Here is a 72,089-nt window from a genome sequence, read left to right on the forward strand (position 1 = left end):
ATTCCACGTTGTGTACAAACATTCAAGTTGAGATAAATATTACAGCCACTGATTTAAAGTTGCACTCTTTGTGCTCTCACCTCGTGCTCTCAAATGTTATATTCAATTCTAACCCCAAAGCTCCCCCTCCTTTCTTTTGTGAGTAGAAGGAATCAATATTTCGAGATGGCCCCTGAAAGTTACATATGTTGTTATTTCGTTTTAAGAGTTTAATGCTAACTTCACGGTGCGTACATAATACTATGAAATCACGATTACCTCCCAAATACCATTAATCAATTACAGAACCGGAGGTCAAAGAAGACAAGGAAACAAACAATGAAAAATGGCGCCCAAGCCAACAATTATTACAATTTGAGGCGCACAATAAAAACTACCATTACATATGCAGGATGTCACCCCATAAATGTCCCTCTAGAGGGTGTACAGATTTTTTTTTTTGGGGGGGGGATCAAATTCAATAAAATTGATAAGCCCAAACATTTTGTTCTTTCTTGTGTAAAGCGTTTTTTTTTGGATTCGGTTCAGTGGTTTGAAACAAAGGCCATTATGTAACAAAAGTACATTTTGCTCCAGTCCAAGTTTGACAACACATACAGTTAGAGCGTGCACAGTGTGTTTCTGTTTTCTCAGGCCAGCCCCTGCCTTAATGTCCTTAATCATTTTGAACTGTTATAACAGGTGTTTCAGACACTCCCTTGTTTATGTTTTTTGCGTGGGGGGGGGGTCAAATTCTGCTTGGAGTGACATTTATTTGTGGGAAAACCTGTATTGTAAAACTTGGAAAGGAGCAGATGAAAATTGACTAGGGTTACATTAATAAGATATTCATTTACACCCTCCAGAGGGACAATTATTGGGACACCCTGTACAGTGCATGTTATCATGAACAGCTCTCTTAAAGTCAATTAGGGACAAATTATTTTTCTCCGAAATTGCCACGTGTATTGTCCCCCCCCCCAACATACACACACCCACACCCGTTTGTTAATGGTGTAAATGGAGGGTTTGTGTTTGCCTCTTCCCTTATTGTACTCTTTTTTGCAACAGCTCTCATTGGTTTTGCACACGTTTTCCAATCGAGATCGTCATCGATTTGGTTTATGTCCTCGGTTCACGGATGATGTTGCATGTGTGTTCTCCATTTACACTATAAACAAACGCACACAAATCCGGGGTGCGCTATTTCCTTCCATTTCATAAATGTAAGAAAAGATGGAAATTAAGCTTTAATTAATCGGAAGTTGATGAATAGTACAGGGGTTTGGGGGGATAATGTGCTTTGCCCCCCTCTGGAAAAAAAAAAAAACATGACGACGCCCATGATGGTAATTATAGGCTGATTCTTAGTGGCGTATCCTGCACTAGGTCGACTTTTTATATTAAGAATCAGAAGATTTTTGGCGGTTGATTAAAAACTTAAAAAAAACAGGAGGAGATCAGTGTGGAATATAATGCAATAAATGTGCATTTCAGGCTATCACTTGCGATACAGTCTTTGTTGATAAATGGAGTAAAGACAAATGTGTCCCCTTGATCACCTTACAGTATTTATTTTTCCACCGTTAAGCACGTCAGTTGTTACTGAATGAAAGCAGATTGTTTCTCTGCACCAACTTTGCGAGTTAACGCTATAGTACTGCTTGTCCCAGGAAAACTTCTCGCCATAACAATGCAATCGAGGAGGTGTACAATGACATTTGGGGTGCTCCTGCACTCCTTCATAAGTTTTCGGGTCCAGCATGTCTTCCACAACCGTCTCGAACGCTTTATCGACATTGTGATTCTGAAAGTGAGTATTTTTTAAATGAAACTAGCTCCAAAATATGTTTCATCCTTGTTAACATGATCAGAAATTTTGGTTCAATCTCATCGGTAAACGACAGGTTTATTTGGGATCAAATGTATGACTTTTTTTGCACGTATAGTACGTACAGTCCATGCGGACAATTCCTCCTCAATCTATGGTTAACACGCTTTTTGCTTAGTTCACTGCTGAATCTCTCCGTGAAATGGACGAAGGTTCGATATTGAAGGAATCGTTTGCCTAGAAGCACCATAATATGACACCTGTTAAATAGTCTCCCTACACTGCCACATAGCAAGATAAACCATTCATTAAAAGTCATAATGGTGCCATCTCAACGCCAACTCTGTTACCACCATGCCTTTTGGAGCAGCAGCAGAAAGCTACCTTAAGACCTTGCCTGAATTTCTTGTATTTAAACTCATAGATGATTGGATTGATGACTGAATTGAAATTAAACAGTAAATTAGAAAACACTCTGGTATAATAAAAGACCTTCGATCCACAGAACAAGAACTGAGCCTCGTCAGTTGGTTGCAAGCAGAAAAGAACAGCTAAATTATCCATTGTCCATAAGACAATGAGAGCTCCCAAGACAGTTTTAAGCATGCTGACCAGGTTCTGTCTAGCAATCACAAGATCATAGGCTGCTGCCCTTGCATATTGCAGGTTCAGGGCTTTGGCTTGTCGTTTGAGAGTGACCTGCATCTTATAATAGGCCAAACTCATCAATGTTAGGGGTAGCAAATATGAGAAGAGAAATGTAAATATGCTGATTAGAATTACGAATACGCGGTGAGGATATTTGATTGAGCAAATCTGATTTGGGTCATTGCTTGGCTCTATTGTGAATAGAAGAGGCACAGATAACAAAAATGATATCACCCACGTCACAGCGATCAAAGTAACCATCCGTGCTGTTGTGAGTTTCCTCGCGTAGTGTAGAGGGTGTACTATGGCAATGTACCTCTCCAATGTAACTACACAGAGATTGTAGGCAGAGGCATTGGTCAATGCAAAGGCTAAATACTTTGATTCTAGAAGTCGACAGAACAAGTCTCTCACGCCGTTGTTTACTGGAGCAAAAGCAATAAGCTTACAGTCTGATGTTAGATAATACAGGAATACTTGAACACACAGCAACATATCAGCAACAGCCAAATTCACCAGCAGGTAGTTTGTCATGTTGTGTAAGAATTTGACACGTAGGATGACGTAGCACACTAAAAGGTTTCCTAGGACGCCAATAACTCCTTCGGCTGCCATGATCTGACAGACCCAGTTCCCTCCAGATGGTTCCTCATTGTGTTCATCGGATGCATTCATGGTTAACATTAAATTGTGATTCTGATTCTGGTTGGACAGTCTTGTGGGAAGCAGTTTTTTGTAGGCTTATAGCAGAGAGGTACTGGAGAGAGGTACTGTTGCTCATTAGAGAGGGTAACACAAATCAGTGAGTCGTATCACAACGAGGGCAAATCGGGATCAGTCTATATACATGTATTAGTTTCTACAAAAGCCACAGTTCTGGATACACTGATGACGACTTACACGTGTACTTAACATGTACAGTTTGAGTTTACTGAAAACAATTCTGAGAATCTGAAACAGTGGCCATGATCGCATTAAAGTTTATAGGATCAGTTAACCATCACAGCGTTTCTGAGCTGATAGTATGTCAAATGCACTCATGCTTCGCTATAATGCAACAACTCCAAGGTGTTCCTGTTAGCACACTGATCTTTCGTGTGGCATCCTACCCGCTATCAGCCTCTTTTATTCGATGTGGAAAGTTTCAGTTTGTTGCTGATTGAACGTTTTTTAATTAAATATGTCAGGAGACGATTAATGGGTTGTGGCTTATTATCTGCATCTCCGATTGCCAATGATTGAGCCACAATGGACAATCTTTTTTTTTATACATTCAGTATACTTAACCTTTTAATCATTAACCTTGTAACCAATGGTCAGGTTTTCTAACGCATCATAAACCAATCGTTTTAATTACTTTTAAATGAAACTTTAGTGACTTATTGTGTAAATTATGTTGATGTAGGCTTATGTCTGTCTTTTTTGAGTATGTGGATTCATTTATCAAGCAGTCTTTCAAATCTGAGTTTCGATAGGCATTACACTCAGTGGGCCTCAATATATGCGGATTGGTTGTCTTAACAAATGTATCAATACTTGGCCTGATGATGTTGTTCACTTGTATACCACTACCATGCACACGAGCTGTTGCCACTGCCTTCCACTTTCATTCATTACTTGTAGGAAGGATTCAGGAAAAGAGACCAATCTCTAGTTGATGAGGGAGTGGGGCTCTTCCTTTATTATCACTTTCATTCATAGCTGAGTTGTTTTCCTTATTGTGGACCAGCCAAAATGGAATATTACACTTTAAACTTAACACAATGGTTGTTAATAGCAGGCAACTATGCCAGATCAGTAAGTCAAAGGATAGAGAACAGATGTAGGTAAGTGCCGCCATTAATGTTGACCCAAATATACCTAATGGAAACGTGTGGTCTAACGGTGGAGCACATGATTCATGATCGTGAGGTTGTGGGTTCGAGCCCTGATGTGGCCATGCGTGTTGTGCCCTTGAGTAAGGCGCTCTACACCAATAACTCCTCTCAACCCAGGTGTTAATTGGGTACCGGCATTATTCAATGCTGGGAAGGTAACAGACTCGCCGTGGAGGAGGTGTGGCGATCCCCCACAACAGCATTTCATGGACTCGAGTCTGGCCAAATCGCTAACAAAAGAGAGATGGGCACTCCGTTCCTGTTAACACACACTCTCAGAAAAAAAAACTACACAAGTGGTGTACAATTTAACCATGTTTCGTATGTAATATACGAACTCGCTTGCAATTGTGTAAAAAGTTACATAATGCGTGTTGGGTAAAAGACTGACTTGACAGTTGTGTAAAAGTTTACTTGATGTATGTGTAAATATGTGTACACATTTATTTGGTAAAAGACAATTAAGTAAACTTTACATAACTTTCAGGTGAAACAATACTATATTATAATGTAAAATTATAATAAAAGACGATCTGTTTCATTTTAATTTTATATATTCCCTTCCCGAACTGTGTACATATGCCGAATACAGGTCAACTCGTACGCAAACCAACTCGTACGCGACCAACTCGTACACAGGACAACTCGGGAAAGAATGTTGCAACCTGACGCTACTTCAGTGGTTGTATACAAAGTCTATGGAGAGTCTAGAAAACAAAATTGGTAATGTTTATCAGTCCCAGATTAATATGTCTTATCATCATTTTTGCAATGACTGACCTTCATTGAGGTGATATATGAAGGAAAAAACAGCGTCAGGTTGCAACATTCTTTGCACAACGGGTACGTGGACAAATTCGTACGCGGTCCAACTCGTACACTGACTTAAACTCGTACACCAAATTATATGTGGTCGACGATTCTTAACTATGTACTGGGAACTGTGTATCGTTCAATTTCTTTAAATTGGCTAACTTTGACCGGCATACGAGTTGGCTGGCGTACGAGTTGGCCCGCGTACGACATGTCTCGCTACAAGTTGGTTCACATACGAGTTGTATAATACGCGCAGTGGCCGAATTAAACACTACTAATATTAAGAATATCCTGGGTTTTTTTAACGTACAAAGTGTCCAGGCATTTCTGGGGCTTGGGGACGGTATAACAATCACAAGAGCTTTAGAAAATGTTACTTTCAAAAACCGAAATTAGCTGTGGCACATCCCCTCGTTGTTACAGACGTCACGGTGTACTGCATTTTCACTTATGTAGTCTAGGGACTAGACGTTGTTATGGTTTGATAGGCGAAAACCCGCCGCCGCGATAACCCGCCGCTGCAAGAGGGCGCTATCGCGACCGCCCAAAATCGCCCACGGACTTGTCAGAACAACGTCTGAGGAATCTGGTCTTGGAGGTGTAATGCACGCCCACATGTTTGGCCTAATATATGCAGCGCGCAAAAAAAAAATATTATAGTAGTTCCGAAGCAAACTCAAATATTTCCAGTGCAGAAAAAAAGTTGCAGCAAGGCCTTGTGCAACTTCACTGGTCAGCTCTTGTATTATGTGTTGTATGTGTAGGACCGAAAATGGACCGTAGTTGCCTGCAGAAGTCGCGCATGCGCACCAGTTTCCCCCATTTAAGGGGGAGCTTTCAGCAAATTCCGTAGACGTTATTCTGACAAGTCCGTGGGCGATATTGGTTGGTCGTGATAGCGCCCTCTCGCGGCGGCGGGTTATCGCGTATCAAACCATAACAACGTCTAGCCCCTAGACTATCACTTATGCTGTGCTGTGCTAGCTGCATCGCGTCACCGCGTGTACATTTTTACCTTGTCTTTAGTACGTTTAACCTAGTTGCAGTACGTTTTTACACAATTCAGGTAAACTGACTGCTTTACTTATTCAATATGTATTTTTCAATTTACATGTTTTCGGGGTACTTTATTTCCGGCAAATTTTACCAAAATTGTGTATTATTTTACATAACAATTTTAACTTAATCATGTTTTACATATCTTTTTGAGAGTGCAGCTTCGTCCTCTTTACTTTACTTTACTTTACTTTTGTATACCTAATTTGCATAAATTGTTAATCCCTGCCGTGTTATATATTTATTTCCATATTTGGGTCCATTCTTTATTTATTTTTTTGAAAGTTTATTGTGGTGACTGTACTTGCACACCCTTACTTAAATAACATTTATGAAGCATATAAGTGACTGAATCATTATGAGGACATAGTGGCGATCAAATAAAATGGCTACTATTATACCCAAAAGTGCTCGCATTTATCTTGTCTCGACATATCCTAAAGTGGTCTTGCCAAAACTGAAGACTCAGTACTGATGAGCTTCAAATTCACCAAGCTGCTTACTGGCGCAATTACTATATTAAAACCTAATGGAAAACCATGTAAGCAATGATAACATTGTGATATTTAGCTCAGCAAAAAAACAACGGGGAAAAACGAGCTGGCTGTCCGTAAACTGGGCATAAATTAGGCGAAGGATCACTTAACGTGGGAGACTTGAAAAAGTCCAAGGACCCCCCCCCCAAAAAAAAAAATGAAGGAAATAAAATAAAAATGATATAGTTACTAATAATTTTGGAAATTTCCTAAAAGTTTTAAAGTTTCCCACGTTAGGCAACTCTTCACTATTTATAAGATCAAATAACAGACACCTCGTGTCTCCCCCCCCCCCCAGTTTTTGTTTTGCTGGTCTAAATATCATAACGTTATCATTGTTCAAAGGTTTTAATAGGGTAACTGTGCCATTAATCAACTTGTTTAACTTGAAGCTCATCAATTCTGAGGTTTGGCAAGGCTTCTTAAAGATATCTGGAGACAAGGTAAACGAGCGCAAAGTTTGTGTATATTAGTAGCCATTTTCATGGGCGTCGCTGGGGGGGGGGCGTCACCCCAGCCCAGCCCCCCCCCCCTCCCTCCATTAGTCAGTTTTGTCGGCAAAATCATGGTGCTTTCGGCAAAATAGAAAATGAAGAATGGAGAAGGAAGGGGAAAGGAAGAGGAAAGAAGAAAATGGAGAAAATGAATAATAAACCGTGCTGCTCAAAACCCAGCGCAGCTAAAATTCCGGTTCTGCAACCCATGGCAATAGATTGTCGTTCTGTCATTAGATTGTTTCCCGGCCCATTTTGTAAGACTGATTATGTCATGTCGGCACGAGCTGCCGCGCGAGGTTGCCTCACATACAGTGGTTGACAGCTACTGCTTTGCAAAACACAAGCACGAGCTCGCTCGTAGGCAATACGAATTGATCTGAATTTTACTTTTTTGACGACACCAAATCATGGATCAAGCTGAAGAGGGAAAATCTGGAAAGAGAGTCAAGCTACAGTTTTGATGTGATGTTTGAGATGTAATATATCAACTTTGACGGCCCACCCCTATCTCCCTAACACGAACACATTTCATTCAAAAAGTCCGGGGAAAGTGGCCAGGAAATGGCTCCGATTGCAACAAAGAGCATCTAAAATCCAAAAAGTTCCCCGGGGCCCTGGGCCTTACACCTCCAGGGCTTCGAGCTCCGCGCTCGCATATAAAAAGGTCCTCCTAAGGATTTAAAGACCCCCCCCCCCGACAAGTCTGGGATCAGGAAACGGGCCAGAACAAGGTGTGCGCACACGTACCCTTTGCGAAGTTTCGCGACGAGCAAATGTCAAAATCTGTTCCGTATGATAGTGCCAAATTTTTAAGATTCACCTTTGAAGTTGAACTTAAATGAAATCCATTCAAAGTAATCAACATTATTAACCATTCATATATTTGTGGAGAAAATTAGAAATGGAGTTAAAGTGATAGTTTGGGCGGAAATTATCAATTACACTCATTTTGCGTGACGGTCCGTCGGCAAATTTCACGATGGTACCCCCATTCAAAATGATCTAGTCCGTGTCCATTTAAGATCATTACTATGTCCTCATCATTATTCAGTCACTTTAGTCACAGTCGCTTTAGAAAATGTTATTCAAGTGAGGATGTGTAAGTAGAATCACCAAATCTAAATTTTATCAAAATAAAAAATAAAAAATATACCCAAATATGGGGGAAAATATGTTACACGGCAGGTATTAACGATTAATGGAAATTAGGTATATTTAGGGTCAAAGTTAACGATGGCATCAATCCACATCTTGTTTTTTTATGGTTCGAAGAATTGATCTAGCATGGCTGTCAGCTATTACCAAAAGAATCCGTGAAATTATTTTTCTACAGATCTTTTCCACATTTGGATGGCCTACTATTAGCCTGCCCTACAAATAATATTATAGCAGATGCTCCTCTGATTACTCGACTTTGGTTACCCCTGTTCAGGTGTTTGAGTGGGAGATTCAGCTTCCCTTCACACCCATACACTCCCGCAATTAGTGTCGAAGTCGAGACCAACAGAAGTCCAGTCAAAACGAAATCACAAGTCCTGCTACAAGTCCAGTCACAAGTAACATGTGATGAAAAAAACAAAGCATGCATGTTTGTGTCGATTTAAATAAGGGAAAATAGTGTCTGGCCAGTTTTAAACAAGTACTTTTCAACTGGATTCGGGCCTGGACGCAGCGCAGATAAAGGTCCGAGCCCAAGGCGTGCTCATTGTGCACGGCTAGGCCGCTAGACGGCATTAAACGTACTTGTTTAATACCGGTCAAGCACATATTTATTCACATTCATAAAAACTTTTTGGTCAAAAAGTAAAAACAAGTTAAGAGTGATGAATTTAAAACGGTTTTTCTCAACAATGTGTACTTCATATTTTGTGCAAAAACACCCCTCTATTTATGTTAATGGTATGTGCCTCGCGCAAGTAGTACTAGAAATCTCCTAAATTACGAATTACGAGAAATATTGAGATTGGCCTTCGTGTGGGGCGTGCTATGAGATGTGGCGCAAAATACGGCGGTGCTTGCATGTGTAATGTGAATTTAGGACCATTAAATACGGACTCATTGCTAATATTGCGCATGCCTTAACCCTAAAAGGGCCTGGGGCGGAATCCTGCTGCTGCATAATTTTAATGTGTTTTTAGATTGGGTTATGGTCGAGAATAAGCTTTATGTGGACTCTCTGGACTCCCATAGATTTGCACTAAGTTTAGTCGGGCACCATTTGCAGTCATCAGCTGACATTTGAAGCAAAAAAATCGTGTAAAAAAAAAAGCCGCGTCGCCGCACCACTTTTTGGGCAAGCTCCATACCAGAAACCGGAGACTTTTTTTGGCCCAACACAACGTTATCTAAAAACTTATCACAAACAGTGGCAAAATCGCCAAGCATTTCAACGGCATATTGTAATGAAATAGGCCTTTACCATTACATTCCTCCCACCTTTTTTTTTTGGTTTAGCCTGCCCCTCTCATCCATCACACCCCCTGAGCTGAGTGTGTATCAGTCCAGCCAGGCATGCAGCATCTTATTTGCATAATTCTATTGTAAGCCCCATGTGCATGGAATTTGAACTATAGCCATGTGTGCTTCAGTCTGCCTGGTGCTGTGCCAGGGATAGGTTGTCTGTATGGAGAGCTGCACAAATTTTTCCTGGGCATGGCAAGGAAAGGCCTTGATGTAATGACCACGTAAGTTGTAGTGCATGACAACTTAATTAAATCTCCCTGGGTTGGGAGCAGAGTCATGGTGCTTTTACCATGAGCTACCCCACTCACTGTGACCATCACCGAGCCCCGCCCTTTGTAATTTCTCATAATAAGTTGTTTTCCTTGCATTTATTTCTACAACAAATTCCTTTATTCAGTACTTTAATTAGAAGAACTTAAATCGTAGTTGCCCCTAAAATTAGAAGTAATTAGTAATAGTTAGTAGAAATAAGTAGACGGATCCAATCTTTCTTAATACATGTATTTACTTGAAGCCTAAACATTTTCTATCTCTACAAGTTATTTGTTTGTCTCGCTGCGGCATGCACCTGACCACGCTACAATATGTTTGAAGTACTTAAAATAACGCCCTCTCTTTATTGATAGTTGCCCGAGACACTTTCGACTTCAGCGGAAATCGAAGCATCTCACCTCAGAAATTGCATATTCGCGGCCTATTGCCATTTTGCAATAGGCTGGTTCCGCGCAAACATTACCGTTCTGGTCTTTAAATTATATGTACGTCCTCCATATAACTTGCATGCAATAGGAGGACACTTCCTAATATAGGAGGCAATAGGAGGGACGGGGAACCGACATACACTCTATCTAAATATTAAATAAGAATCATACCATTTGCAAATGTTATTCCAATTGAAAGGTCAATGTATCCCGGGTGGGTTTTTTTCCGAAAAAGGTAAAATTACGTGACCGTGGAACTGAATATACTGTAAACGTCTCTCTTGGATGGAGTCATTATCAAATAAGAGTCAAAGATACAGCATCCACCAACATACGTTCGTTTATGGTGTAAATCGAGGATTTTCTTTTGTTCCTCTTCCCATTTCCGTTGCTTATACTCTAAACGTTTATACTCTAAAATGTTGATACTTTACATCAGCTCTCATAGGTTTGTATACGTTTTCTAATCGAGGTCGTCCTCGATTTGGTTCCGGCCTGTCCTCAGTTCGGGCGTTTCACGATGCAGTGCGCCACGGAGAGTTCATTTTCCCCAGTGCCTTGTGGGAGATGGTCGACAAATTCGCAGCGCGGGCTATTTGAAATTGTTAGATTGTCCGGTAAGTAGTTTCGTAAGCGTATGACTCGAGTATCTGTTTGCCCTTGTCTTTTCTGTTTATCAATAAGGTGTTTTGTTATGTAAGGCAGCACGCTATGCCCCTATCCTAAACAAGTCAGCTCAAGTTTTCTACTGACACTCGTTCACACTCGGGCCGTGTTTTGTCGACTGAAAACTTGAAAAATGGACTCTCCGTGGCAAACTCTTGGTGGCGCACTGCATAATGAAACGCCCGAATTAATTGATGATGTTGCACCTGTGTTTCCTCGATTTAAACAATAAACACGCACATGCAGACAAGTGTGTATTTGCCTGCAATCGGGGACTCCCTGTTGTTTTGTACATGCACGAATCAAAATTGGGGACCACTCGGGAATTGGGGACCCCATTGTCCTCTATATTGTTCAACGTCCCCTATTGAATGCAGAAACAAACTCAATCACACATCTTCGTAAACACTGGGAATCGTTGACACCCCCTCCCCCATTTTCTCTAATCCTCATTCCTTTGCTAGATGCCAAATTTGACTGTTTTTTTTTTTAAGCGCGCATTTTAAACAACTTTGTTACCTTTAATACATTAATTTTTTTACTTTAAATAACATGTACTGTATTAAACAAGCCCCTCAAATGCTATGGCTAGAATTCACGTCTAGGAAAAATTAGATCTGGTTATTTTTACCCTGTGAAGTGGTTGCTCAGGTGCCAAACAATTCTGAGTTTCGATCCTTTTTTTGTCACCATTTTTCTTAAGATTTCTAGACATTTAAAGTTGTTTCAAGGCAAAAAATACTGAATATAAAACCTTACGTGGCAATTTTTGGCATACAATAGATTTATTTTCACCAGATTTTATTGTTTTGGTAAAATGAGCAATTTTCAAAGCCGACTAAACAGTATTCTTTTAGTGTTTTTTGATTGCTCGCAAAGCGTGGTACCAGATCTAAACAATCCTGACTGATTTTCTGAGTTCTAAGTTTAATTCGTACTCAATATGTTTTGAGAGCAACAAAATGCAAAATGGGGCTAAAACCTAAAGTGTGAGTTCGATTTTATGAAGCAAAATTTGGAATATCGGTAATAAAACATTCCAGCATTTAGCGTTATTTTAAGTGTTTGAAGTCGACATTTTACACACAAACTTTTAATCAAATCCGACAAAAAAACAGTGTTCGTTTTTGGACAATATTAAATGTGGTCAATCAAGAGATAAAACAAATCTTTAAAAAATGGTTCAATACTGTGAATACTTGATAATCCCCTCTAAGTATGAATGTTGGGGACACCTCTGAAATTATGCTCAAAATGGTCCTAGATGGAAACAAAAGATACCCGAGAAAACACAGTTCTTTCAAGAAATCAATGTTTCTAAGTTCTCAGAAAATATTTGAAACATTTCTTCGACAAATATACAGTGAATGAACTAAATAATGGTACAATAACAAAGGTGTCCAAATCAGGTGGCCTATAAACCATAAAATACAAAGATATTTTTTTGAGTCGCATCATTGGTGTACAATCGGCAGCCCTCGTAGCGTATGTACCCTAGGAGTCGTACGTACATGCGCAGTGGAGAGTGCAGCTGAAACGTACGTTCCCTGCAGCTTAAATTATTGGCTGTTTCGGCAACCGGGCGAAACAGCCTTTTTTTCGTTAAAGTTTTTTTTTTTTTTTGCTTTTCCGCTTGAAAGCTTGAGTCACCTTTTGTATCCGAGTTTGTTTTTCTTTTCTAACCTGAGGTTTCGGAAATATATGTCCTTACGTTCGAATTCATTCAAAAGTAGAATAAAGTGAAAATAACGCTTGGCACAACACACTAATATGGATTGTATCAGAAACCGAGTTCGTAAATAAAACCCTTGGGATTCGAGCAGTTAAAAAAAAAACTGTTAATGCACAAAGAGATATGAGGATTGACACACATTCTATTCAATTTGTCAGTCAATAAATGAGGCTGAATTGTACTGAAAGCCGATGAGAAGTCTACAAACAAAGTTCTGACATAGTTGTGAGTTGTATCCAAATGCTCATAAATGTAATGCACAAGTGTTAAGATGGCATCACTCACACTTCCTCCCGAACGATAGGCAAACTGGAAAGGGTCAGTATAAGCCTCAGTCTGAACCAAGATAATATCCTTAAGTACACTTTTAAAACATTTCATAACTGACGATGTAAGAGCAATTAGTCTGAAGTCATTCGTTACTGTAGGTTTGGGTATTTTTGGAATCGGTATTAGAGTTAAGGTTTTCCAAATTTTGGGAATTACATAGAAGTCCAGAGACCACTGAAACGATCTATGAAATACAGAAGACAGTTCGTCATGGAAGGATTTCAAGATTCTCACATAAACACCATCTGGGCCTGATGCCTTGCTGCCCTTGATACGCTTAGGGGTCTCTCAATCGCTGGAACGCTGAGCCCAATCCTATTTGAGTCGTCTACCTGGCTCTGCATATCGTCGCGAAGGTGGTTGTTCACTTTCTTATTATATACAGTCACGTGTCACTTTCTTTAATTTGTGGTATTTTTCCTATCCATTTGGGTTGCTGTATTGAGATGTTTCAGTATTCATGCTGCTGATTATCCGACTTTGAAAAGTAAAATGTGAGATATAATAAAGAACACTCAACACTTTTAACAAAAACTATGATGAATTTGAGCATTTTCCCTATTTAAAATTCAATGTGTATTTCAAACAATTTTAATAATTGTAACAATCAGAATCAGAAAAAGTCAAATATCCTTGAAGAATTTAAACGTTAAACCAAAAACCTACAATGATCATTTCAATATTGTGCCAAATCTTGCTGAATTTGGTATCGTAAGGGTAAATGATTTCTGCTTCCCAGGTCCTCTAAAGTAGCATTGAAGACCGTCTTGGAAGGGATGTTACCAAATCAAAGAGACGGCAACCAAATTCTATAGAACTCGATCCCTCAATCTCGTCCAATCCGCATATACAAGATTCAGAATTGAAAGCAAACCCAATGCGGTCACCGAATAAACTTTTGACATATTGTGTTTGTTTGTAGGTTGAAAGTTAAATTACCAAGTTAAGTGTGTCTCACAGTTGAGCAATGTTGGTGTCTTTAATGATTTATCCGTGGTCTACAAAAGGCAACAAACACGTACCGATACATAAGCGTGATCAAATGCTCGAACATGCTGTTCATAGTACTCAAACATCTCCTCTAAATGCTCGTCTATTGATATGAACTCATTTAAAAAGGTAACAAAATGTAAACAAGGCCTGCATTCTTCTGAGTGCTGCGCATAGTTGAGTACGACATTCAACAGCCACCGGGTCAGTGTACACAGTTCATTTGACTCACCCGACGGCTGTTGCATGTCATAATCACTGCTTATGTGACATCACTTATCTGCTCTTGGTATCCAGGTCCACTACCAGGTAACCATAAGACTAGCCAATTCAAGTACCCCAAGGTGTAACCTTTCCAAAAATACCCACTAAACACTTGGTCATTTCAAAAAAATAAATGACCCCTGGCTCTTGCTCTAACAGGTTAGGCCTTGGAATATCCCCTTGCACGACAAAATTAAAATTTTAGGGATATATCCAAAATACGGGATTCGTGTGTTTGTTTAAGACTAAATTTAGGTCATTGATATAACTTTATAAATTGTCGAAAATGTATACTCAAAAAGCCAGGGAACATGAAATAAAATTTTGATTGCATTTTTTTTGCTTAAATCAATAAAGGATGATGTTCTTAACAATATTTTGTGTATGGCGGTGTTTATTTTCTAAGATAAATGGGGGAAAATAATTTGTAAACATGTTTGGTCAAACTACTCCGCCCCACAAAGGGAAGCTTCATTAACATAAAACTTCGCGAGGGGTATGACGTGAGTGGAGGCAGAGACTTGCCGCGCTGCGGGGGCACCGGCATTGCGGCGTGCATCATAATACATGTACATATACATTGCGGCACTGAAAGTTTTTCTGGTGTTTCGTTCGGAATCGAGGAGAAATAACACCCGATTTTCGGCCATGCCGACAAGGTGTGTGGCTGCTGGGTGTAGCAAAACTACCAAGGATGGAGTAAGCCTTCATTTCCAGTAAATCCGAAATATCGGAGCATTTGGAGAGCCAAAGTGAAGGTAAATACCAGAGCAAAGTGGTCCGGGCCCAGTGAGTTCGCTGCCCTCTGCGCTGCACTTTGAGCCGTCGTGCTTTGATGCTGGTCTTTACAGCAACTTGGGCATGCCCCTAAAAAAACATCGAGTCAGTGTCTGAATCATTAGAACTCAGATTCGAATCGGACGAATCTGTACCATTTTCATCGGATTCGCTAAGGAAAGAAGAGGACGGTCTTCGGAACTTTTACGGTCATGACGGTCGTCGTGTTCATTCGACAACGGTGGCACCGTGGCACGTCCACGTGTACTGTACATATCCCATGTAGACACATTCGTACGTGTGCATATAATGCCACGTACGGGTACGCGGCGGCTGCACATACACACAGCACAGTAGCTTCGCTAATCCGTCTCGTACCCAGACGTCATTTACGGGCCCTGGATTTCTCTGCCTTTGTTTATGTCATGAACAGCGCCCTCATTTGGAGTTGCCGCGAAAATCAAAAAGGGGGGGTTCAATTTTGGACGGCAAATTACCACACTAAACGTACACCAGAACCAGTTCTGCTTTTATTTCACATTTAATACACATAAATGAATGTATATATAAAATAAAATACGTTATGAAAATTTTGGACTGCATGTTTCCTTTAATGAACAAAAATGAACGGGATTGAAATATTGCAGTAAAAATACAGGCTCGATTAATATGGAACAGATACGGCAATTAATTATGCAACTGAACATGCGTCTTAAACTCGAGATTCTGACCATTCAGTGGGCACCTTCTATATCAGTAACCCGTTGTCATGGACATCTAATAAAACCTAGACACATGTGCTTTAACAATTTGAATTGTGTAAGCACAAAAATAGACTGCGTCACGCGGCCTGTACCAATATGTTTAACGCCGGGTCCCGTTACAGACGGAAAGAGAAAAACATCAGGACGAGAACCAAGTATTGTACGTTTCCTGCAGTGCGCCCTGGTGATGGTAATAAAGACTGAATTTCATCCTTTTGCAGGTGAAAGAGTCGGGATTGAACCATGGGGGCATGTACACTGCCTGTTTATTAATCCACTGACTAAAAGTAAAGCACAACATGTTATGTTGCCAGAGCCAGGACGGCTTTTTTATTCACAATTCAAGAAACTCCAAATACACATTCAGGGTTTTGTTTTAAATAATAATTCTTTCGCGTGGTACTTCACACAGTGTATAGAATTCCCAGGGTTTTCTCATCAGGTATGTAAATATAAATATAGGAAGTAATCCTACTCAAATAAAAGTATACTGATTTCGTCGTGCGCATGACATTCATTTTCAAGCTAAAGAATGGTGCTCGGCGTTAACATAGTTGTGTAGATATCAATGATTAGAATTCAATAATAAAGGCCAAAAATGTAGGATCATGAATATTCACACATATAATTTGCTGGCTAGACAGAAATTTGACACTATAAATCGAGCGCAGAGCCCTGCAAATTTGATAACCACCGCACGTATGTTTACCCCGCCACTGAGTTTGTGCGCATTCACCAAAATCTCGCTAATGCCAGTGGTTTGTCGAAATGGCAGCGCCACGGTAACGAAAGACCTACAAGTTTTCACCCGAAAACATAATGTACATTTTGATAGATTAACCGAAATACATAGGCCACCGGATGCAATCAAATACCTTTATTTTGTATGTTTATTCACCTCTTCTTTTGTGATTAAAATTGAATTTCGACGCTTTTAGGAAAAGGCCGTTTTAGATCGTTGTCTGCTTCCTTTTCCATGCAATCATCAGTAAAAAAGGGACAACTTCAGTTGGGATTTTTTAGATGTGCTTCAGTTTCCCCAAACATGCCACTTATTTCAGCATTTGAATAATATTGCAGGGTCAACGAGTTATTTGCGAATGCTTGGGTGTTTTTTTTATGATTGTAGTTTCCGAGCGTGCGTGTACATGAGTGTATATGTACATGTATCAACATGGACGGTCTGTCTGTATGTGTAATATTATTGACGCCTTCAACCTAGATTAATAGTAGAATAATACAAAAGTTAGTAATGCCTAACGTGGGTCGGAAATTAAATGAAAGAATGAATAATTAACGGCGAACGGTACAAACCGCGCCCCGGTAAAAACGATATCACCGTGCAGGAGTCATTGGGGGTGGTGTTGGTGGTGATCTGGGGGGGGGGGGGGGGGAGTGTTCCCTAAATGCCCATTGCACGGTGGGGAACACGTATCCCTACCCCCCCCCCCCCCTGGATATTCATGCCCCCAGGATATCCGTACCCCCTGTTTTCCCATCCCATTTAAAATCTTGAATTTAACATATGTTTTGAAAATATGTTTAAAAAAAAGTTTCATTTGACATCAATGCAGCTCCCCCCCCCGAGAAAACTGTCCACCCCAGGAGGCCCCCGCCCCCAGAAGTTCAAGCCTAGATTACGCCACTGCTGTAGCATATAGTGCTGTCAGTGATAAAATCAAATGTTCTAACTACGATTTAGAAACCTAATTCGTATCCGACTCTAAAAAAACTGTAGTCTTGGTTCAAGACGTTAGTAACCGATAGTAAATCGTCATTGTCGCGTAAAATCATTCGTTTCAAGTTCAAGTATATAGTGCGCCATCTTAGGGCATGATTAGACCAGCTCGTCTTCTCCCACGTCATTGTATAAAAACCAAAAAAAAAACAGTTGTGCAAGAGCGCTCTACGACAATCACTATCGGTGCTGTACAAGAATCATTATCGATCATAGACTTGAGAGAACAATTTACTTGACAGTCGCGTTTTGTTTGTCGGCGACCCAAATAATTTCTAGTGCGGTGCTGTATAAAATGTATATTATTTGCTGGCTTATACATGTGTAACAACTTGACTTATATAATTTGGGACGGATATTCATTTATGGACCCGGCACATCAAAGTGCATGTGCATTAGGGCCAATGGTAGCTTACTTGTACAACTAAAGCAGTCATGTGGTTGCTAAGGCAAAGCGTCTGCCGTTATAAGCCAAAGCTAATCCGATTACGTACTTAGACGCTATAACAGAGCAGTGAAATTCATGCACCACACACAAAAAATGTATGGCCTATTGAACGTTGCGTTTCTCAGACAAAAATGCACAGTATGATTGAAATGTTCAATTACAAAGGAAGAAGAAATTCTAAACTTCATGTCAGTGAAAAAAATCGCCATCATCGATGCTGAAATGCCAATACTGGTTACTGGTATAGCTGACCTACAGGTCTGGAAGAAATCGTAAGAAAAATTCCCAAAATCTATTTCGAAGAATTTCTCAAAATTGTTATTACACGAGTTGTTGAACACTTATATCTTCAAAGTTTATTTCGAATTTCAGCTTAATCTGTTGTTGCAAACGCTGTTGTTACACTCTGAACCATCTCCATGGAAAATTTCGAAGATTTCTGCCGACCCAGCCCACATGCATTGTTCAGCAAAGCGCCTTAGGCGCTACGGTTTACCGATTTCGGACAAGCCACACAGTAACGTAATGTAGATTAGCATATTCGTGGGTCTCGGTATCGACCAATGGAAGCCGGCAAAAGACTCGTGAAGGAGGCTTTTCTATTTTTGTTTTACTGCACACCTCCATGGATAGGTACCTTATTAATATGCGTGAGGCTTGAACAGATCCACATATATTGCAAACGTCAGTGTCACAGCTTTCAAAAATGCACATATCAAGGCCTATTTTTCCGATTTCAACGAAAAGTAATGAACATTTCACAACGATTTTTAGCACATACTCGGATTATTATAAAGGAAATAAGTTCTGAAAGTTGCATGTAGATACGGTCTTCCAAACTGGATAAATTAATTTTTGAAAGATTTCACCCGCCTACGTGAACATGTCTGCGCACATGTAGTTTCATTCAAAATAAAGTGTTACGTAACCTTTAGAAATCGCCCTTTGCAATCACTAGACTAAAAAAGCATTCCGTTAAGGAGAAACGACGACAAAGGGGAGATTCTTTTATTCGAATGGACTCGGATGCGAATTCTTTTGAATAGCACATGCACACAATCTGTGTTACCTCTCTTATGGAATTATACATGAACATGTATGTTAGTGTTGCAGTTACGCACATATTAAATTAAAAAATATATATAAACATGCTATCGATGCGAGCGAACGGAATGGAGGATTTTTAATATCAACCAAAAGGAAGTTTGGTGAGCAGCTTATTTGTTGAACATTTGTTTACTGAGATGAAGACCGCTGACCTTGATATTGTTACACAGAGTACAAATCGAAATATCTCAGTCACCACAGGTAATCATTTTTGGAAATTACATAACACAGGCATATCATCTAAGAAGTAACGATTGGTAAGTTTCTGGCAGTCAATTTAATGATTTAGTTATGTATACATTTTCTACAATTGTCTAATAACAAAGGAAAAGACTGTAAGTAAATGGGTTAAGACTAGATATAAACACAAACAATTTGAAAACGAAAACGCAAAATTCAGTAATTTTTACAAATTAAAAAAACAGAGCCAAACACTAATATGTAACTTTCAGATTTAACATTAAAATATAAATAATACATGTTAGTAAACAAATAAGAATTAAAAATACAGGAAACTAAAAAAAAAAAAAAAAAAATAAAAAGGAAGACTATTTTATACTCTTTCACTTTGAATCCATAATCGTCACCGAAAACAGAATACAATATCAGAGCGGCAAATTGAAAAGTGCAAAGAGAACATTCAATTGTGTGGACACAATTCAAGAAATAACCGAAATGCTGACTGGTAATATTAACATAGTAGGCTGACAAAAAAAATCCTTAAATTGAGACGAAAACTTTATGGAATTACTCTGTAAATTATGCAGTTTTCGCTCGAAGTTCTTTGACTTTTCTGTTTTTGTCATGGCCTGCCCGAAGAAATACTCTTATTTTACACGTACTGTGTTGTTATTAATTTCAGGAACCATATTTTCAAACTACCCAAAACTTGAACATTTTACAAACCGTTACTTTTCCAAAGTAAAATGAAACTGTTTGCAGGGGCCATTCACAACAAAGCCTGGAGATTCACAACTTATCTTCAGTTGACTTTTTTTTAAAGAATGTACACTTAACTGTACATGTCCATTCTTATAAATAATGGACACTTTACTGAATAGAGTGACGTCACAAGAGCAGTTTAACCCACGGAGCAGTTTATATTAAAAAAAAAATCACACCGTGGAATCACGTGGAGAATTATTGTATCACCACATGAGTTTATAGGTCAATAACCCTGGCATGCCTGTACATGCACAAGATATAGGTCATTCACATGGCCAGGGATTGTTTACAACCTGACAGGGCTCCTGGCGGCACGAGGGGTTGACACAAAGGGATCGGCGGCACTTAGGGCTGGCCACTAAGATCTCCAAATACTGCACGAAGGCATTGGGCGCCGTCTTGGCTTCTGTCTTTCAACACTCCTTTACTCCGGAGTGGCTAGGGTCTGGCCAATGGGAGTCTACAGGCTTGTTGTGTATAGTAGGGGTGAGGATTACACGGAAGCTTGGCCTAATTGGCCCATTGAAAAAAAATGCCCATATTAGGAAAATGTGGATTATAAAACTACCGTCGGGCTGCTCGGAGGATTAAATTGCATTAACCACGCACAGAAACGTTTATGCTCGTGTTTATAAACGTGCACAACTCGACTATGCAAAAGACATGCAAAATGTGTGGTGGAATATCCATCTTCAGTTTGCTGATCCTTTACCAATCAGAATGCTCCGTCTAAATCCAGTAGCAGGTCATATACGTTGCATGGAAAGCATATAACAGAATATTCGAGTCGGTACTTGCATAGAGCAAGGACAACAGAAGGAGTCACAACTAGGTCTTACCCCCCTGAAGGATTTATTTACTTCAATTAGCACTTCCTTGGCCCAACGCAAAGTCTATGGAGCTTCTTATCACCTCCCACGGCGAACGTAAACATTGGCGACCGCAGCCGGCCCATTGATCCCTACGTGTGTTACCGCCTTTTGCTGCGCGTCGCTGGTGTCCGTCTTCTCTTTCCATCACTGGAGTACAGCAACTAGAACAGACAATTATACTACGCATGCGCGTTTGCCCTTTGCTAGCTACCAGCGTGTTCGGCTCGGGTGCCATTTTGAAGAGGAGGTTCGTCGGTCTTTGCCAGATTTTGAACCATCAAAATCGGTCCACCGGTTGGTGAGTTACGTTTGTTGATCACTCGAGAGCAAAGCTTATGAACCTAAAATATGATATTCATAACTTTATGTAAAAATGATTGTTCCTAACGTTTGCTACGCGTGAAAAGGAATTGAACTTGTTCGTAAGAATCTGTTCGTTACTTCGATATCCGTCTTAACAAAGGCCACAGTTGGACACAAACTAAAAAATCGGCGTCAAAAAAATTGGTTCAGGCAGTTCATTTCAGTATTTCAGTAGTCCCAATTTCGTACAAAATCCATCATTTATGTAAAATATACAGTATTTATAATTTTGGGTGATTTATAACGTAAAAGAATAAGTCGTTTTGAGTTGTCTGACGCGGCAAAATTGAACTCGTGAGCCCGTGAGACTATAATAAGTCGATAGTAAAATATTGGTTTGACTGTAGACATGAAACAGTCGTAGATATTTTCCTTTTTTTGTGCACGTTGTATAGGGAAATTTTTTCCAACGGCTGTTTAATGTTAGTATTTTTTTTTTTTGTTGCGCTTCGAATAAAAATATCATGAATGTAAATTATGTCTTTACTAACGTTAGAAATAAGGGATTTTGATGACTTTAGTCTATTTTGTGACAATTATACTGTTGATAGAGGCTTATTTGGTTTTATTTTTTTTAGTTCAAAAATAATTTTTCTATAGAGGCTAGCATGCGGATGAATTGTTTTTAAGAAGTTCAAAAGTTCCCTATGTGGTTTCTTTGAAAAGTTCAAAAGGTTTTAACAACATTAATAAAGTATTTTGTAATTGCAATGCAACAATTGTAATTTTTAATTGTGACTAAAATAAGGGAAAAGTACAAAATAACAGTAATTTAGAATAATTTTTTGAAGGAAATACGTTCCCTTTCCTTAAACAGCCTTTAATAAAAACAATGTTATGAATTTTAACCAACTTACCAAAGTAAGTTTTGTTTCAAAATCTATAAAAGTGATGAAATATACCATGTGGAAAATATGACTTACATTTGGTTCTGGTGCGGTAGTCTCATCATTTAAATCCTTTTTCCTTTTTTTTTTAAGCTGTTAATATATTTTTTTTCTTTTTTTTCTTTCAGCAATCTGCACGTTGCTCTTTTGCTGCTTAAATCTTCAATGTGCACTTTCAACTAGTTTTCAAGATGTCATAGTGCTTTATTTCCTGGTGTTACTTTATACATGAAGAGTCTGTTGTTCTTCCAGTCATGGCTGAGTGCCTGCGAGATGTTTGTAGATTGTGTGGGGGAGGCGGTGCTGCCGGTATTGATAGGAGGCATCCTCATTCCAAGGAAAAATATCACCAGGTGATGTTGAGGGCCCTTGATGTGGATGTTCACACAGACGAGATGGGGACTCATCCACCCTTTGTCTGCCACAACTGCGTGAAGAAATTAATGAAGTGGTGGAGTGCGGCAAAACTTAAGAAGAAGCTGCAACTTAATATTGAAGTTTGCGAATTTGTTCTGCATCGTTGCGAGAGATGTGTCCAGCCACTTGGTCTGTCTTCATTATGTGATGAATTGAATGCCGTGTTGGTTTCTCATCCGTCTTTCTTCATATGGCGTGGCACCAATCTGATGAAGATTATTCACTACGGTGACAGTGGCCGCCCAGAGGTGGAGATCTCCATCAACAGCACTTTAACTTGGCTAATTGAGGTTTGCGGTGTGGATGTAGCAGGATCTGGGTGTCCAGTTCTTCAGGATATACCAGTGACTGCAGGTGTGCCTGATGTTTCAAGAGTGTTGGAAACACTTGAGGCACACAACATCTGCTCTGCGAACCGAGATTTCAACAAGCTGGTCAAGTCACGAGAGGGTCCAGCAGGTCAAATTCCTACGTCTGTGACTGGTAGGGATATCGTTCAAGTGTATCCATATCCGACGATTAGACACAACAAATGCCACCTACTTGTTTCGAAGCCAGGTTTGCTGTGTGAAGTGTGTGTCATGTTCAGAGTAGATCTGAATGTCATGGCATCCCGTCTTGGTGGGTCCAGGGAAGTTACTACCTCTTCCAGCATCCGAAATAACACCATGTCCAATGCCGAGCTACAGAAGAAGATGAAGCTGATGAAGATGGAGAACAAGGCCTTGAAGAAACGAAATGCTGTTCTACACACAAAGATAACTGCGATGATTCAGGTGGAGAGTGTTGAGGTCAACACCCAAGAAGGAAGTTTCCTCCACCAGGCGATGCAAGATGGGGAAAAAGAGTTTATGATGGCCTCTATTGAGGGATCTCCGGCAGGTTTGCTATGGGAACAGCAGAAGGCATCCTTTCAGAAGGGCAAGGGGATGAGGTGGCACCCGGCCATCATTCGATTTTGTATTGCTTTGCAAAGCAAATCTTCTTCCTCCTACAATTTACTTCGTGAAAGTGGTTTTTTGAAACTACCTCATCCCAACACTCTACATCCGTATACTCATTTCGGTGATCCAGCACCCGGCTTCAATGCAGATCTTGTTTTGCGTGTGATAAGTGACATGAAGCTGCACACTCTGCCACAGCACCAGCGAGAGGTCTGCGTCTTATTTGATGAGATGAAAATTAAAGCCAGTTTGGTGTATTCAGTGCGGTCCGGGGCTGTTGTTGGTTTTGTAGATGTTGGATCCATCGGCAATGAGATTCTACAGTTTGAGAAAAGATGCCAAGATGAGGATATTTCCATTGCAAGTCACGTGTTAGTTTTGATGGTCCGTGGTATATTTACTTCATTACGCACACCAATTGGATACTACCCCAGTCTTGGTGTTTCGAGCCACCAATTGTATCCGTGTATGTGGGAGGCAATAATGCTTCTGGAGGCTGCAGGATTTTCTGTCAGAGGTCTGGTTTCTGATGGGGCTTCACCCAATCGAAAATTCTATCGGATGCATGGCCCTCGTGAGGAGTTTTTGCACTCCACACCACATCCTGCAACGAATAACCAATTGTACTTCTTCTGCGATCCACCCCACTTGATAAAGACCACCAGAAATAACTGGGAAAACTCCGGATGTCACAACAAAACCAGGAACTTGCATGTAAGTATATGTATGCTAACATAATATTTCTACATGTATTTAAACATTTGATGAGACTGAATATCTTTGAGAAATTGGTGGAAAATAGATACATGTACATGTACCTGTTGATGAGTGAAGTGGATACATGTATTGTGAATATGTCACCCATGGATTTTAAGCAAATTGTCCCTGATTGTCCTTGCTCTATGGTACTTGGTATTGACCTACACGTATATTTGAGCTAAGGATGCACAACGCGTCCCCGCATGTTTAGTTCCATACCACACGCTTAACGTATGAGACGGTATGCTGTATATATCCACTAGGCGGTGCGCGGCGGGCGAACTAAGCCGGGCTAATTACCGACTTGATTTAAGTCTATATATCGATCACTGTAGTCTTGGGCAAAGACTCTGAAATCTCTTGAAATGGAATAAACCTTCAGTGTGATTGAATAAACAAGTTGCGAAATTGGACGGGAAAACATATTTTGTTTTAGCAACGCAAATAAATTCGATTTTCGGGGAAATTCGAAAACGGTACCGGCAGTACATCTTTGAGTCTCTTTTTGTTTTGTGTCTCATTAGTGTTTTTTCTCCTGTCAGCCAGACTGTCTTTAAACGCAGTTCATCGGGTTTCAAAACAAGTATATGAAACTTATGTCCTGTGATCGCCTAAATTTGGTGTTTTATATTATTTACCGTTTTTCAAAGGTTCAATCAAAGATACAATCCCCAACTTGAGTTGAACCTTACTACATCAATAAAATGACCGACTATAAACACGCAGAGGTAATAGAACATAGTGAGACCCTCGTACTAGTAAAATATCAACCTGCCTTGAAAACGGACACGCTACGATGCAGTGAAAAGCCGTCAATATTGTTAACACAGCCTAAATTCCCGACCTTCAAATTGTCTGTTAAATGCAAAATAGTTCGACGTTTGATCGAGTAAAAATGGTTAAGCCCCACCCCCCGTGATTTCAAGATTGCGGCCCCCATGGAAGTATCAGCGACGTTGTCAACAGCTATTATATAACAGGTCAAGCTGGTTAATTTGTTGCCAGATTATTCTTGTTTGTTGGTCGCATGATTTCAAAAATAGGGATAAATGCCAGGAGGCTTCAGAAGAAATTGCAAAACAGCATCTTGAAATTATGTGAACAGAGTATTAGCTTTCATTGGCGATGTTTTTAGGGTCTGTACGTAGCTCAGGTTTACCGCACACGGTGAGTTTTTTGCCTCGCGAGGCGAGAACATCAAACAGTACAGATATTTGCCCCACAGCCTCGTGAGGCAGAAAACGCAGCAGAAATTGACGGCTCAAGAAGATATTTTCTGAACTATGTACAAAGCAAATGGTCACCGTCAAGTGACTCAGAAGATAGCTCTCGTACGTGTGCAGATATCAACTGGGTGTGCTTCATATGTGTGTAGTAACCTAATTCTGTGACGTCACACTATTGTTAAAAGAGTAGATTCTTTTCACGTATCTACACTTAACTGTAGATTATTTTAAGAATCTACACCTACCTGTAGACTATAAGCAAACAAATTAAAAATCACAAGCAACACAGAAAATTGTGTGTGTGCACGCCTCAGCCGGAAGGTTTGTATTTAAAAAAAATGTCGGGTACCGAAATCTGGGCAGCCGACCCATCATGCATGCAGCAAATTATTATATTTCAATATTTGAGGACCTGAATCCTGAGGAAAAGGCATCATCGCTGAGAAGAATCAGGCAAGTAGGTCACTCGCACAAATCGTGCCGAGTGACATTTTGCTTTCATTTTTCATTTGCTGGAATCGGGCAAGAGAGGGCGCCAATACATGCATTGCTTCCGGGTCTTTATGACTCCTGATCCTTAGATGCCTTTTGGTTGTTGACTTTTTGGAACAGTTGGGTAATACTATTTCCGAAGGGATTCTTTGAAATTGTAATTATTTCGGTTAACTATAGCGCACATTCGTGCCAAGTGACATTTTGCTTTCGTTTTGCATTTGCTGGAATCGGGCAAGAGAGGGCGCTAATATTACTTCCGGGTTTAAGTGTCTCCATGTGTAATTTCGCAGCAATTGGTGATTATTGTTTGTCGGGAGGGATTCTTTTAAGATAATAATAATAAATAAACAAAAGTAATAATTTTGGATTAAAATTTGTACAATGTATATGTGGTGGGGCGTTTGAAGATCTTGGAAACCTGTTTTCATTGGGATTGTTTCTTTCGGCGGGGCCGGAGGGGTTCTTAATTTGTTTAAGATTTTAATTTTTTTATTCTTCGGATTCTTTTTTGGGGGTGGGAACCACGGTATGTTTTAAACTTTATTTTTTGAAGAAAGACTGAATTATCTCTTTTTGGAAGTTGTGGTGGCTCTGAAAAGAGCCGTTTGTTTTGTGATGCTGTGTTCTTTACTTCGTGTTTTTTTTTATAGCCACAAACCAGCAATTACGCACCCGATGTTCGGGCGGTAGTACTAAAGGCTATTCCTTACAATGTTAACACTTAACTCCTGAGCGCCCCCTATTGTTAGTTTGTAATAATATAGAAACGTGGTACCGCAGTCGTAAGCAAACTTCAAACCTGGTCACGCTAAGGGAAACCGCAGCGGGGGATTAGCGACTAGACCAGCGGTCCACTGCGCCGATTATCACAGTCCCATTGAATTTATTTATAAAGATCGGCGAGATGAAATAACGTTGGGTTGAAGTCTTTACAAAGGTACATTGATGGGTGAAGCTTAAGTGTGTTGCTTGAATTGGAAGACGGGAGCATGATACCCGTTTCGGGACAAAAGGTCTGTCGTTGACAAGCTGCAATGCACGTAGTTTTGAAAAGATGTTGTTGTAAATGGGTTGAGAACAATGCTTTTCCTCGCATTGGGCCAGCCAAAATCGTCGTAATAGCCGAAGTCACGTTATGTCCGTGCACGTAATAACCAAATATTTCCCCATAGTAATGTACACAAATTGATCGGGACTGGGAGAATGTGCTCGTTACATCCGGGTTATCGTTATGACCGAGCTCGTTATAACGGGAGTCGACTGTATATATATCAGCAGGTAATTAGGCCTAAATGTACATTTTACATTTAACAGAACAACTTGAACAATGATATTCGGCAAGGATATAATATTACTGCAGAACTGTCCAACTGTTCAACTGTTGTCTGTACCGTCAAGAGCTGTTGAATTATTCGCTGTACATGTCTAGTGTAGCGGTGGTGGTCTCCCGGTCATCATATACTGTTTAATGTTTACATGATTTCCGGCGTTTTGATGTACGTGTTTGACGTTTACCAGTTCCGTTATTGCGGTTGTCCGTTGTACATCTTTCTTGTTTGCACTTGCGTGGTGCCGTGGTCTCTCAACTTCGTGTTTTCGGTTGAAACGGACAAAATTCTCTGTCTCTCCAATCGGCTCGTACGCAGCTTTGCCGGCTCGGATTCGCGAGTTCAGCTCCAAAATTGGTGCCAAAAGTTGATCGGATAGGAGTTGTGGCGGTTGGCTGTCCGTCTGGATTCCAGTCAATTTTCATACATGACTGTGTAGAACAGCGGTGTGGGCATGGGCGTCGCCAGGATTTTTTTTAGAGGGGGGCAAAAAAAACTTTTGCCAAAAAATGCTTGTATTTCTCAACACATTCTCGATTTATCAGTTTTAGAGGGGGGCAGGGATATTTTGCCCCCCCCCCCCAACTCATTACATTTACACCACTTTGTCTTCCCGCCTCTTTTTTTTTTTTTTTTTTTACTTTCTTTTTCCTTCCTTTTTTTTTTTTTTTTTTGCTTTTCCGGGGGGGGGGGGGGGGCAAGTGCCCCCCCTTGCCCCCCCCCCTCGCGACGCCCATGGGTGTGGGCCGGTCTATCAATGTTGCATCTTGGCCTATGTCACATCACTGGAGAGGCGGTCTGAAAACCTTCCTCTTCTGCAGGAACTCAACGTTCACAAGCGGGGATCAGACTCAGAGCACGTCATACGATGCATCTTGTCAGCTTACCAGCTTTTCAACCAGCATGGCAATGCGCCGCAATTCCAACCCCAAACTCTGTGGCGCGCGACGGGTGGACTCGTGTACAACTATGGCTCGCAACATGTACAGTGCACTGCACAGCGTGTATGGCTGTATGTGCCGTTTACGTGCGTGGCTAGGCTTGGCGCTCGGCTGGCGAGTGTCGGCTGAAGTTCACGTAGTGAAAGTTACGAGGAGTGCTCCGGCGGGGCTGTTCATCTTTGCCAAAGCGGTCCAGCAGGGGCTACGTTCGAACCGCTGCCACCATGTAATATTTTGGGTGTGTAAATAAGCACACAAGTTATGAAGACAATCGGAATAGTTCAGCCAATTTATTCATTTGTATCTTCGTGTCAGTCTTCCATGACGGGAGTGTTAAAACAATGTACTTGTTTACATATCATTTGTGGGCATTGATGCGCATAGTAAAATAGTCCAATATCATTACAAAAGGAACGTTTTTTTGCATACACAATTGTAGACTCGGAACTGTAGATTTGTGCATGGGACGTTTTGTGGGTGCCAAATTAGAATAATAAATTGATTAATTTCTGTGGCTAACTTTGCCAAAAATATTACGTTTATGTGGCTAACTTTGCCAAAAAGGGAAATAAAATTTGACAGGCTTTTGTCTATAAATAATAAGATAATCTGGGCAGTATTTTTGCCGTTGAAAATTAAATAAGGTCTGTATTTATTTATAAGTGCTGAAGAATAAATAAAAGGAACCACCTGGGTTATCGGTAAAGGAAATAATTAAATGCGACGTCACCGTAGCTCACCTATTAGCTGTATGCTACTGCCAAACCGGTTCACTACGGCAACGAAGCAGAAACTCACGGACTAATATAAATGAAATTAGAAGACTTGAATTGTGGAGCGTGACGATGTAGGCCTGTCTTGCTGCCGGTTGAGCTAACACGGAACTGGGGGCTCGTGCATGGAACCAATGCTGCTTTATAAGAAAAAGGACACGCTTGGCTACTCGCGTTGCGTAGGTGCAGCTGCCAATAATAATAATAGGAATTCAGGCTACTACAGACGGACGTGCGTTGTCCTGGACGTGGTATATGGCCTCTGGCGTGTAGATGGCCTCCGCGGAAATAGCTGCAGTGTACTTGTCATTGCAAATTTATTTACCGGTGATAGGAACGATGGAACAGCAGCAATACAGACAGTTGGGGGCAGATAGGAGGAACCGTTTTGTGGGATTGCTGGCCATACTAGGCACATGGGTCAACTGGTTCATTTGGGTGGGTACGGTTAAAAGTCTCGCCACGCTGCTACCGACTCTACGGGACCAGATGGAAACATATACATGGGTTATCGGTTGGATTATTGTGATCATGGAAGTCACTGCTGATCTCATTGGTAAGGAGAACAAATGACTGACCTGAATATTATGGTCACTCGTAATCCATTCCATGATATAAGATGTTTCGTTTTACCATAGTATTAGATTGTTAAATTCCATTGGTTATGGACTGTTCAAGTTGCGTGTATAATGACTACATGATAGACCCGTGAAGTGCATCACCTCGTGTACTCCAGCTAGGTTATTACCTTTGATCGTTTATGAATAGTGTAATCTCCACTGCAGAGTATAACACAGCTGGGCAATGTATCCCAAGACTTGTCGAGTGTGACGTACGCGCATATCATTGATGAAAACAACGAACTTTACAATTATATATAAATATGCATATAGCATAGGTGTCAAAAAAGTCTGGTATTTCATACGAATTATCATTATAGTATTACTTTCGAGGACTTGTAGTTACCTAAAACGATGCTATAACAGAATGATTGGTATCTGCTGTGACAAAGTCCATGGGTTGTGACACCCTAAGCTACGCTTCGAGTGCAATTTGACCTCATCGGGCTTACAGAACCCAAGGGCCACATTACAGCAGACGATTTAATACATGTATTTAACCCCTTAGGCCAAAAAAAAAGTCTTCGGTTTCTGGTATGCGCGCACGTCGCCGTAGCCATGCGCGTCGGCAAAATGAAAAAGTTTTTTTTTTCAATAAAAGATGATGTCTCAAAAACGTCAAACTCACTGGTTTGACTGGAATCCTGCTGCTGCACAATTTTAACGTATTTTTAGATGGGGTTATGATCGAGAATAAGCTTTATGTGGCCTCTCTGGACTCCAATATAATTGCACAAAGTTTAGTCGGGCACCATTTGCAGTCATCAGCCGGCATTTGAAGCAAAAAAAAAACAGGTAAAAAAAAAATATGCCGCGTCGCCGCAGCACTTTTTGGGCAAGTTCCATACCAGAAACCGGAGACTTTTTTTGGGGGGGGGGGGGGGGCCTTAAGGACGGGGTGTAATGGGGACATTCCTCCACACATAGAGCAAGTGGCCTGCATGACTGCACGGCCTTTGTGCGGTAGCGGGACTGCACAAAAGCAGCAGCTGTGGAACTACCCATTAGCCGTGTTTCACGGCATACCACAGCTGGCAACTGCATTCCAATGAGGATTAGCGGCCGCGGCCATGACCACTTCCCGTACTCGTGGGGTAGGTTCACTTCATACTATCGTAGTCGTCGTTGTAGTCACCTGATTACCTGAACCATCACCATAAAGCACAAAACTGCAAACTGCAAAAAGGAACAACAAAAGAGAAATTCAGAACTCGAAAGGCCACTACGTTTCATTAAAAAAATATGAACGGAAACTAATCCAAAAAAGGCTTTGTTAATAATAATGCTAATTCCAGCTTACGTTTTAGGCCCATTTGCAGCCCCTCTTGGAAGGCGCTTCGGTGTCCGGATTTGTGTGATGGTCAGTGGTTTGATGATCGGCCTCGCTTTCATCATTGCCTCGTTTTCGTCAGCTGCGGTAATGGCAGTTGTGTTGGCAGTCTTAGCTGGTAAGTGTAAAACCTGACAATGACCCAACCTCCCAACTTTTAATTAAATCGCCCGATTTGGATGAGTTGACGTTTCCATATCTGTGTGTTGCAGTGTCAGTTAGCTCTGTGGTCACTCAATCTCTAACGTCAAAATAGAAATTAATAGGTTTTCATTCAAATTAAAACGATATTCGAAATGGTTTCTTTAGTTACTGTCGCAAACGAAATAAAAGCACAAACGAACTCAGTATTTTATCTCACCAATTGTCGTGCTCAGATTATTTAAGTGATTTTCTTTGTCCTATCCTTTATATGTTCCTTATATGTTCGTTATAGGACCCGGACTTGGGATTTCTAATGTTTTGTGCAAAGAGCTAGTTGGAAAATGTTTTAGCTCACGGAGAATCTCAACAGCTTTCGCCATCTCTCAATCTGGTGCATCTATCTCATATATGGTTGTGCCACCAATGACGCAATTATTCTTGGATACATATGGCTGGAGAGCCACTATGCTTCTTTTGGGCGCCATTTTCTTTCACATGACGGTTTGTGGCGCCCTCTTCCGGTTCCCGCCAAGCTGTGGCGTGATAGTGGCTTCAAACTACTCGGTCATACCAGATGATTGTGTCCAGGAAGAACACCAAAGCAACGACAACGCCTCGAGAGAACCAAACGAGCATCAGAAAATGTCAGCTTTCCGAGCCCTCTGCCAACATCTCAACACTGAACTCTTCTTCAATCGGTCATACTGGTGCTTAGCAGTCATGGGCATTGTGAATAATGTCAGCACTTTAGGCTGGGCGGTGTACTTCGTTCCTCACACTCAGACCAAGGGTTTCACACCGAAGGAATCAGTCATCCTGACTGCGATCATGGGAATGACGAAGGTTGTCGCTGCTTTCACTCTCGGACCCCTGATGGACAAAGTTAAGATAGTCAGCTCCAGGGGGTTCTTGGGAATTGCTCTGACGTCACTCACCGTGTATTACCTTATCGACCCATGGCTTACATCTTTCTGGTTGAATGCGATTAATGTTGCCATCTACGCCTGTTCATCCTTCTTGGTTTGGCTTCTGACTGATGTTTTGGTGTGCGAAGTAGTCACAGCCGATCAACTGGGCAGTGCATTCGGCTGGATAGGAATAAAATGCGCTGTTTTCTCTTTCGTCCTTCTTTATTTACCAGGTCAGTGGACAAATTGATTTAATACACGAAACCCCTTGAAAATGGCGTGGAAATGTTCTTATAAAACTAGTAGAATCAATAGTCTAGTAGGAAGACAGAGTTCCCATGCACCCCCTGGATATATTTTTCTAACCTATTTTTGTGTAATCCTCAAGGTGTCTAGAGAACGAATTTTGATTTCCCAAGAACTGTCCCATGGGGCAGGCGCGGTTCTAGAACCAATATTTTTGGGGGGCTAGCAGGGTGGATACAGAATTTTTTTTCAGGGAGGCGTGCTGAAATGTAGACCGGTTATTTTTTCCAGACACTTAGGCCTCCGAAAATCAAGAGGTCTCATGCCATATTTTCAATGGGGAGCGCCAATAAAATCCTAAAATCATTGACACTATATTAACTAATGCACCCTTGTCACGACTGTTTTTTTTAGGAAGACCGTTTGCATGTACATTACAATCCTTCATTTTGCTAATGCATTTTTTTTTTTCACGGAATTTATTTTGGGGGGGCTAGAAAATTATTATTATTTTTTTTTTTTTTTTTTTTTGGGGGGGGGGCTAAGGCCCCCCCCTAGCCCCCCCCCCCCCCCGTAGAACCGCGCCTGCCATGGGGATTGGGCGGCCATCTTTGATTTCGACGAAAATCGATTAATTGACGTAACTTTTGAAGCAGGCATCATAGTGAGACAAATGAAACACGTTTTCTTGGGTAATTTGGGCGAGAGGAATCGATTAAAAGCATTATTTGCATGATTTGACGGCCATTTTGGCGGCCATCTTGGATTTCGAAGAAAATCGGTTATTGGACATAATGTTTGTACTGTTTTTCATTTCATTTGAGCTGGGCTTCATTGTCAGGGCCAACGCTGCATCATCAGCAAACAACAGTTCGCGGATGAGGACATCGCAAATGGTTGGAACGAAGGCAAACAGTTTAAAAACAGCTTAGGTAAACAGGTATAGACACCCTAGGTGCAGTCTCCAATATCGTACTGTGGGAGCATGCAGTAGAACATACCAAAGAGAGTGGGGGCCAACATGCAACCCTGGTTTACTCCACATCTCACTCGGAAGGCATCTGATGTTGCACTGTTAAAGTACACTGTCCTGTGCATGCCGTCGCGGAAAGATGTTATCAAGCCCCAGCAGCGTGGGGGGGGGGGGGGAGCCGATCTTCTGCATCCCAATTCTGCTGACCAGGTCGAAGATCTTTGTAAGTTCCATAAAGTCAGTATAGAGTGGCATTTGTTCTGCTCCTGACACTTCTCCTGCAGCTGGAAAAGTGAGATCATATCCACAGTGGATCTGCCTGCTCTGAAGCCACACCGTGACTCGGGGTGGACACGTGACGCGACACTCTGTAGACGGGTCAGGCCAAATCGTGAGAAGACCTTACTGACTAAGTTGAGCAGAGAGATTCTGCGATTGGTATTACAATCGCACCTGTTGCCCTTGTTTTTCTACAAAGTGACAATGTTTGCATCACGTATTTCGGAACGTATGCCGGAACGTGACCCATTTTCCAGTAGAGGCTGAGGAGTTTATGAAGGCGTTGCAGCAACGCTATAGTTCCTTGCTCTTTAGGACTTCAGGTGGGAGACCGTCAGTTCCAGGAGTGGCAATGTGTCTACCCCCTCCAAGAATGGCGTCTGGGTTGGCTTCAAGGGCGGCATCTTTCACGACATGTTGTGTTGCGTACAGCACAATTAAGTGGTTTTCCACCCATGTTCCAGTTGTTATCGGTGATAACTTGGACTTCAGCAGTGCCATTTTCGAGATATTTGGTCATATTGCCGTCTTGTGCCTGAATACAGCCTTCTTGCATCACTGATCTCTTGCGGCCCAAAGAGCATCTTGTGCACTGGGACTTGGATCCTTCTTGTGGACAAGGAGAGCGTTTCTCTTGGCAACGAGCGCTTTGGGCTCGTACCAGTAAGCGAGGTTGTGAATCATCACGCAGGTGGGACCACTTGGATTCCACAGTGTCATCACCGCCTGTAGGTTCTGCAAGAGCCGCTGCAAGACTGTCAACAAACTGTTTAGTCCTCTCCAGGTTGTTGATACAGCAGGTGGTGATTCACGGTGACCCTGGTTTTAGTGTGGTGCGGCTTTTTTGGTACGAGCTTCACTTTACTGCCAACGAGGTAATAGTTTGTATCACCACCAACCACCTTAGGGATTTACCCCCTTAGCCTTTAATATTCCTAGGGCTATCCGCATAGCAGCGGATGAAAATTGAGGTAGACTGTCAACCAAGACTATAACGAGCTCGACCAACCTGGGCTTGTGATCAGTTTCTTCTTGGCACAAAGCCTAGCCTGGCCTACGAGTTCTTCCTGCTAGGGTTTGATAAAAACCCTAAAAAGTAAAAGGTAAAGAGGACGAACCTGTGTTCCAGTGAACACAGGTTCTTCCCCTTTACCTTTATCTATGTAGGGTTCGTGATCAGAGTTGACCTTCTCCTATGTGGACTGCCAACCAATTTTATCGAGCTCGACCATCCTGGAGCAACCGTGTTGTTGCACCAGGGCCTCGATCGCTGACACCCTCTGCCATTCAGCACAAATAGGGTTTACACGAGAAGTCAGACAGTATGATTTGGTTAAGAGAGGCTAATGGTGTGAGACGTTCTGCTATACAATGGGATACCTCGATGGGGAAGGAGCAGCTCAATCCGTCATTCCACCCCTGCACATCCTAACCCTTTAATCCCTCGAATATTAGAGTTTGTAATACATGTTGATTAGTGTTTTGCAAGATTCAGGGTGAAAATTATAAGTTTTAAGGTATTTAACTTGTTTCTATCATTAAATACATTACATCGATCCGCCATACCCAAATTACCCCTAAAACGTGTTCACGTGTGTGTGTGTGGGTGGGTGTACGTGTGACCACAAATTCGTATCCTTGCGGAGACACACACACACAATAGGGAACAAAACATTGTAAAGGTCTCCACAGGGCAATTTCTATAGATGAATAGGTCTCCACAAGGTTTTCACGAAATAGATATATGGGTTTTACTCGAAAACTACGAATTTCCAAGGTGGGTTGATCTGTCGAAAAAGGAAGAGTTTTAGAAAAGGGATATTAATTCCAAATTTCAGCCAAGGAAACTAATTCTGGTTAAAATAAGAGCATTTTGAAACTTCACTTTCAAAATTGAACACTTTACTACATGAGAACAAAGAAATGTCTCCACAAGGATACAAATTTGAGAATAGGTGTGTGTGTGTATGTGTGTATGTCAAATAACTGATTTTCGTCGAAATCCAAGATGGCCGCCAAGATGGCCACCAAATTATTATACTCAATGCTTTCAATTGATTCCTCACGCCCAAATTACCCAGGAAAACGTGTTTATTTGTCTTACTATGATGCCTATAGTTCAAAAGTTACGTCAAATTAATAACATTCATGAATGCCACAAAGTCTTGTCAATAGTGTTATCCAACATGTAACCTCTTAGGTGCTGATTCAGTTGCACATCTTTCGTTTAATTGTGTTCTTGTCTTCTTTTGGCTAGGATTGACCTTTGACCTTGGAGGAAGCTACACCTTACCGTTCATGCTGCTGGGAGGTCTTCAGATATTTGCAATCGTTGCTTTGATATTGTTAGTTGTCGAACAAAGCCGAAAGTGACATATCGGCATTACGTTTCAAGTGTGGGTATTCGGTAGTAGGTGGGGCATCTTGTTCATTCATTCATTCATTTTCATGATGACTTGATGAGTTGGGCCCAACTGTCCCTGTCGAGCATGGTGATGGAAAGAGATGGACCACTCAGACCAGTTTCTAGCTCGATGGATGTTTTCAGGGTCATGTTGGGACGACCTTTTCGTCGAGGGGCTTCAGGATTCCAGAGGAGAACAGAGGAGACTAGCTGTTAGGGTGTTGGGGTGTTCTGGATGGATAGTACCTTTGGCGACGGGCAGCCGCCCCAAGTTTATGGGGGCTCTAACCACTCAAGATTCCAACAGTTCACCCTGCCTCATGTATGGCTCCACGGAACTGCTTGTGTACGGCAGTGGCCACACCCCGGTATCCTGATCTCGGCTGGTCAGCTAAACTACATGCTACATGAGTGAACCTGTATGGTGGATTCCTGCAGGTGAGGGACCTCTCCCCTCTAGTACATAAAGTCTGTATCAGCGGAATAGGCAGGCTTGGTCGATAGGCTAATTCACCTGGTCATGATGGCGTGCAGCACTTACTTCTGTGGTATTCCTTAAGAGTGGTTTGGGGATTGTCATTTTCCCGCTGCCTTGCGGTTTGGCTAGCAGAGTCAACTGTAACAAAACCTCAGTAGTCCTGGCGTCACACTGAGTATTCAGCCACTTGAAAACATGATGAGTTCCCCCTAGGTGGGGCATGGTTGTGGGTAACATATACAGTTGGTAAGACAGTTGGAGTTTATAAGAAACAAAGCGATCACTTGTTATCAAACTGAAACTATATGGTTACAATGATAAATGGTAAATAATAGGATTTTTTTATATGCGAATATTAATGATATTGAAAACAGCAAAATTATTACCTGGACGTGACTGCCCGGTGAGCTTTGTGATATCAATTATATTCTTGGGAAATGGAGAATGTCTTCGATGCATAAAACCTTGGGTTGATTTAGAAGTTAGCTTAAAGATGGATGTATGTCGGCACAGAATGATCAACATCGTAATATAACTCAATTGTCTGTGTTTCCAATTGGTTCTGTACTCGGTCTCTTACTGTTCCTTATTATCATAGTGTGTAATTTATGAAATTTATAATTTATGCTTGCTCATGGATCAAACAAATGGTTAATGGTTTATGGTATATGTTATTTTCATAATATATCACAAAAACATAATTATAACATAAACACAAACATCTATATAAGGAATGACATAAATGATACGGGGGTTCCAGGTAAAAAGCGTTTTCTTTTACGAGACATGCAGGAACCTGTAATTACAATGAAGCTAGTAAATTAATATGTACATACACTAGGCTGAAATATATCAAGTGAATACATGTATACTAATTAAATTGAAAAGAATACAATTAACAGCAAAATATTCACATTCGTATGAATATACATACAATATACTTTTTTTATATCAATAAATGACAGGATGGAAATAAATTAATTACAATTATAACGGCAAGGAAGGAAGAGGGAAAGGAGCAAAAGAATTATCAAACAATGATACTTTTTCAATAGCCGTTAGATGACATGACATTGAGTATTATTTGGATACGTAATTATTATAATTTGTCAACAGCAACGTTTTTAGGTAGTTTTTGTTATCTAAAGATAGGCATTGGTTAAGGTGGTTCCACAATAAAGATCCTTGGTTTCTTACATTTGATTAGTTAAGAAATGTTCTAGCTTTATGGAGACGAAGGTTTTCGTATTATAACAATGAATATCCAAGGGTTTATTTAATAGCGAATGTGTATTTTGTGTAGATCGTAAGTTTCAAATTGTATACATGAATGTACAGGTATGTATACAAGTCAAAAAAATCTGGAGTTATGAATTATCCTAAGTGTTGTCTTTTGCATTGTATGCAATTTATTGACAAAGGTTAGGTAGGTGTTATAGACTAGGTGATATTTAAAAGAAAATGTTACATGAAGAGGCATTTTCGAGTATAAGTTGGTAACATAGCTATTTTACCTAATTCAGGGGTGCTGAATCCGAAAATGATGGATACCAAAACTGGTTTTTCAGTGAAAATATGCCTAATTTGCAAAAATCTTTAATACCCGTCGTGTAATATCTATGTTCTCACATTTTGATATATACATATTTTTTTTGAAACGTTTATTTTGGTGATTCTACTTAAAGCATATATTTGAATGAATGGTTATGAGGACATAGTAACAATCCAAAGTGGCTACTGTGACACCCAAAAGTTATCTTGTCTCCAGATATCATCAAGTAGTCTTGCCAAACCTTAGTGTCGATGAACTCTAAATTCACCTTGTTGCTTACTGGTACGATTACCCTATTAAAAATCTTAAGGGAAAATCATATGAACAAAGATAACATTGTGATATAAAACTGGGGAAAAACGGGGTGTCCGTAAATTGGTCTAAACATTAGTTGAAGGGTTGCCTAACGTGGGAGACTTAAAGAAATTCCAGGAATTTCACAAAGATTATTGGTAAGAAAACGTTTTGACGCTGACATAATTATTGCAGACAAAAATAATATTTTATTTTGGGGGATTTCCTTGAAGTTGTTCAAGTCACCTACGTTAGGAAAGGGCGGATCCAAAATACAATTTTGGGGGGGGGCCCAAAAAAAATTTTGGTCCCCCAAAAAAGTAGGTCAAAAAAATTACGGCGTGGGGTTCGGGGCCCGCTTAAGGGCCCCGAAAATGTTTTTTATTGTAGATGCTCTGTGGTGCGATCCGAGGCAATTTCTGACCACTTTAACCAATGTTTTTTTGAGGAAAAGATGGTGGTGTACTCATTGCCTGCCTTTTTTTGCGATGTCACATAAAAAAAACAAAAAATGGTTTCGTTTGGAGGGGGGGCATGGCCCCTTTGCCCCCCCCCCCTGGATCCGCCCTTGACGTTAGGCAACCCTTCGCCTAATTGTGAGCCCAATTTACGGACACCTCATTTTTCCCACTGTTTTTCCCACCTTTTTGGCCTAAATATCAAGATGTTATCATTTTTGACATGATATACCATTTATTTGTGTCAGGGTAACTGTGCTAGTAAGTAGCTTTGAGAATTTGAAAATTTTAAAATCCAGCTTGGTTACCATCATTTTCGGATTCTGCAGCCCCCCCCCCCCCCGAATTAGGTAAAAAATATCTATGTTACCAACTTCTACTAAGAAATGAGCTCTTTTTTGAAATATCGCCTAGACTATTAGGCAAGTAGCTTCTTTTCAACGTGTGACAACTTTGTGCAACTGGTTAGCTGATACTTGTTTTCCTCAAACTAGGATCCGTTCTCATTGAAAGGCCTGTCAGCGCTCAGCCATACTGGCTCGCTATATTACAGTCAAAAAGAACCTTAATATGGTAAGTTTTAGACAAACTACACGTATACGTTGTTGGAAAGCTGTTGAGTAGGCAAGCAAGCTTGGACCATTTCCCTATTTGTTATGCTTTACGTCGGAACATTGTCAGCCTTATAAAATGGGCAACTTCGATGCAATGAAAGTTAATCGAAACGACCACCTCGTCTTCCCCTAAATTACCCGATATGAAAGATACGGAGATTTATAGACTGTGATTAATGGTGAAAGAGACTAATATCCGGACCTTTATTTAATTTATCAAAGAAAGCGGTACGGCAGCTCTCTAACTGACAACCAGACATGTACGTAATGGCAATCTTTGCCACACACTCATCAATCCCTTGTTATAGCGCTCAATCTGCAAATATCATTTGATCCTAAAAATGACACTTATAACGACACTAAATGATCTATCGCCGTTTGCGAGTTAGCCACACCCCTTAGATAACCCTATACAGTTAGTGTACAAAAAGTTTTGTTTGTCTCAGATTTAGCGCGTTCCGTGTCCATACATGTATATCATGTAATTAGACAATAGTTCAACAGCTGCGCTGACGCGATTCTACCATCTTTGGTTATGGGTTAACCCTAAAGGGCCGGAGGGGCGGATTCCGCCCCCTCAACTTTTTCCGCAATAGCCGTAAAAACATGTTTTTTTTCGCGACCCGAGCTGTTATGACGTTTTGGCCTAGAGCCTTTCGCATCTTTTGATACCAAAAACATAAACACTGGAGCAGGGGTTGCCGCGTAGCGAAAACTTTTCCGGCGCTACGCGTCGTGTAACTGAATTTCCCCATATACGTCGTGTGCACACAGGATTTATCATCAGATTGATAATGAAATTCTTTGTAATCAGCTACTGTTCAGGCTGTTTGATTAAAGGGTTTGTAAACTCAGCTTGGAAGATACGAATTGATACTAGTTTCTTTAAATAGTATGAATATCTCGATACTGTTTCTATATTAAACACCAAATAGCTTCCACAAGGTTATCCAAAATAAATTGTATCTTTGAAAACAAGGAAAGACAGATCGGTAGCTGTAAATGAGGAGTTTTAGCACAGCTAATTATACGATCTGGCATAAAGATTAGGACCGTTTGGTAAACTATTCCATCCCCACATATGGTAGGTCTCAGCGATTACTTGCCACCGAATAAGCTTTCAGCGTCTACAATAAATTTGCGACACGATCATTTATAAATAAAATATTTAGGGATTTCTTTTAAGAATTTAGGATGTTCAAGGTTTATGTCCCGGTGTTCATACTATCAACTCTTATGCATGCATTGAATACGAAATAGGATTAATAAAACAAAGTACGTGACAAAATAAGGACAGAAGGTTTATTACTCTGTATTTGTTCAGCAGCCTTGCGAAAACAGTTCGAGTTTTATCTCCCTGGTTTTTGCCTGGCCACCCTCCGCCCGCCACAACAGCCTGAGGTCCTCATCCTAAAAAAAAAGGACGAGGACCGCCTATTTCCAGGCTTTAAGACTGGGCCCAATGATCGACAGGATGATTGCTGACCTTGTGGTAACAACAGTATACATCACAAGCCTTGGGACTGGATCTTGGCAATGCAAATCCTATGAAAGTTGGCCTGGCTCTGATATTTGCCTTAGTAATTCTGGGTCAAAAGTTTAACCAGGGTTAAGGGGCACTCACGATGCTGTTAAGCTATGTCTCAACAGGGAACTTGTGGAGTATGAAATGTTTTGACAAAAAAATGACAGAGTAATTGAGCATTATTTAATAACGTACTGACTTTGTGGAAATATCTCTATACAATTTTTCTGAAAAGTCGAATTTCAGTCATTACAAGTTGCTTCAAAACATGAGGCGTTGCTTTTAGTACATGTATACCTTCATCATAAATCAGATTCCAAATTGAGCATAGGTCTTTTTTACTGCGTCTCTCTGCTTAAACGGGTTAATATGTTCGTAAACTACTTTATAATGTGTAAAAAGAAAATGTGTTTACGGTGTTCTCATTTGTTTTGGCCTCTGTATTATAGAAGCGATCTGTCAGATGACAAACAAATCTGGTGGTACAAAACATAGTCTCACCCGTTAAGATGGCTAAAATAAGAGCATGTCGTCTTTTTTTTTTTATTGCAACGAAATTATCATGAGCTGATATCACTGAACAAAATAATAAGCAATCTTTGGCAAGATGTAGATTGACTTACTTATAACTCTGCGTCAGTACTATTATGCTGGCTGTATTTGCAGCAGCTGTGATATAACATTAAAGGTAAACTCTATGCCCAGGTATTGCTTAAAGCAACATTGTCTAGAATTGCAGTGGTAATACTATACACCACACTTCGCGTAACTATTTTCCAATCAATTTTGTTTTCAATTAACACTGAGCCTGATTGGTATCTTATTTTTTTCCCATTGATGTATTGTGTGTGCTTGGGAATCCAGACAGGGTAGTAATCTTTGTCTTTGGTATAGGGAACCTAAAATAGGGTTGATCCGAAATGAGAACCAATAATTTAAAAGAGATAAAATATAAAAAGAAAAAACAACAACAACAATTGACAAGCGAATCCTGTGTATACGGAAGCATGTTCAAGAACCCATTATTCCCAGCACTGACACAATTACAATAATATTGTTACTTTTGTTTATAATAATAATGGGTATTTATAAAGCACACATATCCACCAGGAATGGTGCTCAAGGCGCTACATCATAATATATTAGTATATAAGGAAAGCAAAACATTCGTCAAATTCGAATCGGCAGGCCGACCAATCAATACAACGGTCAAGAATTTAGGACGTGTGCAGGAATCACAGGGAAGTTGCAGACTCATAGTACTCTCGTATTCTTTTCTCTCTCGTACAGAGTGACAAGTTGGTGTTAGTCTTGTTTTACACAAAACAGTCTGAACATTTGGTTGCGATTTCTTTTTGCAGGGATTTCTGCAAAAAAATTTCCTTCTTCAGAAAAAGTTGGTTTGGGTAAAAGCATCCCTTCGTGGGAACCTTTTTGGACGTGTATAAACCATATTTGCTTCTACTTTACGATTTGCTGACAAATTCCGTTTTTAGACGGATTTGGCGTCCGGCCGATGAGAGAATTCCTATTTAACCATCCAGCTATATTTGGGCTGCTAGAATGAACGCTTTGGGAGCTATGGGAGATAAGAAAGATACAGGCTGCTTTAAATAGTATGAATGTCTATTTACCCACGATAATGTTTCTGTATTAAACACCGATTAGCTTCTACAAGGATATCCAAATTGTAGTTTAAATAGAATCCCTAAAATAGCGAAACACATACCAGCATGTGTAAAACATTTACTCGTTAGGCATTTCTGCATTTACCTGGCACAATAATGTTAAAAATACCAACCTGCCACTTTTAGCGGAGGACAGTAACAGGAAGAAACGGAGACACTCAAATAGATATATAAGCCAAGGCAGAGCTCTTGAATTACAGGCATTTGGATTTTTTCCCAATGTCCACATTTTAAGTATTTTGAGAAATATAAAATTGTTCTATTATATATTGGCAATGAGAACATCTTGCAATCCACCTGGATGTTTCTACTGATGAAAGTGTCAAAATAACACTATTAAACTACGCATATAAAAAAAAATACGGGAAAGTGTGAAATATGGTGATATTTTTAGTAAACCAACCGTCGTGGGTGGATTTTTCATAATAAGCGAATGAGGGCGTTGTCACGATGCCATTTGGGGGTCATAATTGGACGCGTTTCCAATGTTATTGACGTAAGTTTACATGCAGCTTAAATTAAACACTTATATGTTGTACAATCTTTAAGTGTTAGATGTAGGTAAGGGTGCTTAGCTTCTGAAATGAACGGGGTATTTATTGTGCTTGTACCCAGTAAATGGTGTCGTTATAGCCCCCTCACTCGCTCAAAAATAAAGCCTCTTCTGAAACATGACTTGAACTTTTTATCACAAGTCGGGTAGTCTTTTACTAAGGGAATGAATGTGTGATTGGCTAGTTTTAAACACTCTGTTTCAGACCGGTTGGAGTCTGGATGTTGATAATTACCCAAGCCAAAGGCGAGGGTCATGTTCAGCATCCAGACTCTAAGCGGTCTTGAAAAAGTGTTTTATACCGGCCAAGTACATATTTATTCCCATTCATCAATACCTTTTCGGTCAAATAATCAAAACCTTTCGGTCCAAAAGCTCATGTTTTTCGGGGACTACCCTCTAGCTATAATATGGTATGACTGGTCTCGCGAGTGTCGTGAATATCCTTATATGGAGATTGGCGTGCGCGTCGCGCGGAAAGCACGATGAGCACATCGCAGCTGTGCCGGTGAATAAATTAAGGACTATTTTTAGCATGCTTACGTAAGGATTGTGAACGTTCAGCCAATAGAATAGTCAAAGGCACCGGATTTCACTGGAGTCCAAATTCATGTGACACTGAAAAAAAGTATTTACGACCAGCCGGCCAGTCTTTGTCAACCGTTTAGGACCGGCCACGTGACGGGATCTTGACCAATAGGAATGGGTAAACTGCCTTTGGTATTTATGAATAATCTTTAAACAGATAGGCATTGAGCCTGGCATCAATTGGGGTGCAAGCTTCGACGGATGAAATCTTGATTCCTGATTTTATTATGGCACTAATTTTGTTTAATATAATAACAGCAACCATTCAAATAGTCTGGACAAAAACATATACATTTATCAAAACCATATCTTCTCTCTAACTATGTTGCTATAGGCCCTAGAATTACTATAGGCCTTACGTCATGTAAACAGGCAGCAGGGTGGTTCATCCTTTACAGAAACAATTATTTCAACATGTCCCTTCATTATTGAACGCAAAATAATGCAAAATAAGCGATTCAGCATCATGGAAGCTTCGCAGAAAAATGAGATGTGATAGAGTATATGAAAAAGATCGACGACCTCTATATCGTTTCTGTTTCCCCCTTTATATTATTATTGTATTTGAGGATTCTTCCTTCTTCAAATGACCCCCTTCATGGAATTGCCCCTGCTCCCGACCTTTATTTGTCTTTTCGACTTGCCACTCTCAAAATATTCTCGGAAAGTGCAGTGTTACTCAAACATTTCTTACGGATACAGTGCGATTTTATTGCACCAATTAAATACCGAGGCTGCGCGTTTATTAGCTGTTAGTTTGTATAGCAGTTGCATAGGGACGAGCACGTGTGCAACGTGTGACGAACAGGTTTTCTCTATCGTCCCAAATTCCGGGGAAATCCCTTAAGACGCATGTGATTTTCTAAGTTTATATTCTTATAAATGTGATGCCTCGAAAGTCGTCCGAGCAAGACATTATTTCGTATCAAACCTGCACTGGAAAGCAATCAGTTAGAAGGAGGGATAAAGTTATAAATCCGTCACCCATTATAGGTGCGTTTTGTGTCCGGTTGCCAATTTGAACACATTACACACTATAAAACGAACATCTGAAAACACAATGGATCACCAACTTCGACTCATTGTCAACAATGACAACGAACGATGACGTGTTATTTTCAGGCGTTAACATCCACACCAGCCGAACAATGTCTTCCATTCTCCTTCGGCCAGTCGGAAGATTACGGAGATCAGTATCGCATCGGTGGCACTGATGCCTACATATTCCGGACATCCCGTAGCCTCATTTATCCGGCAGTGCTACCGAGAACATCATTTCATTCCATACGACATCCGTTTACTATCTTGTGTGCTTGTTTAGGTCCGTTTACGTAATATGATGCAACAAGCCGAACTTTGGCCACCATGTGATTTACGTGCAGCTATAAGAACCTGCATGAAGACGGGCAATGCGCATTCCTTGTCTAGCTTACATCCCGAATACACTTCTAAAACTTAAAGAACAGTCATACGGAACAGACGCCGTGACGGGATGGCTGTCGTTCACAATCTGATCGCCAACATAGGAGATGATGTCACTGTTCTCTGTTCAGCGCTTCTGTACGCGCTCAGTCTGTTCGCCGCGTCTTGGCTGTACCTACGCTGGCGGGCCTGGGCTCGAGACCTCCCACCAGCCCCTTCGTTCTTCATGTCTCATTGGCTATTACTCAAGGCCGTGCTGACCAAGCGAACTGCGTCTCATCTTTTCTTTTCTGACATTGCCAAGAAATACGGCCCAGTATACGGGTAGGTCAATACTTAATATTTTATTATAGTAGGTAAGGTCTATTTGTCATTATGAATCACCTTTTCTCCTCTTCAATTAATTACTCATGGTATTCCACATACATGCACATGTAGATCTCTATTAAATATTTCCCTTTCACCCCTAATGGCTGTTAGCAGATTATTAAACTTGATATCACACTTTTCCCGAAAACCAAAATGAGGTTGATTTTGTCACCTTAATCGTCAGAAAGTCAGTGAGTGACTTCAAAGACATTTTGGTATGTACATTTAATACATTTAATATTTGTTTATAGTAGATACGGTCTATTTGTTATTATGTATCACCTCTTCACCTCTTCAATTAATTACTCATGGTAATACACATACATGAAGATTTCTATTAACCCTAAAGGGGCCGGGTTATTTTGACCATCCCTCACCGGGGGGCGGATTCTGCCCCCCCCCCCCCACAAGATCTCGGCCATCGAGTGACGAACAATTTTGAAACTCAGCAAATGCATAGAGCAACTCTTCCTAAACATACCCAAGAAATTTCATGACTATAGGTCAAAGGGTTTTGGAATTATGGCTAATTAATTATTCATATGTAGGAATGGCAATTCTGCTCTGTGTACACGACGTATATGCGAAAATTGAGAAGCGCCGGAAAAATTTTCGCTTCGCGGCAACCCGTGGTCCGATTTTTATGTTTTTGGTATCAAAAGATGCGCAAAGCTCGAGGCTAAAAGGTCATAACAGCTCGGTTCGCGAACATTTTTTTTAGAGGCTATCACGGAAAATGTTGAAAATGGCGGATTCCGCCCCCCCCCCCCCCCCCTCGGCCCCTTTAGGGTTAAAGCGAACTCTTGGTTCTTGTGTTAATTAATGATATTTCCCTTTCAAACCTTATAACTGTTAGCAGATTAATTAACTTTATTTCACACTTTTCCCAAAAACCAAACTGAGGTTGATCTGTTAGTTGTCACCTTAAAGGTATAGTCCATCATTTGTAATTTCTGCATTTTGTTCGTTTGAAGCAACAAAAGTGCTCAAGATCTAAAGAAGGGTTCTGAACAACTAACCTGATGAAGTTTCAACTCAGCTTCAGCTGTATATTCCGAGAAATTTCAAATTAAAAGTTGCTGAATCATGTTTTGAATTGGGCCTGAATTTAGTGTCCCAGACACGGGGACTAAACTCCCTGTGAATTTATTCGTTTTGGCAAGCTGTCGTTTTGAAGAAATCACAGAAACAAAAACTTCACACAAAAACGATCGAACAATACTTAATCTTAAGATTGACTTCCCAACATGCCCACGTAAAGTTCCACGGAGTTCCTCAAGAAAACTCCTTCTAAGATAATAACAATGTTTCCACGCAGATACAAATATCCCTGGCAGTGGTTTTTTATGACAAAAGAACAAAATATTAATTCGTGCAAATACATCAGCTCAGTATGAGCCACATTGAGCGGAAGATATTGATATGATATGATTTCTAAACAAGATAAAGAATACATATTGAATAAAGCAGATTTAAAATGTGCTCTAGAAGGTTTGTTTCTTATACAGGTTGGTAACCCATAATATTCCCAGTGTTAGGAAAAACAAATACCAAATGTTGTGTTACCCTTGGTACAAATAAATTGCCTCTCATTTTCTCTGCCTAGTTACGTAGTTATGCTCTAGTAGATTTCAGTAGTCTGCCAGTGAGGCATGTTAATTTTTAGTCAAGTCATGTATAAGTACACTAAATGAACGTTTATATTAAATTTTCATGATGCCAAGATTGTGAAATTTGCTGAATTATGGCGTGTAATGCTCATAGACTGTTCCCCCTTAAAACAAGGGGACTGGTAGCTACAATCCTAGCCAAATCTCGCTGGGCCCCCAACCCCCCAGCCCCGCTCAATGTTGTCTCTCATTGCACGGTGTGTGCTCCATCCGCTGGAGAGAACAACATTGACCGGGGGAGCGGGGGAGTTGGTGACCGTTGGAGGCTAAGGTTATTTCCAAGAGTCCCAACCATTTTGGCCGGGATTGTAGCTCCCATTAAAGCCATTGATTGAACCACCTCTGGGCGCACGCAGCATGATTGTTTAATTTGGATCACTATTCAGCTTGCGCAAGGACGATACTTGAGCACATGATTATAAAAAAAAACTTGACATTTGTCTTACCACAAAAAGTACGCAAAACCGCCATTGTCTCAATGAAAGCCATTTCAAGCATTTAAACTGCATAGGTTTTTAATACTGAACAGTTATGTCCCTCTTTTTATTGATGATTGCCAGGGACACTTTCGAATTCAGCAAAAGCTCCGAATTTGCACATTCATGGCCTATTGCCATTTTGTTCCCATATATGTCCGAAGGACAATACGGACAGGGACCAGACTAAAGTGTTCATTGTATTGACTAAAAGTATTTGCTCGGACAGCAGTTTTTGTTTTGTTTAACAAGGGTACAATTTAAATAATTTACCACTGAGTACTTCAAGATCATACGTAACATGGTGTTAAATACAAGTGTTATAAAGGAAAATCAATGTGCTGCAGGACAAAATGCCTTAATCTAAATCCGATCTTTTTTTTCTCAAAGTGGCGTGAACACAATCAATGTACTTACTCCAATTATGGTAGAATCAATCCCACACAAGAAACAGAATTTTCCTTCTTTATAACACTACCGTTAAAGACAAGTTGATCTTTAACTGCAGCAGGTTTATTTGTTCATTTAACCAAAGTAAAACGAGTCTTTGAAGTGTTTCTGAGGGGGGGGGGGGCTGTCAATGTTATTTTTGTTTGATAAAAATTTCTTTAAAATAATGTGAAAACCCCCCCCCCCACCACCACTGCTCTGCCCCCCCCCCCCCGCAAAAAAAATACACAGGTAATTATGTCCACCTGTGCATAGAATACGGACAGACCCAGCTTGGTTAGGGGGTATGTGTACACTATTCTTTAATATATTATTAATAATCGTCGGATTTTAACAGCACCCCTATTGAAAGAAAGGTACGAGCCCCCCCCCCCCCCCCCCCTTAGGATTTTAGGAGGCCAAGTTTCCGGAGACAAAAAAAACCCGTCTACATTTCAGACTTTTTTGCTCATGACCCCCCCCCCCCCTCCCACAAAAATCATGAATCCACCCCTGAGCAGTGTGTACAGGGCTAGACTTGATTGTCAAGTATGATATTGTCGTGTCCATTCACCCATTGTAATGCAAATATATTGTTAAATCATCTGAGTTTCATTGTGTGTTATCTTTTTGTAGCTGTCATATGGTAATAAACCAAACCACACCCAATATCAGCAGTGACATCTCACTGTATTGGCAACCGCAATACTATCTGTGGTGTATCGGCTTTGCGTTGGGTTGGGTGTACCAACCAGGGGTCTACCCGATGTTCCCAAATACCTAAGTTACCCAAAATCCTTAGGATTAGAGTTGGGGTTAGTGTTAGGGTTAGGGTTAGTGTCAGGGCTGGGGAACATAGGTGTGCACCCTAGTACGAACCATCCCCACCGAAGGCACGTAGCCGTTTTATTGTAGCTTGTGCATATTTGTACAAAGACCAAACGCACTGAGTGCCCCTTTCCCAAAAAAAAGATGCCTTCCAATACGGGCCCTTTTAATTTCGGACTTAATTGATAGGCCACTGCATATGGACGAACCAACCTATTCTTGATCGATCACATATTGTCTTACTGGTAGACCCTGAGGAAAAACTAAAACTCACCATACTTAGTTGAAAAAAGAATTATTAAAGGTTATAGTTTTACCTGAGCAATTTCAAATGATTTCAATGTGGTTTATTGAGAATCATCAGGTAAGAAATTTCAACAAAGCCCTTTTCCTCTTCCTACAGTTTCAATGTTTTGAGCATATAAAAACCTGAACAATGCATTCACATTGTAAAGTGGCTGAAATTGTGTAGGATCTTTTCTACGTGATGCACCCACTATTTAGATACTACATTACTGTAATAAAAGTATATTAAAAACCGTTCGCCATCAAAATCACGTCGCCAGACTTTACTCTTGTATATTACGTTAATCTTTTGTCATCACATTCAGTTATGTTTGCCTTCGTCGCGCGTGTACTGCATTCCGGTTTGAACTGGCGATATCGTCCATGTTGACTTAGGCTTGGCTTATGGACAAACAATGTATCAATGTATGCAATTGAGATACTTTAGTTAATATGCCTTCTGAACAGTAAAGCTCATTATAGTGCCCGCGCCCCGCGGTTACACTATTAGAACAATTTAACGATGTTCGTTAATAATGCGGTGATTAACACGTATACTACCTCGCCCTAATAGAGGACGAAGACCTTTCAACTACATTGGTGTGATTGGCAGAGACACTCAATGTGAAATTGAAGACCTTCCGTACATAATGAGGGATAAAGACACCTGGCGTGGCGTTGTGAACGAGATCTCGGTTGCGACCGCTAGATTATGATGATGATGGTGATCTCGCTAAATGAGAAGTGCCAATATAGGGGTTGAAATTCAAGATATACAACGGCATTTTTTGTGTTGAGAAATCAGACCAGCTTTCCTTTACCATAATGGTTTCATTTCTAGGACTCACTGACATCCCTGTGACATTTAAATCACGTCATCCGACTCTACATGTATGTTCTTACTTTATCTTATCTAATGCTATCTCTTCCGAGCTAACATAAACATCTATTTTTGTCGGTAGTGTACCTTCTGTCTTAGTATATCACTGTATCCCATTTAAACTGATGATATCATTTTACGATGCCTTAGATCTGCTTTTTATAGAACCGTCAATGTTTGCAATTAAATATTAAGGTTTTAATCCTTACTGTTATTAGAATCACAGTAGCAATATCAGGGATATAATTATTTCCATGGACGTCTACTCACTCGACTATGTACAATCCTCAGGACACAAAGCAGACCGTTCTTTTCTAGTCAAAATATTTCCTAATAATTTCCAATAAAACTCTGGGAACACAAGGACATATGCATTATGATGCTAAAATATAAAGAATCAAGATTAAAGAGTTCGGAAGTTCAATAAAAGGCGGTTTCCGGCGACATTAAAAGTGACTGTTTAAAAAAGTACCCACGATAAGAAACAGGTTGTACATATACAAAAAATAAATATGAGGGAAAATGTGAAGCTTGGAAGTCGGAGGTTGGAGTCCCAACCGAGTAAGCATGTGAATTCTTTTTTTTTCACAAGCCCTTTAAACACATTGAGTATAAGACGTTTAGACAAATACGTAGGAGAAGGGCATAACCCAATATGAAAGTTACATCTTTCCGACGCAAATTCCATTTTGTAAATACATGTAGTGTGGTTGCGATACCCGCTGCTACGTGAGACTCGAACCTGCCTGGCACCCCTGTCAGCAAGCTGGCCGGTTGGTCGTGTGGTAACTGACGTCTGTGTGAGTAAGCAAGAGGTCGTTTGTTCGTTGGCTATTTTGTTTTTCTCGGAAACCCTAGGACAATACTGAATATATAGCGTTAAACCAAAAAAACACCACGTCGGCGAAGGGCAAAAGAAGAATAACCTCTAGTTATTTTCAAATATTCACGCAAGATTATACCATGTATTACGTTTGTTCCCTAACATTTAGAAACAAATGCTATTTAGTGGACTAACTGTAGTTGATACATGTATTGGAGTAAGTCTTCTTTCCACCCCCACCCCGCCCCCCCCCCAAAAAAAAACCCGTTTGTTCAATAATTCGTGTGCAGAGAACAATTGTTTTCACACGTAAGATCGCTACCCTATAATCTTAACGAAATTTTGAAAAAAAGAAAGTATTCTCCGGGGTTTTTTTTAAGGACATTTGCGCTTGATTGTGCACTTTGTATTGCAATCAGCTGAGTTTAATAAAGTATTAAACATTTCGGGAAGAATCGCCCCTCCCCTCCCCCCCCCCCCCAAAAAGGGGGAAAACAGAAATCGTGTTCTTCCGATGACCTTTAACTTTGATTTTCAAAAACTATTAACTGCTAACAAAGTTCTATGTCTACCTCATAAAAATGCTTTGTAAGACAAAAGTAAAAACTTAACGTGAATACAGCACCTTAAACAATTCAGTCTAAATTTGGCTTTCAAAGTAAATCCTTCATTAAAGTCATCGTTAAAGAGCAATGTATTTCCCTCTATCTTTTTTTAAATATATATATCTTCATTGGTTCCTTCTTGACTGTAGTATCTGGATCGGACACCTCTTTGTTACCGTCGCGACGGACGTGGAGCTGTGTAAGGAAGCATTGCTCAGAAACCACGAAAGCTTTCCCAACAGAAGGAATATCGGTGTTCTCGCCAAACTCTTTGAAACTGGTGAGTAAAAAAGGAGACCAAAATATTATTACACAGTGAACTAATGATTTGTTGGCCTTTTTTTTTCATTTACGGACCGTTCTGGCCCTCATTTAAAAGAAACTTGTCCTACCTCTCCGCTGGATAAAAATAGACCGAAAACTGCAAGCCCAATAAATGAATACCCTTTTTGAGATGAAAAAAATACAACGTTTAATTCAGACGATGATCAGTTTGTTCATAATGCAAATGCGAAACAAATTGGACGAAGAATACAATTCTCGGGTTAATATTTTTCATCTTTTATTTTTATTTATATATTTCTGGTTATAAAACTAAGGATGCTTATAAAGCGCCTTAGGCAATGTAGTTCGAAGCCAGTGTAAGAAGAAGACAATGCGAAGAAATTACAGTTTTAGAAGTAGGAGGAAACCCAGAACAAAAAAATACTATGTGAACAAACCAAGGAATCAATTAGGGAATAAAACCAACACAAATGTGGACCAGGGCAAGAATCGAACCTGAGCTACAGCGGTGGAATGCGAGGAAATTAACCACTGCTCCAAACTGACTCCTCCAAACCAAACCGGAGTTCTGAAATATGTTCAACTCTAGCCGTCTTTAGCACCATCAACACTACCCTGACGTGACAATTTGCATGTTTTGTCTTTGTACTCGCACCCAGAATGAACCTCTAATAGTCAGCCGAGGAAAGCTGAGAAAAGCAGCACCCGATTTCACGAAACTCATCGTAAATTACGATGCATCGCAGCGCTGCGACGCATCGTATCCCTACGATACGTTGCAGCTGCGAAGCGTCTTGCTATTTATTCACTGATCTCTATATGAAGACTTGATAGCGGATAAAGAGCCGCACAATGAATGAATTTGACGCCATATTGGTGAGACCGATGAGACCGGCTGGTGATCTACAAAGGACAAGTTGCCGTATTTATAGACAGCATTATTACTTGTGTAACATCGGGGTTCACTTGACTCACATTTTGACCCCCACCACTGACCACGGTTTACACTTTTTCTAACGACGTGGTTTACGTTTTTAATGCCGCAGTTCACTTTTGGGGCGTTTTTGAAATAATAATCACTCCGGAAATGTGTCCTTTTTAGAACATCATAATACGCGAACGTTACCAAAATGCGCGTCAACTCTTGATACAGCGCGCGCAACTTTACACACATTGTCTCGGTATTATAGTCTCGTTTATGTAATTGTTATGGCATAAAACTGGCTAAGAAAAGGACGCTTCTTATTTCGCGATGACCATTAGTCACGCCGTTACTTGCTACGTGTTTAAAGCCGTTGTCAAGGAACTTACGACGCGTTCAACACATTGCAAGTTGGGTAAAATGGATCGTACAACGCGTCGCGAGTTGTAACGTGTTACACGTCGTAACTCGGGTTGTGACGCGTCGTAGCGTTTCGTGAAATCGGGCCCTGGTCCAAGAGCGCAACTTATTATATTCAACTGATTCAGAATGGCGAAAAATATCGCAGATATTAGCTCTAGCGGTAATGTGAAGAAAATGAGAAATCTGATTTTGCCGTTCCCATGGAGACATGACTTATTTCATATACAAGCATGTGTCGTGAAAGTACATGACTTTTTAATTGAGCTATAGATGCGGCATACCTGTGTAGGCAAGCCTCGTAATTAAGCCGCTCCCAGACCAGTAGGTCACAGGTGACAGTCAGTCAGTGAGATAAGTAACCATGTCTAACTCGCAAGTGACTTGTGACAGTCAGTCAATATAGATAACACTAGACTGGCCTTATACCTGTGTCTTGGACCAGCATGAACTCGAAAGTACCTGCATGGCCATATAATTTTGTGAAGCCATGTTAAAACGAGAACCGACATCACACGGCTGCTTCCGATGTTTAGTTGACTGTAAAGTTCATTGTTTTATTGTTATCACACAACAGAGGGCGGAATAGTCAGCGAAATTGGGCCAGCCTGGAAGGAACGTCGTCGGTTCGGTGTAAGCGCCATGCGACTGTTTGGTGCCGGTAAGCGAAGCCTAGAACCCAAGATCAACGGAGAGGCCAACTACCTGGTTCAAAGCTTTGCTGATTACTCCGGCAAGCCCTTCGATCCAAGCCCTCTAGTCCTCAACGCCGTCTCCAACATCATTGCCCAGATCAGCCTCGGCCGGCGCTTCGAGTACACGGACCCCGTCTTTCAGGAGATACTCGGGCTCATGAAAGATGTGAGCGAGGTGGCTGTGCTAGACCCGGGCAACGTCTTCCCCTTCCTGGTTGATAGTTTCCTCTACAATGACAAGCGGTCCAAGTTTCGGAGGTTGAAGGACTTCATCGAGTGCAACGTCCGCAGCCACAGGGAGACCCACGACGTTAACAACCCGCGCGATCTGATCGATATGTACCTACGTGAAATTGAAAAAGAGGGGGGACAGGGGAAAGAAGAAAGCCCGATGAATGGTAAAGCCATCTTTACCGAGTCGAACATTTGGCGGTTTATCCATGACCTCTTCCTAGCCGGCACCGAGACAACTTCCTTCAGCTTGCTGTGGATTATACTGATCGTGACCCTACATCCTGAAATACAGGAGAAAGTGAGTTGAACCCAACGGACGTAAATAACATAATATTGCTGCGCGAATGTAAGAATTTGAATTGGCCTTATTCATGACAGATAGTAAATCCAGGCTATGATTGCAAGCAGAGGACGAACAGGGTCTTATTTTGCGTATGCGGATTAGCTTGACCTGATGCGTACACAAAGGTTTAATTAACATTTGACTGTTCATTTGTTTGATTATTAAGAGTTAAACAAACACAAAGTGTTGGTGTCTTATTGAACCTCTTTGATAGCTCCTGAATTTAATTGTTTCTTTTGTGGGGGTAAACCCGTGTTTAGGTACAAGAAGAAATTGATGACGTCATCGGAAGATCCAGACAGCCCACGACCTCCGATTTGCTCTCCATGCCCTACACGCGTGCGACTATATCGGAGGTGCTGAGGCACCGGCCGGTACTGCCCATCTACCAGCGGGAGACGCCATTGGACCGGCAAGGCACCTTCGGTCAGTACACGGTCCCTCGTAACTCCTATTTCTTGCTGAACGTCCATGGAATTCACCACGATCCCGAGCTGTTCCCGGATCCAGACGCGGTGCGGCCCGAGCGGTTCCTGTCGATCGACGAGAACGGTCAGCGCACGTACTCCGGAAAGGGACTTCCACTCCTTAATTTTGGCTTAGGTAATTATCTGCTCAGTGCAAAAGCTAATTTGACATAAGAATACTTGCAAACTACAATGTGAACTTGATGAGTGTAATAAGGTAAATATGGTTGGTAAAAGAGATCGTCGCAACTGCTTTAAATAATTCAAAATAAAGTGTACCAACATTTGAATTGACAACATTTTTGTTTCTCAAAGCAGCACTAGTATGACTGCGACCATGCTTGACTCCAAACCAAGTAAACATTTTGCCAGGGAATGTTGTAAAAGTGAATACAAGTACAATTTAAAACTGAAAACTGATTTCCACTTCAAACAATGTTTTTGTTTACTTTCAAAAAGGCTTATAACGTAAATGGCAAAGCTCAGAGTAATTGGCGGTCCCAAAACCACGCCTTACTACTGTTTGCTTGTTTGTTCGTTTGGTCTGTTTATTGTTTGTCTGTTGGTCTTTATTGCAATCGTCATTATTATATGCAATTTTACCATATTAATGATTTTATCTGATCAGGGGTGAACAAACACAGCGTAAGATGACAGTTCTATACTGATACCGATATAAAGATTTGATAAAGATACGGATGTCACGTTACGTACACGAGCAGGATTCTGCACGTTTCCCAAAATGAAACTTCAACAGAATTTCCCTTCATCTCCGAATTCCACTTCATAAAATCGATGCACGGATTTGATAATTTTGCCCAGTTTTGTTTATGTATTTAATTCCCGGCATTGTGCTCTAAACTCGACCATGGCAATATTTTTCTAGCGTCGTATTGCATTTTAAATGTGACGGATACCTTACCTGCGAGTTTTTATAAAACGTTTTAGGATCATCAGGTAATTCGTGTCGTACCATGAACAAAGTGATTATAATACGCTTACAAAGCAAACATTGTACTATAGTGTAACCGAAACTGAACAATCCGGAGACTTCAGAGCCGACCAAATACAGTTATACGTTGTTAAGAGACATGGTAAGTAGCATATTCCTGACAATATTATGAAAGGTTCTTCTTCTTTTTTCTGTTCTTTTTTTAATCAACAGGTAAACGGGCGTGTGTCGGGGAGAGTATGGCCAGAGCTGAAATATTTTTGTTCTTCGTCAACCTCTTGCAGAGGTTTACCTTCACTATTCCGCCCAATGACGTCACGCCTGATCTAGAGGGCGTCCCAGGTCGCATATGGAGTACCCCAACCTTCAGGCTGTGCGTCCATACCCGCTAAAAAGTTGACAAAATAACCACGCATTTTCATGCCACGGAGTGTAAATATCAAATGAAATCAGAATTCTGCACTTCGACGCTAGCAAACAGCAGTTCACCAAAGAATGTAGAAATTCACTTTCTCTTTAACAGTGCAAGGCAACAGGGAAGTCAGGCAATTGGACGAAAACAATCCTGACACTGATGATGAAATTATATATCAACGTGTTATTAACACGTTATAAAGTGTTATAAAGCTATAAAAAGTTGACTTTTGGCGAGACCAAACGATGTAACAGATGAGTGTTAGAATATCAAAATAATGAGATATGTCTTTAATTCAGTCAAGAGAGAAACGTATTTATATGCCAGCATTTGTTTTGTACTTTGTTTACTTGAACTAGGTTGGCAACTTTTGTAAGCCCACTTTATTAACTGCATTTGTGTGTGTTTCTCAAAATGGCACTTATTTTTGTCTGTCATAGCTGAACAGGATATCAACGAGCTAGAGTAAACAATCAAACTCTGTGTTACAAAGTTAGAAAAAAGTCTGGATGCAATGTTATTTATGTTTTTGCAACGGCAAATGAGGTTTGTTGATAAAATACACGGAACATGGCTCGGCACATTTGACAAGTTGTCATTACTGATATGTTTGTTTTGAATTTCATAAATGAACATATCAATGTTATCATAGTATTCCATTTAGATTTTGAATGCATATACAAATATTAAAATGTAATTGATACACTATCCTTCACTGTTTCCCACAAATATGTGTGTTTGAAACACCTCTGAAATTGTGTTCATGTCAAAAACAAAACTGGTCTTAAATGTTAACAACGAGATCCGTTAAAAAAATGCTCTGAAATCACGTTTTTAAACGTTCTCGACAAAATTATTTGTAATCATTTGTTTTTGTAAACTACAGTGTTTGAACAACATTTTGATACGGAAATTATATCTTGAAATTCAGGCAGTCTAATAATGGCACAATTAATGCAAAGATATTCTTCGATTCGCTCAGCGGTATCAAATCAGCAGCCCTCTTTAGGCTCTTTTAACCATGCAAATAACCCTAGGAATCGCGCAGCACAGTTAAAAAGTGCGTATGAAACATACGTATTTCCTTCTGTTTGTGCTCTGCACTGGCACCAATTCGTCAAGAATGTGAGAGGCTTGCCTGGTCATTTTCTGAGGACTTTGATTTTCTTTTGTGAGATTCGCTTGCGATTTCTTTTTGAAGACTCTTTTGCTTAAGCTTCATCCCGCAATTAACTGCTCAATCGAAATGTGGTTCTAGGCATAATGTGTGTGTGCCGCACTCCAGATAGAGGTGTTAGATGTTAAATTTGTTAATACCTGGCGCTGTTAAAACATGAGCAGAGGAAAACAAAAATATCCACCGTAAAATCGAATATGGAAAAGGGGAGGGGTAGGGGTTGAATGTTATCTTGAAACTACATGTATGTTCAACGTAGACGAAACTAGAAACCATCTGATACACGAGGCCGCTGTTCAATATGGACGAGACTCGACACCATTTGATACATGAAGTGCTGTTCAATGCGGACGAGACTAGACGCGCAGATAAATACTTCCTTCTTTTGGAACATCTCTCCAAAAACCACAGTTCATTTGTTTTAATAAGGAATTTCGATGGGAAAGTTATGTTGATTCATGAGAAAAGAAAACAACATCACCTTATTGTTATTACTCAGTCTACCAGTTACTATACATGAAAGCTTAAAATGACAGCTGTCGTCGAGCTGTCACTAGTTGATAGTGAGGTTGGCTATATGCTCGTAAGATCCCTGGTTCGAATCCGCAACTCCCCATTTTTCATGTACTATTTTTCTTTTTCAAATTCATGGTAGGGATAGTTTTGAAGAGTCCAAGAACCTAAGTGTATGGATGTACACTAGGCCCAGTGGGGGGGGGGGGGGGGCGACAGTCCCCCCATGAAACCTGGTCGCCCCCCCCCCCCCCCCCGTCGTCCCCCACTGATATTTTGAGTTTCTAAAACAATTATCATTGATCTACATCACGCCCCCCCCCCTGAAAAATTCCTGGCTACGCCACTGACTAGGCCTACACATCATATGATACATGACGGTGCTGTTTAATGTTGACTAGACTAGACACCATCTGGTGGGTGCACATCTGTAAAAATGTCCAGAACTGCCTAAGCGGGCCAAAAATAAAGAAGGTTTGTATGCTCTCAAGTTCTGCAGTATTAAGGGAGGAAGCCGAGCCGAGGACTGCGAGCTAGCATTTCTGAGAAAATTGGATGAAAGTAAGCCTTAAAATGGCTCTAATTGAAATGGAGCGTAGACGCCCATTTTAAAAAATGGCGATGGGCTCCGGGATTAGTTTTAGGGGTGATCATTTTTAGGCTATTTATTCCCCAAAAGTCATTTGTTAACCCCCCCCCCCCTAAAAAAAAAAGAGTGAACGGAAGATGAAAGATGATGAAATGAGCTCAAATTTTACGGGTGTCTCAAACACCTTGGGGAGTTGTGAGTATTTGTAATAATTTTGGGAAACACGCGTTATTACCATTGGGGTATATGGGAGTCGATTTGTAGGCAGCATCCTTTTGGGTTGCCGAAATGGTAGGGACCTGGGGGGGGGAGGGGAGCCGCATGTTAAAGGTGTCAACAAGGGCAGTTCCGCAACGAGTGCTCCCAAATTTTAAGGAACCTGAGAGGCCACCAGCCGATTACAGCAATTTCTAGAGAAAAAAGGGAGAGGGTGGTAATCGGGGGGTTGGAAGGAGCTCGATCACAATTAACGCCCAGTGGGGGCGCCCTACAGCAGGGCAAGCGCATACAGAGGTTTTTGTTTTAAGGCCCGATATCGAACTCTGACATTTATTTTCTCCCACGTTTTTGATAAAATATATGTTCTAGATCCTATATCTTGCAAAAACAAGTCGTTTGGAACCTTCCTTGTATATTCAACCTTCTTGTATATTAGCAACCTATCTTGTATATTAAAGGGTGCAGATCTATGAAAAGGCACATAATTGCCTACAAGGGCCAAATCACAATTTGCATGCCTTCAAATTCTCCGATATTAGAGCATTTTGAGGATTTGTAACAAAGAAGGGTGGAAGCTGTGCGGAAGACTGCATCTTGTACTTCTGTGAAATTTTGATGAAATTAGGCTCTATTTTCAATGGAGCGTATATCGTCCATTTTTTTCAAAAAGGCGATAGGCTTCAGGACTGCTTTTAGGGGTGATAATATTTGGATGGATTGTTGTCGCAAATATCATCTTTCAAACACCTTGGAGAGTTGTGAGCATTTTTATTTTAATATTGGGAAGTACGCGTGATTCCCAATTTGGTATATGGAAGTCAATTTGCAGGTCTGCACCCCGGGAAGTTGCGACAACTATCAATATGGACGCCATTTTAAGGTTCAAACTGATACATGACGACGCTGTTCAATGTGAACGAGACTAGACATAATCTTACATGAGGGCGCTGTTCGATGTAGATGGGCAGAGCCGCAAATAGAGGGAAGTTGCGACAACTACCAATATGGACGCCATTTTGGGTTCAAACTCGGATGGCATATAGTGTCCATAGTGTTATTTAACATTTGGGCACAGTTAATAGTGTCGTATTATTATTTTAAACAATCAAATTACGGAAAACTAGTCCCCTTGCAAGGGTTGTTTAGTGTGAAATCGAGGTTTGAGCGGCCAGCAGCTAAATCAAATTGTTGCCAAAAGAGTATAATAGTAAATGTTTTTCAACATAGAAAGCGTCGCCCTGTTCTCTGATGATACAGTTGGCAGGAGGGAGGCATCCTCACCCACATCGTATGTGTATTTTCCTTTTTTTTTTTTTTTTTGATAAACCGGAAGAGTAAAAAGAACATATTTCCCTAGATTTGTGAAATAATGATACAAAGAGAGGAACGAAAAGGATGAGTGCACCCTCTGGCGTTAAATGAGAAACCCCCTCCTGCCGCATCTTTCAAATCGCCAAGTCAGGCCGGCTTATCCTTGAGTCTCTTGTAGTAACAAACATTTCCAGGGTGCTACCCTTCGACTGATCCGCAGAAGCCAGCACCCTCCAGCAGCCCCCCCCCCGCCCCAACCCCCCCCCCCCCCCGCTCCTTCCCCTACATTGTCATCGTCAACTCGGTTAGGAGAGCAGACGATCGTTTAGCCTGGAGCCTTCCAGTGAGAAGAGAGTGCAAGGAAAACCAGGAACGAGCAGGTATTGTAGTTGGCACGAGGGTCTGACAGAAGGAGAGACCAGCATCAAGAGCTACAGCATCTTCCACCTGGATGGAGCAGCAGTCGCGTAACCAGGCTCTTGTTTGGCCGTTGCAAAACAAAAATAATAATATCGTCTCGCTTATAAAATCAAAGACCATCCGTGTCAAAGTTTGACAGGATGTCCTCCGGCCATCCAGCCTCCGCAAGATCGAGAATCGGGAGAGAGGGGGCGGGGACCTTCTTATAGGGGCACACTGTTAAAAGCAGATAATCACGGACAGCATCGGACAACAGGTGACCCTCTTCATCCCTTGACATTTGCCAACGGACGCCAACGGACACACTATTTTTCGATAGGCCGATTTCGCCCTCCTTATTTTGCTGCTGTCAGCGTCCCGATTTCGCTTTTCAAATCTCTAGGCTATTGAAATCTGCCATTCTTCATCCCCCTGTCACTGCGGAGTTTACAAACCAGAATCGGTCTTTTCAATTACTAGAGTAAGTGTCCTACTAGAAGTCAATTTCAACCATCGTCTTGCGAGACGTGAGTGTCACTTGTCCGAACCGCCGTATCCGAGGGGCTGGTGACCTCTATAAGTTGGTTGCTCTCTCATTGGACTGATTATATACCAAGTGACCCGCAGTCAATGCTTCTGTGTGCGCATAACACGTGCGCACGGATTGTACGTATCATGGTCAGTTATCTACCATACCCACATTTCATTTCATTGCCAGTGTTTTCTTTCATATAATGTTGAGGAGTGGTAACCAGCACCCTGGAGAGTCGGTTTTGACGGGCGAAGTGAGGATGTCCAAATATATGAGTCGCCGTACTGCTACTAAAAATAGAATCACATAATGGAACACTCAAAACCTCAAATTCATTAGAAAACAATCAATCATGTGTTGGTTTCTATCACTCAGTTTAATCAACGTCATTGGTCATTAGAACCATTCTTTTTTTTGTATTGCAATGTACAAGCAAAACAGCAAGATATGCATGTAAGATTCCTTTGAGGTCTGTTTTAGTCCCATACAGCATGGTTTTAAAAACGAATTTGAATTGTAACCAAATAGTAACCATTGCAAAGTAAAAACAAACAAAAAAGGCCTAACTTTTATTTATAACCCGAAAAGCATTTCATTTCTGAACGTGGAACAACCCGCGAACATTATATTTGTAGAGCTGATATTGTTTGTGGAACAAACATGTGTTGGTGAAAAAAAAAATAATTACTAGTGAAATGAAACTGAAATTGAACTTTGTTTTGTTTTGTGAGTTACTGGACTAAGCAAATGGGCAAATAGACTTATGAACTGGAATACGCAAGTGGAGAATTATTTGAACGATCACATAAACAAAGCGAAAGAATTTGCATTAATGCTCAAGATCAACACAAAAGGCCAAACAACAACAGAAGTAACAATTTATGTTTATCAATACTACAAACTAAAGCCAATACTTGGATTTTTTCGTCATTGAATCCCGGTATAATCATTACGGTCATGAGAGCCGCTACAAGTACAAGTACAAATACTGACGTAGTGCTCAGTAAAAACAGTTGGTAAACAGTTGTCCTTCATTCTTCTGAACACTAGAAACTTAAAGGTAATTTTCGGCTTTTAGTGGTAGGACGTTTTCCTTTGAAAACCATTACCATAATGCGGTATGGAGGTAAAAGCAGATATTTTAGATGGTTTTAATTGCAAGCAAAACCCTAGTTTGGCTCAGTTCACTAGGTAGCCCTATATTAAACACCATTGGCGATTTGACCCTTTCAGTGATTAGTTGTCCCATATACAGTGTGGGTCAAAAAAGAAGGTGACCGAAATAGAAAAAAAAATGAATACATACATGAAAAAATGTGGCTTGCTTCATTCCATAACATAGTAATAAGTTACATGTTAATGACTACTGACAGTGAACATTTCAGGTAATGTGCATGGTGTACCAAAGTAATGTCTATATTAGTATTGAAATAAAAAGATCACAAAATTCAGTCGTCGTTCTACGAACTAGTGAATACTAATTAAATACAATGAAAGATTGACGTTTTTTCACGCTCATGAATGAACAAAAACTTGTAAAGGAAAACAGGCAAAACTCGCCGTCAATACTAACAAAACAATGGACTTTTCCTCATATTCAATTCACAAAATATGACATTAGAATTATGTTTCAGTCTTGACTCAAATGATTAAAATCTAATTTTGTATTTGAATGACTGTTTGCATTTCTCACTCATCTCAATAGCTTCCAATTGCATTCTATAGACGCCTATCAAATAGTTTATTTTACTAAAACATGCTTAACTTCTGATAGCATGGATCAATGTCTATGTTTTTCTTAGATGAGAAGAAAAACGTGCTCTATTAAGACATACTTCATTGGTGTATCAAATTTGATTGCTTTGAAAAAAAAAAAAAAATCGGTAATCCAGGTCATCATCATTCTTTTTCACTCACCCTGTACAGCAAAATACGAAGTGATCCAGAGGATTTACAATTGTATTAAACATTGAAGAGGTTCAATATGTCTCTTCCTCCCCAACTATTGTCCCTTGGCGACTCCAAACAGGTAACTGCGATTCAGCCCAAACAGATGAGTCACAGGTTAATTTTAAGCGACTTCATTTATGCATAAGTCTTGCACAATGGGAATGAATGGAATATTTTACATTTTAATTGTTGTTTAACATAACAATTATGCTGTATTTATCGATCAAACTGAGTGGTATTTGATATTAAAGAGCAAACTGTGTAGACTGCCCTTTCAAAGATAAATGAAAAACACATCGTTGGATTCTGTCCAACTCTAAAAAAAAAAAAAAAAAAAAAAAAAAAAAAAAAGGCCTTTGTCAAACAGAACCGGAATCTGGATCCAAATTTGCTTAGGCCTTTTTCGGGTCGAAAATGACACTTTTCTGGTTCAAAAGTGACACTTTTTCTGGGTCATTATGATCCAGAACAGTGTCATTCTTGACCCGACAGTGGACTGAGCAAATTTAGATTCAGATTTCGGGTCAGTTGGACCCAGAGGTTTTTAGAGTGCACAATTTATCGCCTTCATATAGGTATTATGGTTGTCCACATGAACATTTACATTACAATCTTAGTTAATGTTTTGTTAAAGCAGCATTTCAATATCTATTCCAGACAGAAACAATGTGCCCTCTCAAAATAAAATGTTGTCTTGCTCTCTCTTTCAAAAGGGCAAAACAAGGGACCAGATGGTTTGGAATGAGAATATTTTAGTTTCAATACTGAAAGGGAGGATCTTTCCAGTGGGAACTCAATTGAAATTTCATTTTTGTTTAAAAAAATATCTGTTGGATAGAATGGTTTTGATTTCCCCAGATTTGTCCACTCTTTGAAAACAAAAAAGTATCCATGCAGAAGGGTGTGGAAATCTATCAAGTGTGTGTCTCCAAAGGCGAATAAGATCTGACATTCGTCTATTATTGTATGGGATAAAAACCAACTAAAACCTGCCCATTTTTCAAAACTAAAACTAAAATAATTTTCAATTCCGCGTCGATTTCGCATTTAGTGCTTCATTTTGTTTTTGGGAGACTCTCTTCCCGATTGTTACCAATAACAGCCTTAGCCATAACCATTGTGTATAGATTGACCATTGAAACTTAAGAATGTAAACAGGCAAGAAACAAACGTGATCCTTGGAGATGCTATACACAAACTTGGTACTTGGTACTAGGTTGGTTCTTCTCCTAAGGACTTCCACAAGGGAGTATAACAAGGAGGCCAGAAACACCGGGGGCAACCTTGATGACGACATTGTTACCATCATTTCTTTGGTCCCGGCAATGATGTTGACAACGTGAGGACTGAAGTTCAGCCTTACCCGCGGATGTTGTGAAAGTTGTGTACACTGCACATGCCCTGTTGTTCTCCTAGTCTCCAAATCAACTCTAAGTTTCCAAGTTCCTTAAGAATCATCATTCGTCAGATTCATCATTTTTTATTGACTAAACAGAACTCACCAAACAGATCACCAGAGTAAGACCAGGTTTATTTTGATATAAGTCAACAAGCCATCTCAATGCCTCTGAAACACGTCATTTCCCTGCTATCAATTAACATCTCGCAGTAGGCACGAGGACTGTCAATAGCGAATCCTTCTAGGGTAGATTGTGTAGTTGCTACTTGGACAATAATTGTTTCTTACAGCATCTGTGTAACTCCATAACGATTCAATGAGCTATTTAATGAGTTAGCAGAGAGGTGAGCCCTAGTCTGCTTCAAAGTACACACTCCCTTGAGTCGCATTGAAGTTTTCGGGATACTCTCGTCTGGTGGCAAGGTTCAACTCGCACATTTTACTGCCGACGTAGTAGTTAAACGACTTGCAATGTTCGTTCATGCTGCATTCCCGTCCGCAGATGACGTGGGATCGCACAGTTTGGGTTGCAAATACATACCCTTGCAGTGCGTGATTTTCAGTCGCGTACATGGTTTGCTGGCGTCCATTACATTCATGTCCACTGGCATAAATGACCACAACCACCATTATGACTAGAGTAAAATCACCGAAACGAAAACGCGATTTCTCCATTGTTCAAAATTGCAATGAAAGGATTTTCGGAATTGAAGGTGTCTTCGAGTATTTCGAGTCTGGATTTGAAGCGGAGCTGTCTAGTTGTCAAGATGTATTCAGCGATATAATCGCGATAAGTGGCTGAAAAATGTGATTGCATTCAACACACAGAATCAGTTCCAAGTTGGCATGAGCTCTCCTTCCGACAATGTTTTGCACCAGACTATCACAATTACAGCATATTATAACGTGTTATATACAGCACATCGTCTGTTTCTATAGAGGTGAGCAATCTACGGGGACGACACTGATTGGTCAGTGAAATACATACTGATAAACGCTGTGTTGTTTTGTATTCCATAGGTTTGTGTATCAAACTGTCACCAGGAAAGCGCATTGGCGTCGCAGGGGGTGGGGGATGAAAAAAAAGGGGGGGGGGGGAACGTGCGAAGCCAAATTGCTGTTAATTTTAGGGGGGGGGGGGGGGGGGTTAGGGCAAATTTCCCCTTGCCCACTCTCCGTAAAATGAGAAATTGTGAACATTTTGAACAAGTTAAGGATTTGTGAGGAATGTGCTTCCCCCCCCCCCCCACACCCGGATAAAATTCCTGGTGACGTCCATGGAAAAGTGTTTTATTGGGAACTCGCGTGTAACTCCACCCATGATGACGTCAAAATCGAAGTGAGCATGCTAGATCGCTGAAAAGCATTTGGATATTTCGATTGTTCGGTCTCTTTCTGAAATATTTTAAATTGTTTTATAAAGAAATGTATATCTGCTTGTGTCCAAATTATAATCTAACTTTCGATGACAAAAGTAACCCTTGTGTATCCCAAACTGCTATCAAAGCCGCTCAACAAAATCCAACAAAAATCCTGGGAATTATAATGTGAGTTGTTAACTTTATTGTTTTATTACCAACAGGTTTAATAAATTAATGTTTCTATTGATTCAGTCATTCTAAGAACAATAGCTTTGACAGTGTACCAAGAAAAGGCAGATGTTGCGTATTACTCTAGGACAAAAGAAATTGAAAGTACTTGTAGCTCATGTTAATGTTAATATGTATTTTAAAAGTTGAAACTTCATACAATGCGGTTTAATACTTTTCGGAGTTTTGTAGTTGACTCTAGCAAGAGCTCAGGATTTTTTCTCAATCAAAATATATGCGTCTCCTTGTCAATTTCCTAACAATAATCGTGTTGGGTTAGATGTACTTTCAGATAATGTCATGACTCTGTGCGCAGAGTCTCTGTACTTTGTACTGTGTCAGCTATCACCACAATGGCTATTTATCAAGGCAATTTGCTTGAATATTTAAGTGATCCATAAGTGCGACGTAACGTGTATTTTTTGTTATTTGCACTAGCTATAAATTGTCTGTTTAAATAATTCATTGTGATGGCCAGAGACAGAGAATGAATAGTTCAGTAGCACTTTGGAACGAAATTAATTTCGACATACTCAAAACGCAATTAATTGCAGTGAGCAAGGTGGCGAGGCAGGCAATTCGCTTCCATTTCTTGTGTGTATTCCAAGAGTTAATGCAATATAGATGACTGTAGTTCATGTTGTATTTATCACAGATGAAACGATGACTATATTGACAGAAAGACCGAGAGACAATATGATCACGAAGAGTCCCTTCTCTCATTGTTATATTCTATGTTGTTTTTTTATTTGTCATTCGTCTTGAGACCGTGGTACGAGGAGCAAATTTAAGGCGGTAACAAAGCTTGATATAAGTTTAATATAAAAGAAGATGAAAATTGGTCATGAGTCGCAAGAATGGTGTAGTAACTTTAGAATAAGTGTGTATATAACAAAAACAAATCTCCATTTTGTATTATATTTTAGGGCTTTTTGGTTGTGTAATACTCATATGTAAACTTCACCAAATCTCTTTACTCCCCAGCCGCCGTTATGCTATAAATCGCTTCATCACCCATAACTCAGAAAAACCCTTTTTACATTTTCACTTTTGTCAGAAGAAGACTTAATCTGATATAAGTTTGCAATTTAACATATAAAGTTATTATTCGTCCTCTCCGTAAATTGTGTACAGCTATTATCTTTGTATTTTATGATATAGACATCTGGACTGTACACACCATCCAACTTGACTTTTGGACGGATATATGTCATTCAGTGAAAAGGAAAGCTGCGTCGAAAATTTAGCGGGACAATTGTAAAAAAAAAAAACAGTTATGTTTGCCCAAATCATCAAGTTTGTGGTTGTTGGATTATTTATTGATGATTCCCTTGCATCCAAATGAATATCTGCGTTGTGTGGAGAAAGCTAAATTGTAGCAAAATTTGTTTAACATCGCATGTGGCTTTTTTTTCTTCAATATTGGCCGAAAAATTAAGTTGCCTAAAACGTACAGGGAAGATGCTTAAGTGCCCTAAAACAAATTACAACTAAACTTTTGGGACGGATATGCCATTCACAAAAAAAAGTGCGTCAATAATCTGGGGGAAATTTTTCAATATAAACTGTATTTCAAAAAAAATGGAGGCTTTTGCCAAAGTCCTCTGAATTGTTTGGTGTATGAATTATGCTTGGTGTTCCTCTTGCATCCAAAGGACTATCAGCGTTGTACATTATGTCACATAATCTGAAAGGTACAAAGAGCCTTTTCAATCTCATTGTGCATAGAAAGGTCGCATAATTTATAATTCCATTTAGGCGTCAGACATCATTTTGCTGCACTTGATCACGGGCGGCATGGACACAATATGGAGGCCATTAACGCAGACCATTAATTTTGACACAAAGCATCTTACCATCTCAATTGAAAGTGGCGACCTGCTTCCGTCATTTTAAAATTACTGAACAATTAATCATCTGAATAACTGAAAGTAGGTTTTATAATTGATTAAAGGAGGTGGTTTGTAATTAATAATTATTTAATTATGAGTCACAAGGAATAACATCAGAGAGATAATTTCCCGTTTTTCTCAAGAATAAAACCTTACGAGCAGCATCAGAAACGTACGCGTCCGAAATTTATATTTATGTTTACCAGCTAATGAAACCATAACATTAATATGTAAACACCGAAAAAAAGAAAGTCCACACTCTATGGATGGGTCACCATTTTGAATTTGGTCGTCTTGTGATAAAATCATTTATATAGACCTTTGGGGAATGTTGTTAGCTACCCTGTTTGCTACCAAAGAATGTCAATTGTCCAACACTGACATCGGTTTATGAAAATGGATGCAGTTAGAAAAGTAGCAACGTTAAAGAGTACGCGAGTCGACTGGAAATTGCTGCGTGACAATGTTACACTATACCTGAAACGAACGGCAGGCAATACCGATCGTACAGTGCTCAGCTTGGGCAAATTAAATTAAATAACTTGCGCTTTGTTCGGGCACTATGCAGTCTGGGGCCAATTACGGGCATGTCTGTTGGCGCTTAGCAATTTCTCCTTGGGTATCTCTTCAATTGCAATTTTTCAAACTGCTTGGTTTTGCTTGGTTTTTCATAAACCGTTGTCAATCTTGGACGATTTACAGTCTTTGGTAGCAAACAGAGTATCAAAATGTACCTAAACAAAATTCTTCAAAGGTGTCTATAAATAATATTATCATAAGACGACGAAATTAAAAATTATAATCCCCCCAATGAGTGTGGAGTTTATTTTGGGGTTTTTTTGGCGGTGTTTTTTTATGTCTTTGTTGGACAAAAATATAAGCAAATGTTAGCTTCATTGTCTAAATAACATCAAGACGTTGCATAAGCAAAATAATTAAACATTGAATACTATTACCAATGATTTCCTTACCACAGAAAGTATATTGTAGCTCACCAAAATCCCACTTTCTCTCATAATGCCTAAATCTGAACAACACGGTAAGAGCTCACTGATCTTAGTGATCACAACGCCCTTGGAACGGTGCTTCATGTGTAAGTAGTTAATAATAATAATAATAATACCAAGCATTTATATGGCGCTCTACAACGATCACAGCGCCTCACAACAAAGAGCTTAAACAGTTACTGAAAATTACAAAGAAATCATATCCAAACAAAAAACAAAAAACCAACTATTATACATTGGGAAATAAGTGTGTTTTGAGTAGGCGCTTGAAGATCGCTGTAGACGCAGCTTCCCTGATGTCAACCGGTAGTTGATTCCATAATTTAGGGGCAACAACAGAGAATGAATTGTCACCCGCCTTCTTGTTGGAACGAGGAACAACCAGTCGGGTGACATCAGAAGAAGAGCGGAGTCTCCTGCGATCTTCAGATCCATTCAAGTTGTACAGGGTGAGGCTATCAGTGATGTAACTTGGGGATTGACCATGGGAAGATTTATATACGTACAACATAATTTTGAACATGATCCTTTCTTTGACGGGGAGCCAGTGAAGTAAGCGGAGTAAGTGATCTGATGAGCTTTCTCTACCGCATGAAAATACAAGACGCGCAGCTTTGTTTTGAAGACGCTGTACACGTCTAATATCGACTTCCCTGGCACCGTACATCAGTGTGTTGGCATAGTCAATACGAGAAAGGACCAAAGATCTGACAGCACTATGGCATGCATCTTGAGTGAGGAACCGCCGAATCCGCCACAGATTACGAATATGGAAATTAACACTTCTACAAATTGTATTAATGTGATTGGTCATGGTTAGTGCAGAGTCAAGTATGACCCCAAGATTCTTCACAGTGGTAGATGGATTAATGCAGATGTCTCCAAGTTTTAACTGCAGATGTGGTAATGTGTTAACGACCTTCGGGGAAGCAAACACGAAGAATTCGGTTTTGTCTTGATTAAGTTGCAACCTGTTATGAACCATCCAAGTATTGATCCGAGAAATACAAGTGGAAAGCATGGTTAATGCACGATCAGAATCACCAGCAACCTTTGGATCAAATTCTGTATAGAGCTGGGTATCGTCTGCATAAACGTGAAAATTGAGATTGTGTTCTCTGATGATATCACCAACTGGATGGGTGTACATAGTGAAGCATTGTGGGCCTATTACAGAGCCCTGGGGTACTGAAAATCTCAGAACATGCTCAAAAGACTGAACAGTTTTAATGGACACTCTGGTTGGACGATCATTGAGGTAGGACATGAACCATGATTTAGTCGCACCTGTAATACCAAAACGATTCTCAAGTCTGTCAAGAAGTATTCTATGATCAATGGTATCAAATGCAGCTGACATGTCAAGTAAAACCAGGAGAACAACCTTGTTTTTGTCAAGGGATTGCAGGATGTCATTTTTCACCTTAAGCAAGGCAGTCTCAGTACTGTGGTGGGTTTTATATGCTGATTGGAACTTCTCACCAAGATTGTTGTTGTTGACATGATTTGTAACTTGACATGACGCAGCCTTTTCAATTACTTTTCCAATGAACTTGATGTTTGAGACAGGTCGATAACTCTTAAGGGCATTATGATCAAGAGTGGGCTTCTTAAGAACAGGTGTGATGATGGACCGTTTGAATGTTTCAGGGAAAACACCAGATGCAAGTGAGGCGTTAACAATTCTTGTTATGATTGGTAACAAACTAGGCAAGCATTTTTTTACAAGCCAAGATGGTAACGTGTCTAGTGAACAGGACTTGCTTGGGAACTGCCTAATGAGTTTCTCAATTTCGGGTTTGTTGAGCATCTTAAAATTGGGCAGATTAATGCAAGGATCTAGCTGAGACTCACATACAACGGTATCAGAACATAGTGAAGTTTCAGGTACAGCCTTTGACCTAATATGCTCAACTTTATCAATGAAGAAGGACATAAAACTATCTGCAAGTTCAGTTTCAGAGTCACAAACTGGTAATGTCTTAGGACAGGTGTTCAGAAGACCCCGTATTGTGGTGTACATGTCCTTGGAACTGGCATTGCAGAATTTGTCAGAGTAGTATGCTTTCTTGGCACTAGCAATCAGCTGCTGTACATTATCCTTCTGAGTTAGAAACGCGTCATAGTCTGTGTCCAAACAGTTAAAGTACGAGTAAATGCTTTTCAATCGGGAACTGTATTTTTTTTTTCACAAAATTCACTGGTCTATTTTATATACATTGGCCCTCAAGCCGTATCATATACGGCATTTTGGACAATTTCGGCTTGGCTGCTGGACAACTCAAGCCGCCCTCGCTCTCTCGGGTCGGTCGTCGTCTTATCATCGTCGTGCTTGTCGTTGTCACTGTTGTGGGCGGACCTGTAGAAGACGAGGGACAGGGCGTAGAAGAGGAGACCAAGCCCCTTGAAGCCCACGCCGATGGCCAGGAGCTTCCAGGCCAGCATCTGGCGGTCGTATAACCAGCACGCACCTCGAGTTCCGCAGTCGTCCTGCCACAGGAGACAGCTGGAGTCTAGAACACTACCGAACAGAAGAGGGCCTGGAATCGAGCCTACAAAACAAATCATGCTGACATGACTATCGATATGGTTTGAAAAGAATTCGGTGAGAGAACTGATATGCTGGCTATAAAGACCACTAATACACGTAGATCAAATTATCAGCCAATCCGAGGCTCCGTGTTAAAGCATGTTCATGGCATGTCGGAATTTGTCTGATGTGAGTACGAACTACGGTATCTCGCTCTAAGCCCGGGGTCTCAAGGCTAATTAGAAATTCGTCTATAAAGTTTTCAAATACGTGTACAATAAAGTAAGAACCAAGCAATGCATGTTTTGCGCATGAAAACAAATATGGTATCATTTTGTTGAATTATTGTGAATTACTAACAAAGCGTCGTAACATGTGTTATTCCAAATAATGACATTGAATGTCCCCTGGTGATTGAATAAAGGGATTTGGCGAACTTGGAGTAGCTCCTGTAATCCTTATTTACACAAATACTTAGTTGAAACAAATCTCAAATGAAATCACCTAAAACTCGTGCAAAAAGCCAGTTGACTCCAACAGCAAACGACCGTTGCGTGTCTGGAACGCATCTGGGGAAACATATCATAATGGTTTTAATCTTTAATTGTTTACATGTAATGTAGTACTTTCTTATTAAC

The 72,089-nt window shown here is 40.4% G+C and overlaps 4 protein-coding genes and 1 pseudogene across 4 annotated transcripts; 3 read left to right on the forward strand and 2 right to left on the reverse strand.

Moving 5' to 3' along the window:
- Positions 1 to 2,125: 2,125 nt before the first annotated feature.
- On the reverse strand, positions 2,126 to 3,133 carry LOC119725988 (neuromedin-U receptor 2-like). The gene has a single exon (XM_038197609.1). It carries the CDS (start codon positions 3,131 to 3,133, stop codon positions 2,126 to 2,128), a length of 1,008 nt encoding a protein of 335 aa, XP_038053537.1.
- Positions 3,134 to 20,976: 17,843 nt separating this feature from the next.
- On the forward strand, positions 20,977 to 24,895 carry LOC119725265. The gene is made up of 2 exons (XM_038196606.1): positions 20,977 to 21,335; positions 22,416 to 24,895. Exon 2 carries the CDS (start codon positions 22,542 to 22,544, stop codon positions 24,384 to 24,386), a length of 1,845 nt encoding a protein of 614 aa, XP_038052534.1. The 5' UTR covers positions 20,977 to 21,335; positions 22,416 to 22,541; the 3' UTR covers positions 24,387 to 24,895.
- Positions 24,896 to 28,201: 3,306 nt separating this feature from the next.
- On the forward strand, positions 28,202 to 36,161 carry LOC119725266 (monocarboxylate transporter 12-like). Its single transcript, XM_038196608.1, has 4 exons — positions 28,202 to 29,726; positions 31,098 to 31,238; positions 31,557 to 32,405; positions 35,928 to 36,161. The coding sequence occupies exons 1-4, from the start codon at positions 29,444 to 29,446 to the stop codon at positions 36,041 to 36,043; spliced, it is 1,389 nt and encodes a 462-aa protein (XP_038052536.1). The 5' UTR covers positions 28,202 to 29,443; the 3' UTR covers positions 36,044 to 36,161.
- An 8,750-nt stretch (positions 36,162 to 44,911) lies between these two features.
- LOC119725267 (cytochrome P450 2J2-like) lies at positions 44,912 to 57,052 on the forward strand. The gene is made up of 5 exons (XM_038196609.1): positions 44,912 to 45,570; positions 51,761 to 51,891; positions 53,816 to 54,465; positions 54,771 to 55,113; positions 56,143 to 57,052. The coding sequence occupies exons 1-5, from the start codon at positions 45,317 to 45,319 to the stop codon at positions 56,319 to 56,321; spliced, it is 1,557 nt and encodes a 518-aa protein (XP_038052537.1). The 5' UTR covers positions 44,912 to 45,316; the 3' UTR covers positions 56,322 to 57,052.
- Positions 57,053 to 71,122: 14,070 nt separating this feature from the next.
- The window catches only part of LOC119725268, a 14,938-nt pseudogene continuing 13,971 nt past the window's right edge, over positions 71,123 to 72,089 (reverse strand).

Source organism: Patiria miniata, unplaced genomic scaffold, assembly GCF_015706575.1.
Source record: "Patiria miniata isolate m_02_andy unplaced genomic scaffold, ASM1570657v1 HiC_scaffold_19, whole genome shotgun sequence".
Taxonomy (NCBI): domain Eukaryota; kingdom Metazoa; phylum Echinodermata; class Asteroidea; order Valvatida; family Asterinidae; genus Patiria; species Patiria miniata.

Bases quoted from the DNA above. Each gene is read 5' to 3' on its own strand.
- LOC119725266 (XM_038196608.1), top strand. From the start codon at position 29,444: ATGGCCTCCGCGGAAATAGCTGCAGTGTACTTGTCATTGCAAATTTAT. The intron at 29,727-31,097 runs GTAAGGAGAACA...CTTACGTTTTAG, and splicing joins AGTCACTGCTGATCTCATTG to GCCCATTTGCAGCCCCTCTT. The intron at 32,406-35,927 runs GTCAGTGGACAA...TCTTTTGGCTAG, and splicing joins CGTCCTTCTTTATTTACCAG to GATTGACCTTTGACCTTGGA.
- LOC119725267 (XM_038196609.1), top strand. From the start codon at position 45,317: ATGGCTGTCGTTCACAATCTGATCGCCAACATAGGAGATGATGTCACT. The intron at 45,571-51,760 runs GTAGGTCAATAC...TCTTGACTGTAG, and splicing joins AAATACGGCCCAGTATACGG to TATCTGGATCGGACACCTCT. The intron at 51,892-53,815 runs GTGAGTAAAAAA...ATCACACAACAG, and splicing joins CGCCAAACTCTTTGAAACTG to AGGGCGGAATAGTCAGCGAA.
- LOC119725988 (XM_038197609.1), bottom strand. From the start codon at position 3,133: ATGAATGCATCCGATGAACACAATGAGGAACCATCTGGAGGGAACTGG.
- LOC119725265 (XM_038196606.1), top strand. From the start codon at position 22,542: ATGGCTGAGTGCCTGCGAGATGTTTGTAGATTGTGTGGGGGAGGCGGT.